This window comes from Haliotis asinina, chromosome 10, assembly GCF_037392515.1.
Source record: "Haliotis asinina isolate JCU_RB_2024 chromosome 10, JCU_Hal_asi_v2, whole genome shotgun sequence".
Lineage (NCBI taxonomy): Eukaryota > Metazoa > Mollusca > Gastropoda > Lepetellida > Haliotidae > Haliotis > Haliotis asinina.
Window position 1 is genome coordinate 9,282,157 of NC_090289.1, and position 72,089 is coordinate 9,354,245.

At 39.0% G+C, this 72,089-nt stretch overlaps 3 protein-coding genes across 3 annotated transcripts; 1 reads left to right on the forward strand and 2 right to left on the reverse strand.

The window, feature by feature from the left end:
• Positions 1 to 18,583: 18,583 nt before the first annotated feature.
• LOC137298352 (uncharacterized) lies at positions 18,584 to 56,124 on the forward strand. Its single transcript, XM_067830572.1, has 4 exons — positions 18,584 to 18,660; positions 50,298 to 50,529; positions 51,058 to 51,149; positions 55,740 to 56,124. Exons 2-4 carry the CDS (start codon positions 50,312 to 50,314, stop codon positions 55,787 to 55,789), a joined length of 360 nt encoding a protein of 119 aa, XP_067686673.1. The 5' UTR covers positions 18,584 to 18,660; positions 50,298 to 50,311; the 3' UTR covers positions 55,790 to 56,124.
• Positions 20,353 to 34,619, reverse strand: LOC137298353 (uncharacterized). The gene is made up of 4 exons (XM_067830573.1): positions 34,479 to 34,619; positions 24,694 to 24,883; positions 22,374 to 22,465; positions 20,353 to 20,835 (listed from the first exon to the last, which is right to left on the reverse strand). The coding sequence occupies exons 2-4, from the start codon at positions 24,873 to 24,875 to the stop codon at positions 20,789 to 20,791; spliced, it is 321 nt and encodes a 106-aa protein (XP_067686674.1). The 5' UTR covers positions 24,876 to 24,883; positions 34,479 to 34,619; the 3' UTR covers positions 20,353 to 20,788.
• A 7,314-nt stretch (positions 56,125 to 63,438) lies between the features above and the next one.
• Positions 63,439 to 68,919, reverse strand: LOC137298354 (uncharacterized). Its single transcript, XM_067830574.1, has 4 exons — positions 68,837 to 68,919; positions 65,742 to 65,957; positions 64,648 to 64,739; positions 63,439 to 63,821 (listed from the first exon to the last, which is right to left on the reverse strand). Exons 2-4 carry the CDS (start codon positions 65,945 to 65,947, stop codon positions 63,760 to 63,762), a joined length of 360 nt encoding a protein of 119 aa, XP_067686675.1. The 5' UTR covers positions 65,948 to 65,957; positions 68,837 to 68,919; the 3' UTR covers positions 63,439 to 63,759.
• Between the last annotated feature and the right edge of the window lie 3,170 nt (positions 68,920 to 72,089).

Consider the following 72,089-nt stretch of genomic DNA (forward strand, 5'->3'; position numbering starts at 1 on the left):
CGTCGCATAACACGTCTTTACACATTTAAAGAATATTTACATTTAGAAAATCTTCAAAATATACTTTTATTTCAGACACTAGCTTTCGTCCAGATTTTCATTTCAGAGACATTTAGTTATTTACATGTACAGCTCTCACGTCGTTATGTATGTATAGTGATATACATTACTACCTGTTGTATTAGTTTTCATCAGATATGCCTTATTCCTTGGACGCATTGCATTTGATCGGTAACATTAGTAGACTGCACCTCCCATCGCCTCCAACTCGCTTTATTATGAACAAATATACCAAACGTACAGGCACCGTCACAATATGCTCGTTAAAGTCTCTACACGTCGGAAGTCAGCCACGTTGGATGGCGCATGCGTCACCTCAAACCTTTGAAAACAAAGCATTGCTCATATATCGATTGCCAGACTGCGTTGCTGTAAAAGTCAAGAAATGTCAAGAGTATAGGCAGAAAAAACCCAGACCAAACCAATATGATTCTCCAAGAAACCCATTATCAGTGAAGACAAACATATATTCTTTCCGTTATTTCGTTATACGTGTCTTTCATTAAGGTAAGCTAGGTATTAATCACCGTGATAATAAATACGTGCTTCCTTTTCGATCCTTCTCTCATTTCCTTCGCTGAATGCATAACATAACTGATTTGTGCCCATGAGAAAGGGTTCTCAACGCTGTCACATGCAACGCGCTTTCTCTGTCACGGGCATAGTGTTAAATCCTAAATTTATCGTATGCTGTACCTGCATGCATCACTCGAGTACACTCAGGACTACTGTTGCTGTCTCTATGCACACAATGGATCTGATCCTTTGCATAGTCAACACAAGAGAAGTACGGATTGCAGTAATATCAATCAATATTACAGAATGACTACAATGCACTCCTAAAACAACCTTACGTTTAGAAAATATCACAGTGATGTGAGGAATTATTTATTTAACCTTATGGATCTGTATGAAATAATGATACAATGAACTTCTTTTTACCCGACTCTTCATTAAGTTACACATTCCACGTACAGAGGTGCAGATCAAAAAGATTAAATCTCATCTTTGACAGACTCACAGACTCGTGTTCATCACGATTTCAGATGATATGGTGTTAGTCCACGTCAGTGCCCGCATGTGCAGGATGTCTGCAACAGCACTCGCTTCCTCCAATCAGATCGTTTGCCCCACTGTCGTGGGTCATTTGTGCCCATGCGAAAGTAAACCCTAGCCTCCATTTGTTAGACTGTCCTGAACGTATGAAGTGGATCTCCCACACCAGTTGTTGGTAACAGAAGCATACCCATATGGGAAATCTTTCGAGAACACGTGATGCCTTCTTTGATTAAAACTACAGGGATTATTGTTACATTAGTTTGCCATGATTAAGTTTTGACTTAGGATCGCTCAGTATCATTTATATTTGAATGAAGTAGAGATATAACAAGAAACAAAAAAAAACAAACAACAAAAACAAACAAACAAACAAACAACACCCCCCCCCAACAAACAAACAAAAAAAATCAATGAGATGTGTATATCTGGCAGTAGTTGTTGTAAAGTTGTAGACAGTGTTGGTTTAAAAAATATTTCGTCTTTGCTTATTTCTGTTCCTGGTGACGTAAATGACAGACAATTACAATGGTTATCCGACGAAAATGATTCCATGGGTCGTAAAGGGCAAAGGATATACTAGAAAACAGAAACAGGTTGTTGATGGCAGCATAGTTTCAGTATATTATAACAAGCTAGACATTCCTGTATTCCTGTAGTGGATCTAATGTCCATTTGATGTATCATTTTTGTATTTTAATTTAACGACAGAAACATTGTCTTCTCGACCTTTCGTAATCAGAAATTTGAAGACGTAAATGAATAAGTATGGTTTTGTGTGCTTTAGGAAGATTCCAATAACGTCACTGCTGCTGACTGCTGTTTCTTTGTCAACTGTTTATATATATGATAGTCTGTAAATAATAAGACAATCCAATGAATAAAATCATGGTCGTCGATAGACACAATCTGAAAACGCTCTTCACGGATCCACATCACAGCAAGCGGACCTTCGGTTTAACGTGACAACGGTTTAGCCACTAATCTAACCAGCTGGCACTATTTGAACACCATGGTCTGGGAGAATGAAGCTACCTTCTCATGGATATCGAATGCCATTACATCAGATTCTAATCCTGTGGGTTCTTCATGTGTGGTAATATAAGCAGCACGTATTGTTATGACCATGCGAAATATTCGTTTTTTCGATGCCGTCTATATAATAGGTTTATGGCCGAGAGTGTAACTGATAATCCTGAAATAACTGAAAAACAGCCGAAACGACAGTAGGGATCATTCGAAACTGACAATGTGTAGAAACTCTCAAACAAGAGTAAAGCCAGTCACAAGTAAGTCAGTCACCCGTTAGTGACAGTATCCATTACATGTACTGAATAGATCGAGAATCATATATAGTGTCGTGTGAAGTTTGATAGGTGATACATTTGTGCAGGAAAAGAAATGATAACGAACACATTATGAGAGTGTATTTTCTGTATTTTCTGGTGTTATTAACTAAGTAATAGTTACTGTTGGGTGACATTGTTGTGAGATTTGAGCGATAGGTATCATGGGTCATATTTCGTATCATCGGTAATAGTGTTTTAGCGGCACGCCTTTAAGGTAGAGCTTTAGAGTTGCCGCTCTTTGGTGTGTTTTGACTGTTTTGGTGTGTTTTAAATGAGGTCGTTCGCGAAGGTTCCATCCTACGCTGGAATACTCAAGAATCACTTAAACACACACACACACACACACACACACACACACACACACACACACACACACACACTCTCTCTCTCTCTCTCTCTCTCTCTCTCTCTCTGACTTACACTCAGAGTAGACAGGAGTTGTGCCATCATTCGACTGACCGCTCGCCGTGAAAGATTTACTAGAGCTGTTTCTCATCGAAAAACAAGACTTTGGTGAGTGCATGATATATTTGTAACCCATTATTTTAGATTCAGCTGCTTTGTACTAGAAAGCTATGATGTGAATCTTTGTATCTTGTTCTTTGGTCAATACATAGCATTTGACATTTTAGACTTGTCAGTGTGGTTCAAATGGAATTTCTTATACCTTATACCAAATTATTAACTGTAACAATTAAAGATACTGAAACAAATGCTCGATTTATTCCCTTCAACGCGTTTTGCGGGGTATTGAAATGAACCCCGTTCGTGTCTCATTTCGTCCGTATGGGCACATCCGTCTTTTCCGGAGCAGAACTTATGAACCGTTCACAATTTCTTCTCCAAACATGACACATACATAGGTCCGGTGGTGTACTCATGCCTTTTGGTAGTTTATATAGCTTTGCTATATGCACGCTAAACATTTGACAAAATCATAACTAGTAGACGCATTCACGAAGAGTATTTTGCCATTTTTGCAGGACATTGATGACTTAGTCTTCTTGTTGAAAGTGAAACATTTGCCATGGAAACACATGTAGCAGGGCGTGGTGTCATCCTACAAATAACATCCTTACCTAGTCAGCTTGTTGACGGGGTTAACCACTTTTTGTCATGTGGACTAGGCGCCTGACTTTGGATCATAAGGTGCATGGTTCGAATCCCAGTACGGGACTCGGAAATTTAGTGGCCACGACATTGGTGACCAATGTGGGACTGAGAACGTCCATATCAAATTTGAGCAAAATAAGTTAAGCCTCAGTAAGTAGCGGTAGGGACGTGCCTTCTGTTGTCAGGGGAGTATGTAGCAGGGCGTGGAGTCATCCCACAAATTACATCCTTACCTTATCTGCTTGCTGGTGGGGTTAACCGTTTTGGTCATGTGGACAAGGCGTCCGACTTCGAATCAAAGGTTCGTGGTTCGAATCCCAGCACGGGACTCGGGAATTTTGTGACCGCTGCACAGCAGCTAAAGGTTGTTTCTTATATTGTTAAGGCTGGATACACATTCCCGTTTTGTGAACAACTCGAGTCAGAACTCACTGTTGGTAGTGAATTAGACGTTCATGTCTGCGAGGAAGGGCATCTGAACGGACAATGTTCCCTTAGTCCAACAGCTCTCAGCCTCCTTATTGAACCGGTTGAAATTGTTGAGTCATAGGTCATGTGATTGTGTCTGGTCAGACGGTCATTGCAGACATTGATCTTCATGGTCTTCCGGGTTGGACTGTCATTGCAGTCATTGATCTTCGTGGTCTTCAAGGTTAGACTGTCATTGCAGTCATTGATCTTCGTGGTCTTCCAGGTTGGACTGTCATTGCAGTTATTGATCTTCGTGATCTTCCAGGTTGGACTGTCATTGCAGTTATTGATCTTCGTGGTCTTCCAGGTTGGACTGTCATTGCAGTTATTGATCTTCGTGGTCTTCCAGGTCAGACGGTCACTGCAGTCGTTGATGTTCGTGGTCTTCCAGGTCTAGTATAATTCTTTACCTTTCCAGTGGTCATGAAGTTTCTAGTCCACTATTAATCAGGTGGTTTATGTTGAAATTAGCTGACGTTGCGACCGGACATTCCTGCGCCATGGATATTCGTGCGTCAGTATCTTGCTATCGTTCATTTTCTATGTCTACATCTCGCATGGCAAATATCTATGAGACATGACATTTCCAGATTGACAAATGCAAGCAAATCCGTCTTTGTATATATCTTGGCAAATAAAGATGGAGATAATATGTCAAAGTTATCAAACAAAACATCAGATGCTGAAAAAGAACCATTTCACTCGACATTTATACGCTTGGTACTCATACACACATTGGCCACGTCAAATACTAACGGCTCACCTGAAGACTTTTGTAGAGTTATATGAGAGCTGACAGCAGTCACATCAGCTGTGATAGAAGATCGGATATCAGAGATGATCAAATCAATCTATGATATCTGATCCAAAGCTTTTGTCTCTTGATATATTTACATCCACCTGGTTATTGAAACGCGAGTAGACAAAACCATCGAACAGAGGATACAATGTATATTCAGTGAACTACGCGTATTTGATTAATTTCTGTTTTAATATGGTATGTAAAATTTCAGTAATCGTTAAATATTTACGTATAGGGGATCATGGCAAATTTTAAAACGTACAGATATATCATGTCACACAACACTTCAACGTAATTGACATCAATTCATATTGCGGTGGCCACAAGTGGAGTCTGCTTCGTTGGATAATGAACACTGGGTTCATGCTGGTATTGACGTTCTATACTTGCAACTACAGACTTGACTATTCCATCTTCCTGCCTCCTCTAATGTGCAAGTGACATTAACATTAAGATATAAAGGTTATGTAATCAGTATTCGATTCCAACTGAACTTGCATAACGTCACAATCCAAACCGCAAGGTGACATAATACAAATGCTTTTATAGAAGAGCAAGCCGGTACTGCATGCACACTCATAAGTATATGTAATTGTGTCCCTGCGTTTGTTTTTATAGGCCTGGGACAAGTAAACAAATGTTGATTATCGAAATGTTGATTTGTTTAAACCTGAAACAGGTTTACTAATGTAGAGCCTCTAAGGTTGGTTAGTTTTAGGTCTGGAACAGGTAAACCAACTTGGAGCTTCTAAATGTTGGTTTGTTTAGGCCTACAACGAGTAAAGCAATCCGAATCCGCCATATGATGGTTCGTTTAGGCCTTTAGCAGGTAAACTAATGTGGAGCTTCCAGATGATGGTTTGTTATGCCTTTAGCAGGTAAGCCAACGTGGATCCTCCAAATGATGGTTTGTTTAGGCCTGGAGCAGGTAAATCAATGTGGTGCCTCCAAATGATGGTTTGTTTAGGCCTTTAGTAGGTAAACCAACGTGGAGGCTCCAAATGTTGGTCTGGTATAGGTAGTCCTGGAACAGGTAATCTAATGAAGAGTTGTCTTGCCTTGTTTAGTCCTGTAACAGGTAAACTAATCTGGAGCCTCCAAATGTTGGCTTGGTTAACTCATGCCTGGAACAGGTAGACCGGTGTAGATCCCCCAGACTCGAAATCAGACACGGATGACTTAACACTAGTAATAAACACTCATTCAAGGCCCAGCCACTTGTGTGAACCAGAACTGCCGCCGGATCACGCTTTAATCCCCTGGAACAACTGTTCACACTTATACTCAAAAGCAAAGTTAATTGTCATCACAGGAAAATAGTGAAATTAACGAATAATTCCTTTGACGACATGAGTTATATTTAAAGATCTGGCAGTTCGAGTTAAGAATTGACTTAGAGAGACAAGAGTAACACCATAGCATTCTTTATCTAAAATGTTCTTTACAAAGGGGGGAGGGGGGGGGGAGTGACAATCACCAAATGATTCATATACATTTAGTCATAAAAAGGCAAGAGAATCATCAATGATACCAAAACAGATTCCTGTGGGCGTGAAAGACAAATACAGTCAAACCCTTTTTCATTAGTATCTAGATTTTCGTTACTAGATTTATAAGAAAAAAAAACATACGAAGAGCGATTTAGATCTAAGGAATCACTCCAGTGGCAATGAATGTTTTGCCTTTGTTATGAGTATTCTAGTAATAGTGTCTGTGATGGTTTATCTCGATACGAATACACGGTTCCCCGTGAAGTATCCACGGATTTGTTTTCAAAACGTTTGATGTTCCTGCTACCAAAGAAGCATGACGAAAATAGACAGCATTGGAACAGTTGAGAGAGTTGTGTTACCAGGGATAATTTTAAACGATGTTTGTCTCGCTTCGTATGCTATGGGGATGGTATTTTGTACATCATGCATTGTAAAAACGTTATAAAAAGGATATATTTATTAGACCAGCCTACCTTAAACGAAACGTAATTTGCAGAATACAGTCCATACTTAATCGCATATGCCAATTTTATATGTTGACCGTAAAGATGAAACCAGTAAACAATGAATACCTTCTTAACGCCCCTCCCAGTAAAATAGGCGAACAGGTATTCCACAATCAATGCAACAATGCAACAATTGTGACAATTTCTAAGTGCAATGCGAATAATATTGTCACAACCCGTCTTAAACAGTATATTCTCCACCTACATTTCTGGCTGGCGAATATCAATACATTGTGGCCACTGTCTGGGTGTGATTGTGTGTTTCGGTTTGTAATTGCCTCTCTACAGTTGTAAATCCATCCCACACGGACCTCTTCTACAGCCCCTATCACTTACGGACCTGGGAGAAGTCCCACGCCGTTTGGGCCGTGTCAACACCAGTGATCCTGGTTCAATGTGAAATTAAGAATGTGCCCTGTTGCAATTGTTTGTCGCACGACTGCGGACGCACTGGCGTAAAATCATATCCCTTTAGGCCAGGAGTTAAGTCTCTATGCTTTCAATATTAAGTTTCACGCTTTGTTAGATGTATTGAGTGTGCATTTGAAGTGTAAATCGAGTAAGGAAACGCTCACTTCCCCTTGTTTTGCCAGAAGTCATTGTGCATTACGCTGAAGGCTATATAGTTCTCTGTGTTTGGTACATAGTCAGCATTAACTTGAGAGGCAGAGCGACAGGATTTGTCAGGTAGGGCGAAAATTATTATTACTTTCGTCATGACAACGTTAGGACATAAACCAGCATTAGGTATAAAGTAGCTTTTTCCTCTTTCAAAACTGATGCTGATGCTAAAATGAAAAATCAATGCTTCTGTCGACACATTATGAGATACTGAGTTGAAAGTTTGACAGCCCAAGTGCCATGTACATTTAATACTTAAAATGTTTTTATTTTAAGAATTTTAACACCCCCCACTCAACACCAGCCCTTCTGTCATGACAATAGTTAACAAAGCGGTGGCAGTTTTAAGTTTTGAAGTGATTAGATTTAATTACTTAAAATTTAATTAATGTGTCATGCCTGAAACCTTTCACCATTTCTTTAACTATTTCACTATTGATCACTATTTCTAGACGTTTACATGGAGCAATTTTGACTAACCTCAAATTGAACTCAAAAGAATAATACAGAATAAATATAACGTCCATTTCTAACATCTATACAATGTATACAATGATTAAATATGCGAGGAACATATCAAAGAAACGAACCGAAAGAAACTTAGTGCTAACAATCATGTGCTTAATAAAATTGGATTATATATAAATATCTATGTCCACTATTAATTCATTGCTATTATGATAATGATTTTTTGTCATATTTTGCTTACATAACACTTACCACTGCCAAGAGAAATCCCATCTAAAGGTTGTCAATTATACAATCATATACAATCCTAATCACGGACCCTTATTAATCACCAGAAAGACGTCTTAATACAAGGCGCTTAGGAAAAGGTGAGACTGCTCTGCTCTGTCAGTTTTATGGCAACAAACAGTTTGTTTTAGTGGAAATTATGAAAAGCGGCGCTTAAAAGTATAGCAGGAAACGCTAGATCTTCTACTAAAATGTTCCTGAAACCTGTTGTTTCAGTGTTTCTAAAAGCGTCACCGTTATTTCACCTTATAAAGTCCATTGAAATTTGGCATGAAAGAAGATCCCGTTTTGAGGTTACACGATCCAAATCATCATAGGCTGGAAAGAGGAATTTTACGGCTTGTCGACTAAATTGGCTCCCTACTGGTCGTTTACACGTAATGATTTGCGGCATTCACTCACATATATAACGCTTGCGAAATGCTCTATTTCCTGACGTTTTCACTTACATCTGACTTTCATAATGAACTGTTATTAGAATATTAATGAACAGAGACTTTTATTTCATTGTGACTTAGTCTTAGTGACAGTTTCTGGATCTACATCAGGGCGACTTTTCACAAAACGATCATGGCGCTACGTATATCGTATCTCGAATACGATATTTCGACATTTCGACAGTCGAAGCGCTAAAATTGCTTTGTGAAATAGACACTCTCGTAGCCTTACGAACGTTTTAAGCCAATTCTTACACAATCAAATTTAACAATTCTTGAGGCTAGAATAAGGGCCCCTATCTCATCACTTGACAAAGTTGACTGTAGAACTATGTTTAGATATTGAATGATTAAATGTACAGTTTGTGCATTAAGACTTTGATTGCCTTCTCGTGTCTGTTTCCGACATTGTACATTAATGTTATTCCTCAATGTATTCAAATAGCCCTGAGACTGATTTGGCGTGATTCTTGAATACATCACGTCAATAAATGAATGAAGTTATTTGTTTCCTTGACAACCTATCCGCCTGGTTACCCGGTGGCAGAAACATTAACGCGCTTATTAATCAGGAGGAATACATAAAGACTTCTGTAATTAGACATGCATGAGGTCGCTTCGGTAGAATCTTGGATATACATGTGATATAGCGAATTTCGATTCACATTCGAGTTCCGGGACTCTTGTTAAACTGCTGTTCGCGCACACTAAAATTGTCGCAATGTTTGTACAAGGTCTTGTAAGCTCCATTTTCTATTCATTTTGAGCTTTTACAGTTGTATCGGATTTACAATAGAAAACAAGTTAAACGAGCAATGACATCTGCGCAGATTTGACAGAATACTATGTCCAGAATATGGATGGAGTTGTTACCGCTTGTAAACCATGTTGGCGAAATCATGACCAAGGATGCGTCGAGGTATTTGACCATTTTCATGACATGAACACACATAAGACACGATTAAACACCTCAACATTTGTTTTCTATAACAAAACACATTGCGGGGCATACAACAACTGTTCCGCACATATTCCTGTTGTAAACAACATTAATATTCAGCATTGGGAATGGGTCAGAGCACAGACAGAGGGTTTGAACCATCGTACCCACATAGGGAGTCAAAGCGAGGGGGAAGATCGCTTAAGGAAACATCTGCCACCGTTTATTTTGAGACTAGAGAAAATCGAAGAAGGCTGACTTTGAATTTGTCTCACATTTCAAACTTTAACAGGTATATTCATTCTAATCGGAGAGTCTTACAACAACATTCACCATTAATTTTAGATTCTAAGCTCTTTGACGCCAAATAAATGAAGAAAGACGGCGAAAAGGGGTATTTCAGCCCACAATCCTACCATTGAGTCCTAGCAATATGAAGTGGAGTGCCTTACGTAATCACTGCCAAATATAGATCCTCTTCTGACATTCATATTTAGTAGTCATTCATAAACAGATACAACTTTCAGCAGTTTTCATATTACTTTGGAATGGACTATGGTAACTATGGTATATCATCCACGTGTCCGATATAAACTTTTTTTGAAAGCCTTACTAAGACTTTGGGTGTAGCAGCCCTGGCCAAACAGCTTCTGGTCATAAACCCTATGGCGCTTCTTGTGGACGGAGCATTGTAAATGTGGACGACAACAATGTCCAGTTTTAGTCATATCTAAATGACGAAAGTATTAACGATTGACTATCCATTCGTTCATTGCCCAGGTGTAGATTCATATTGATATTGTTTTTTAATATTGATATTATCATGCACACCATGATAACTGCTGCGCAGTTTTCTCCTGTGTGGGTTAAGATTCAAATGCAGAGGCGGATACAAGCTAATCCTGCCTCATTAGATTTGATGCAAAACCTCCCGAGTTGTGACATCGTGCTGATTTTATGGATATCACTTGGACAATTTATTGCAAGGACCATCCACATCAATCGGATTGATTACTACAAGGAAATGTGACAATATGCAGATTTAACGACTATACCTTCACTACAACCACTCAGAACATTGACTGAACGTAAATTAGCACCTTTTCAATATTTTTGTACCTACGACTTGTTGGTTATTTGTTTAATACTACATATCTGTATCTCACACCAGAGTCATAATGTATAGCTGCAGATACAACTCGTAGTCATTTTACATATCTACATGACTCATTTATCAACAGCTGAGTCGGTTGTCGATTTTCGATTTTGACGATTTTGATTGGTGGATTGTAGATAAATTGAGGCGAGGCGAAGCGAGGCGAGGAAAAATAGTGTGCAGTAACCTGCTAGCCCATGTATTTGTGTCTTTAGATACTTGTGGCTTTAGATACAGGCCTGCACTACTGCTAGTTGCATTATGTTATAGTGTGCCATCCAACTGTGATACAGATGTCTAACGTGAACACAATGGTGAGGGACAGTACATTCCGTACTATTTCCTTAATACCGAAAGCTAAGCGCCGCAAACATCTTTTAACATTATTTTAGTATGATGAGAAGACCGAGAAACCCTAGAAGACGCTCCATCAGCCAGACCAATGAGAGTTGTACTTGTATTCGCTTAAGAATATATAGCATTCCAAGAGATGATGATATTTTTCATTTTATATGTTTAAAACAAAATATGCAATGACACATTCACTAATGATCGGACTATAGGAGTTGAGAATCAAGAATTGGCATACTATAGAACATTGTATATGAAATATTGTGCATTATAAACGACTAAAAGCATGCTCTTTAACCGGCATATTTATTAATCACACCACAAAGTAGTGAGACAGCGTTTACGTTTGAGTTCACATTCAAATCAATCAATTAGGCCATCGTGTAATCATAGCATTCAAGTACATTAGCGTCCCGACGCTTTCGCAATCTAAACGCGATATCTAATGTTATATCAATTTGTAAATACTCTGTTTTAACAATGAAACTTTGTGCATATTGGGTTAATCACTGCGTGAATCATTCGATGTATGATAACCCATCTATATGAGAATGTGTTTGAATTTACAAATGCATCATATACTAACTATACAAATGTGTCACATGTAATAATATAACGTCTAGACTACATGTACAGATTGAACAAATGTATTACGCGAAGAATTTCACGAATACCTCACATGTGCCAGTTTACAAACGAATATCATGTATGAGTTAACAAATGTGTAATGAGTTAAAAGAAATGTATGGCATGTTCGTGTTAAATGTATGACATGTTCGTGTTAATGCGTGTATCACATGTAACAGTTAACAAATGTATGACATGTTCGTGTTAAATGTATGACATGTTCGTGTTAATGCGTGTATCACATGTAACAGTTAACAAATGTATGACATGTAACAGTTAACAAATGTATGACATGTTCGTGTTAACAAATGTATGACATGTTCGTGCTAATGCGTGTATGACATGTAACAGTTAACAAATGTATCACATGTAACAGTTAACAAATGTAAGACATGTTCGTGTTAGCAAATGTATGACAAGTTCGTGATAACAAAAGTATGACAAGTTCGTGTTATCATGTACGAGCAAACATATGTATCACACGTACGCGTTAACAAATGTATCACGTGTATGTGTTGACAAATGTATCAAATGTACTTGTTAACAAATGTATCAAATGTACCAGTTAACATACGCATCACATGTACCAGTTAACAAAATAATGTGTCACATGCACGTGTTAACAAATGTATCGTCTTCACCAGTTTAACGAATATAGATGTACAAATGTAACAAAAGCATGACATGTACAGGCTTAGCACATGCATCCAATATACTACTTGAAAAATGTAGCAAATTCACTGTCCAACTTACTAAATATATGTCATATGCCCATTTAGCATATTGACAAATGTATGAAACACTGATTGATTAAATACAGACACATGAATGCATCCACATGGTGCCCTTCGTATAAATTGTCAAAAAAATCTCAAACTGTACACACTCGAGAATAAACCACACAGACCAATTATTTATGTTGTAAAATATTTGACCACATCGTTTTATACGTCCAACACTATCAAGTTATGGCTGTCTTAAAGTTGGATCTTAAAGTCATTGAGGTCACAGAGAACCGTTCTGAGAAAACCCATCGATGGCGTGTTGCACCGCGAAACGATTCAATGCACTTCACATAAAGACTTTACATGAGAGCAGCTCACATCACTAATCAACGCTAGACGTTTGTAAAGTTTGTTTTGACTGAAAGGAAACTATGCTTAATCATCATGACACGAGCAGATAAAAAATCCGATTTGGATCTCACACGGAAAGGGTCCACTTGATGATCTCACGTTTCTTTAGGGTCACGCAAGCACTTTCCGCCCTCTTCGAGTATCTAACATTATTGACCTCGAGATAAAGTCACATTATAATCTTAAAGGTAGTAATCCCGATGTTACTCTTTCAATGGAGATAACAAAGATAAGTGTCAGTTATTCTGAAGTGTTTGATTTTTGCAAAAAAAACCCTAATTCGTATCATAATAAACAAGAAGAGGTAATGATATGTAAACATAACACGGCAGATGAACATATTCATCGTTCCAATGTTTCTCAATACGATCGTACATAATGGAAATTAAAGAGTTCCTTTCTAATTGAAAGACTTGAGCTAATAGAAACGTTATTCCATCATTTCTAAAGAATATGAATTTAATCCGCATAAAGCTGAAACGTATGGCATATGTCTTACGTGTAATATCATATATTGCATTTTCGGTTAAAAGAAGTGAGTGTTTGAGCAGATCCGTCGGTGCATTGGTAAAGGAAGGGCGGAAACGCCAAAGTGCCAATTTTATTAATTATTTCTGACCCCGAAATTAGACAAAAAAAAATTTTAAGTTCATCACAATTAAGAAAACACTTTTTCGTCACATTTTCAGTGATACTTTCATACAATTGCCGTCATTGTTTTGCGTTATACGTCCATTGCAATTTGCTTGCGTGGTTCATTGTACTGTGAACTTTTTTCAGTCCTACAATCTGCAAGATAGGTTCCGGTGATAGATTGTTCCAACAAACATATTCGTTAGAAACAAACAAGGTGCTTAAATGTATAAGCACATGAATCTATGCCATATCTCCAGTAAGTACACGTGGTGGGTGCGTTCTATGATTTCACTTTAATCACATTATTTATTAATACACGAAGGACTAATACCGAGACAAAGGAGGCTCGAATTTATAGTGCCATCTAACACGTTCTAATCACGCCTTTAGCACGTATTTCTATCAATAATTAAACTAATATTCAAACACATCAGTGTAATTCGTCGCCTCGGCGTGAAGGATGTGTTGCCCATGTTTAATAACTAAGCAAAGGGCGTTCATTGATCCAACGGGTGGAGGGCAAAGGTTTTCATTTCAATTTTCGCCTCGTTATTTCGATGATCTGTAAACATGCTGTGTTATTCATGTGTCAAGTGGGACGGGAAAAGCCAACAAACATCTTACAATCAATAACATGCCACCAAACGTTATCAAACGACCTAAATGGTTAGGAACACCATGTTGTATTATCATTTACCGTAGAGAAATAACCACGCGTAGTGTCTTTTGTGCGATTCTTTGAGGATATGTAGCAGTTATTTTCGTTGCAGATGATGGTGTTTTCAAAGGTCTTTGAAGTTTTTAGCAAGCGCTTACCATAAAGTGGTTACAAATCGAAGCCAAGAATATTCTCTCCCGGAATTGGTTTTGAAACACAAAATAATCACTTTCAGAATTTCTGTGGTATTTTGAGTTTTAAAATTTGATATGGTGATGGAATGCACTGTAGCTTGTTACGTTTCGATTATCAAATTATGAGAATAACCTCAATGGAGAAATCTAAATGCGAAAAGAGTCAGTTTGAAATCAGCAAATAGCAACGGAAGAAAAACTCTTAATGTATCCATAAGAAATCTCCAAAAACGATTCGGACTATACTATCGGTAGATATCCATGAATCACCTACAGATCATGATGACACCAGGTGTTTATCCTGCCCACTGAACACGACATAAACCGAGAGCAATCAAGTCATGTAATTAACTGAGTAGACACAAGGACGTAAGACTCAAGCCAAATGGGCAATTGGCCATGCTGTTTGTCAACGATATGTCAAATTTTGAAATGTCTTAACACAGAAATGTTTTGAAAGCTTCAGTGAGAACATTAATGTTGTATCCTTTGTGTAAACAGTGAGTGAGTGAGTTTGGTTTAATGCTGCTTTTAGCAATATTCCAGCAATGTCACTGCGGGGAACAGCAGAAATGGACTTCATACATTGTACCCATGTGGAAAATCGAACCCGGGCTTTCGGTGTAACGAGCGAATGCTTTAACCACACTAGACTACCCCACTGCCCCTTAAGCTTAGTATACAGAACATGTACGAGATTACCCGAGAAGATGTAAAATGAAAAATTAAGACTGCAGTTGCAGAACCAGATATTGCTCGACAGCAAAAGAGAAAGTTGACTGAAGTCAATCCCACTTTTCAAACAGGCTGGTGGAGACTTTTATGTTTTGACCCTCTGTGAGTAGAGATCTAACTATTAAAGGGATGACACAATCTGCTACAGCTACAGGATTGTAAATCAGTTGAAGACGATGGGTCATTCTAAGTCATATGCCGGAAGAAACGATAGACAAGAAGGGGATGTTTTGCCCATGTGAATGCATACTTGTTGTCTACATGTCCTTTACCAAGACTTTTCATAGATGTTTTCAGTTCGGAAATCTTACAAACTAATTTGTTTAAAAAAGTTAACTAGGTTTTCGAATTCTTACAAAGTAAAGAAAAATCAGTAAACGATAGAGCGGAGATACATTTACAATGACAGAATATAGGACCGCTGCGGTAGAAAGATCAAAATGTAAAGACAGTTAAAATATATATTCACTCGGCAGCAATAGTGCGTGTAACATCCCTGGTATTAATAAAGAAGAGACGATAGATGATTGACCTTTTGCACTTAAACAGTCTGAAAATGAAATGTTCAACTCTTGATTAGTCTATAGTTCTAGAAGGTTTGACACACGACTCAAAATAGTAACTTGATCCTCCACTTGTTATATAGGATATTATTTTTAAGCGATACATGTACCTAATTACTCTTTGAGCATAATGTTATGATTTTGTACTGAACTGTACAGAAACAACTTTAAAGTAATACATTACAATGTCATATAAGACTTTGTTCTGTATTACCTAGCTAACTACAAGAAACTCTCTATGTTTTGACGAACTCAATTTGAACCATCGTCTTCAATACATTTTGCCTTAGAAACACAGACACATTTGCCGTAAACCAAGTTCCTGCGACATCTTATCCCAGCGAAGGCTTTTGTGTATGGAATTCATCTTTAAGCCACCCTATATCTATCTATCAAACTTAAATGTCACTTATATGAATATATTGAAATGTAGAACTATACGAAATTACAACAAAAGAAACATGATTGAGTCATGTCTGAAAAATGAAGTGTTATGTTTTTAGTAAATCGATACGTGATATGTTGTGTAGTTTGGAATAGAAACTCTGTCTGACGTATCCACAGAAGACAGTTTCAACCTTTAATCCGCAAAGACTGGTAAGTAAGCACGGTGTTATACCGTCTTCAAGATGAACAACACAGATACAGCACCGAAGACCATCGTTGATAAAGCTACGATGACCTCTTGTCTGGTTGACGGTAACCAAATGCTTGTCTGATTTTGTTACTAAGTCCTAACAAATCTTGCGCCACTAAGACGTACAGAAACCCGTAGCTGTGGTTCGAATTTCAGAATCTAGGTTTGTCGGTCCCAAACTCTTGTATTTCATCAAAATGAAAACCTTGGCTAAACGTCTGAGTACGCCTTGGACTTTCCTCGCATGTTAAGATGACATGTTGCAATTTAGCTGAAATTTTGTTCAGACTGAATTAAAAACCACTCGCTCCCTATCGATGTTTCATCTAATTTTCCAAGAACTGGTTTTTATTCAAATGGGTATGTGAGTGAGGTGTTTTTTTATGCCGTACTCACCAGTATCTAACCAATATCGCAACCCTCTAGAACCACAGATTCCAATTCCAATAGGACCATAATTTCGTCAAGGCTGTTCAGGTGTAGAAATGTGTTCTAGAAAAATATTATTCATAAATTTTCCAAAGACGAACCAAAATGTCGTATTCATGATCAGCTTCCCATAAATTGCAGTGGCAACTGAAATATTACTTTAAGACTGTCAGATCATATGCCCTAACGTTCTCAGATGTGAAGAAGTGAATCAGTGAGTCTAGTTTTACACCGCACTCAGCAATGTCCCAGCTATACTGCAGCGGTCTATAAACTATCGAATCTGGACCGGACAATCCAGTGATTAACAGCATCGATCTACGGAATTAGGATACGAAAAACTGTGTCAACCGCAACGAGATACGCAACTGGGATACGAAAACCAAGTCAACGAGCTTGACCACCAGATCTCGTTGGGTTACTGAAGACCAGTTCCAACCAGAATCGTAACTAGTCTGTATTCATAGGAATAGTTGTTATGACTGCAAATTATTGTGCACTCGTTCACGTTGTAATGATTATTTGTCATTTGTTAGTAAACAGTAGTAAACATTTGTTAGTAGTAAACAAAAAATGTTCCCCAGTGGAGACACCTAGTTAAATATATGGGATGGTCAGACTTGTTTTCGCTGAAACATGTCATCGTATCCCAGTTTCGAAGCACGATACTCATGCTGTTGAGCACTGGATTGTTTACTACAGCTTCAATATTGCTGACTGTGGCGTAAAACTAAACTTACTCATTCTGGTCTGGGCACGATCTCAGTAGACAACATTGAAAGAAAGATATTTGTGAGCAATATAATCGAACAAAAGCATGAACCATCATGATTAACCCTAACTAACATATGTCCTTTACTGAGAAAGTGTAATAATAGATCTAATATACCTTAAACTTGGCCACTTTCTAAACTCCATGTCGATTTCATACACATGTTCACTATTAATAAATGACTGGCTACGACTTATTGCATTCTGCAACTGTAGGTAGAGCGAATGCAAACCTTCTGAGTCCTCACGGTATATAGCTACACCGTAAGCTAGGTTTCAATTTCAGGGTCTAATGAAATAGCTACTGGCTGATAACCTGAAAGGCCCTTTTGCCTAAATGAACGACACACCATTGTCAGTTAAATAATGTGTTTTACGAAAGAATGTGATATGAAGCAGTTGCTGTGTAATGACAATGACATTTCATTTAACCTTGTTAGCAAAGTTTACACTCAGTCAGTAGAATTTACCTCAATCGTAAACTAATGCAAGTACACTACTATATGTTCCCGAAAACACCGTTGGGCCTAACAGCCAGAGAGTAATATGTTTTTTCCAGCAGTGTCTCATTAAACAATGATTAACCCTTGAATCTAATGAGCTAGAGACACCACCAAGTACACCTATTCCTTGTCTAAAAGCTATCTTGGGAGTTAGTTCGGAAATCAGTACCCGACGGAAATGACCAAGACTATCCGAATGCCTCAAGAACACTATTTGGTACAAAATCGCATGTCCTAAACCAATCAAACTACGGTTAAATCCATTGGATAGTCTGGAACATACCAAATAGTAGGAAAAAAGTGACTGCGTATAATTATATCAATGACAAATCCGTCTTGACATTCTTAATTGAGATAATCGTACAGAAACAGTGTGGCCATGCAAAGGTTCCTGATGAGAGCCCTTCACCACGTAAGAGATGATCAGCCCAAATGGAAACAGTGACTTAAGTATTGACCGGTTTTCCTGAATGTATTTGGACACTGAAAAGGGTAACTTGAAAGTTCTATTGATTGCAACCGAGAGGCGATCATATGACAGTGGACTCCCTGTGACTGGATGCCATCGATATCCCACGCTCTTATCTGCCATCTTATAGCTTTACCTGGTAGGTAGATCTAGCGACTTGCGGAGGACCAGTAAGAAGACAGGACGCAAAGGTGAGGAAGGCTCCTTTCGCTTGAGACCTTTTCTTATTTCCATGAATTGCACATGTCGATATTATAGACACCAGCTTAAGGTAAGAACATATTTCTTAATAGTAAAACGTAGAAGTGATGCTCAAGGCTGTTTAAAATATGATACTTGTATTGGTAGCAGGTGCTCGTAGCTTACAAAGAATTTGGTGAACTTTGATATTGATCTGTTTTCTTGACAGCAGGTGTTTGTTGCTTACAAGGATATTATATTCCTTGGCGCCATTCATAATTTCTTTTCGTAAACGAAATATTTATGAACAGAAATAGTATGCAGTCTTTTTTTTTTGTATTTGGTTGTCAGCCAACCACTGAAGATAAAATGTCTATAATTTACCAGGCACAATACATCTATTTTTTCACCTCTATCAATCTAAGGTTTTACCATTTTCCAATTCCAGTCGCTCTTTGATCCCATGAGATTTAGACATATCCTGTTTAGAAAACATTGAACTTGTTTGAAGCATTTGCTCAACAATGAATAAGTTAAATATTATTTTGGGACAGCAGTTTCTTGTTGAAACAGGTTTAGGGTTCCTGCTATTGATGTGCGTATCTTGTCAGACATTTGGGAGATTACTGTAGCCTTCTAGACGATTTAGGCCCCACGACGTGAACTGCTGTGTATATTAATACTTAGATTGATTCGCAGTTAATGAATTTATAAAATAATAATTGATAAGATACTTTTATCATGATAACTGTTTAAACCGAATTCTGATGTGGTACGTGATAAGCGTTTCCATAATTTTGCCTATTCTCCTAAGTAGAACATGTTTCGGTAGAAAATCAGGACTGCTGATTGTGTGGCGAGATTTGCCTTTCGTCGAGTAAATTCCCCCAAGCTCTTGCCTCTGGGATTTACATGTCACAATGTCCGAGTTACAGTCTAACATGCTCCCTGCAATAAATAAAACAATAAAACACAGTGTCATGAGATTCCCCCTCAAACACTGTTTTAACGGCTGCATAATTAAAGTCTTGTTTAAGTGCTGTTGACGTGATGAAGAGGAACACTGTCTACGGATAGATAACTTCATTAATGCAATGGACGCGACGATTCGGTGTCGATCCCAACACCGTTATCAAGCAAATGTCCAGTATACAATCATTACTTGAATTACAACGAGCATCAGGAATGACAGCAAACTCTAAAGCAACCTATCTTTACAATAGGTTTCCTATCTACCATTCCAGTTATTACGGTTTGCAAATTGCGGCATTAAGGACCTAAATTATGCGATTTTTACAGATAAAAAATTAACTTGTCTTTGCGTGTGTTTTCATGGGGGGGAAACGCTATCCTTCTTGTGAGAATAATGTATCATCACTATGTAAGTGATTTATATAAAACATGTTGATGAGAAGGTCGTAATTGTTACGTGGAATCTGTTTGTTGTAGAACCCGGTTTTGATATTGGAAAATGGTTTCGCAAATATCATCCCCAGATACTTATTGTCAGATGACTGAGCACGGGTCTGATCTCATTTGGGAAAAAACGAGATTCATACATGTTTGCAGCGATGATTTGTGTGCAAGAACCCGGTGTGCGATTCAGATTGTATTATTAGAATTTGTGTGTGCATGGATGTCAACTAGGGTTATACCTAGTTTAAATAACAATATACAACATTTAAGTTTAAAACAAAGTAACATTAAATATCGACCAAATTTCTTTATTCTTGTTTTCACTACAAATATGTATAGTTAATTGTGAAGGTACCATCAAAGTGTGGTGACTTATCATCGATCAGGCATGTGTTGGAATGAATTGTATGGAATCTAAACAACTTTATGTATAGAATTAGATTCTGTGTTTCTATAAAGCAATGTAATGCATTCCGATAATCATCATATATTAGACGCGCGAAATATCGTTTTACTGAATATGGAAGCTTTACATTTTAAGGTGATAAAATGACTAGGATTTTGTCGGGAAAGATGAAATAAGTATATGACAGGCAAACTCGATGGTATTTTCATTACATAAAGTCCATCGGTTATCATGCTACTTTACGTATTTCTCTGAATGTACATATGACGTCAAAAGTTGATATAGTGATGTCACAAGTTGACGCATCACATGACGTGTCATTTCCAAAGATCCATCAATTCTTCGTCCCTTATTAGTCCGTCTCCTGAAATGAAGACGTATCTCAAGATGGATTTATGATAAAAAGCTTAAATACTCAACAATATCAGTAAGGTGATGGAGGTGTTCTGTTACTTTGAATTTGTGGTTTGGCAATGAAATAATTTTGCGAACAAATGTCATTCTGTTCTGTTGTTGGAAGCAGCTCTTTAATAATCGTGCTGATATAATATACAGTGGAAGCTGTCTAATCCGGCACTCATTGGGACTGAGGAAATAATCCGCTTTAGGCAATGTGTCGGATTGCGGAGGTGATGATAAATGTACAAGGCACGGAAGGGACTTGGATTTTATGCAGGTGTTACATCTTGCTGGATTAGACAGAAGCCGGTTTTGACAGCTTCCACTGTATTTCTAAAAACTCAGGTTCGTGACAAGATATACTCTATGATTAGCAAGAGTTGGGCGTTTTCTACCACGATGTTAGGCCTTGTCATGTTCTGCGCGTCTGTACGTCCCCATACTGGACTAAATAGTTTGTGATATTAGTATTTTTATGACCAATTATAAGTGTATCAGTTAATAAATAGATCATTATTCATATTTTCACAATTTACATATATCCCTAACTATTTTGTCCAGTATACTTGGGGTCGATATACCGTATGGGTAAAATGCGTGGAACCCATTGTGTGTGCCCCCATTGCGATAAGGCTAAAATAATGATAATGACAACGTAAATCTATATTCACGCACTTACAACCGGGTGGGTCGGTGGTACCTTTTGCTAATGAAGCCCACCCGTTGTTTGATGAGACTGCTGTAGCGCCATTTTCTTTTTACTGTTATTTCAAATATCCACTACGAGACAAAACGAGGGTAATTCTCGCTTATAAATGGTTCATTTGCATCTAAATTTGTTTTCAAGACATAATGTTTTATGTTCATTTTCTCAGTAGAACGGATTTTACATCTTAATAATACTGAAACTGAGAATTCAAATTTCCGCTAAACAGTCGTGCTGCTTCAATTGGCACATGATGTCGCCATTTATCCTGAAAGTGATTTGCAATAAATTTAAAAATACCTTGAGTAGTTTGTAAACATATGCGCTATAACAGCACAGGCCAAAAAGCATAAATGGGATGGAACCTTAAATTACATTTTCCCGTAAATCAATCAATCAATCAATCAATCAATCAATCAATCAATCAATGACCCACACGTTTTATTGACACAGATATCAGCATTCACCTACCCTCTCCTCCATCGCCCAAATATTAAATAATACTCATGGAAACGAATATAGGAATACATGAAAGTACAAGTGTTCCTTTATTTCTTTCCAGAATTTCAGCCACAATGCAATAAATACTTTGTGAAGAAATCTGGAAGAGAATACAGGAACACTTGTACTTTCATGTGTTTCCTTATTCGTTGCCTTGTGTATATGTAAGAAAATGGCCAATCGGTGTTATTGCCCTTGAAAATTATAAGTTTGTTAAAATTTTATCTTAAAGTAATTTTACGGCATGAAATAACCAAAGAGTGGAATGCATGCCATAGGGTGTTCTGTTGATGTACCGTCTCTATCCACGAAGCGTTCCACCAATGCCTTGGCCAAAGCGGGGACGTGTGATATCAGGTCTGCCACTTCGTCCACGGTTACGTCAGACCTGTTAATAAGAAATAAGAAATAAGAACAAAATGATATTTAGCATAGGCTTTTACTACGAGTTGTAACTAATTCCTCTTCCTCTGTCCAGGCCGAAAACCGTTCTTCCTATGCACGCGAAAGGAGACGTTCGTTAATGCGACAGTTCTCGCATTTAACTATGAAAGGTCGCGAATGTGACGCAAACATTTCGCGCCCTGGTCGCGATCATGGTAACACCTGCTTTATGCATTTGTGTAACCACATACTTTTATTCGCCAAATAGTGAGCGCCAGACAGGGTCATCTGATATGATTGCATGGAAATCCATGCCGCTTTCACTTTGCACAGACCGTCTAAGCTTTACACCAAGGAGAAGGTGGTAGCGATAAAGATCACTCAGTAACAGTTCTATTCAACTTGTGTCATTCAAGGCTTCCGGAGATGTGGGCCCTTGCTCAATACGAGAATAATGTTGATGGTATTATTACAAAATGTGTATCGATCAAGGCCGATTTATTGAGCACAAAATACATCTTGGATTTATCTTTAGAAAATAATTAGCAATTATATTTTTACTGTGTTTAATAGTTATGTAAAAACACTTAAAAGTATAAATACACGTGAGAGATTGAAGTCAGATATGCATTGACAATTACCTGACTTCAATGTGTAATAAGAATGTATATTGGCTGTCAGGTCCACGTTTAAAGGCATTAGAGCAGTCTTTAAGATGTTAGCTTACATATAGTGTTCGCAGCAGGAAATGGGGAGACAGAAATGGCCACTTAACTTCAGATCGTTATAGATTTGAGCTGGAAGGAGAAGGTTGTCAATTTAAAAATCGTCTCTACTTAAGGAGTCATTTCATATTCACTCACAAAGTGATGCTACTGAACTCAAACAAGTGCTCAAAATGTATTTAACTGGAAGTGTATCTCTAGCGTTGCTTATTCTTAAAGATGGGTTAAAGTGCCATTTCCTTATGTTTCCTATATGAAAGTCAAATGTGAACATCAAAGACTTCAGACTAGAATATCTGCCCAAACAGATTCCATTGCACGACAAAGTCAAATAGAATTTGGTGCCTGATTCTGAGAGTGTGATTTCGAATCCCCGATGGAAAGTGCTATTCCAGTCATAATATATGTTACATTTGACCACTATCTAAACGGAATTCTGTAATTATAAAAATATGTTTACAATCACATTGTAAGTTCATATGGCTCCTAGTATAGTGATTAACCTTCAGTTGTTGGCGATAAATAGCCCAGTTTTACATTGTACTGTCCAAAAATAGCTTCATACTTTTAAAGATATACACTACCTAGGTTTTACTCATTTGGTGATATTCTAGTAATCTTACTGTCCTTCGTTGACAAAGTATTGTATATTATATGATAGAGCATGTATGATGAATTTAGAACTAGTTTTAGCCATGACATGGTTGAAATATTGCCGATGTGACTTTAAATCTTAACTCACTCATTCAATCACAATATTAGTTCATCACTGGGTCAGGGATTCAGGAAATGGATACCACACGTAGTAATTCTGGAGCGAATAAGGTACTCAGGGTATCCTAATAGTTTGCTTACTGATCACGAAGGAACGGAGAGAAATCCCGTGTGGCCTAGCTAACTCTGCCATTGTACCCAGGGTCGTTCCGCACGCAGTCAGCTACTGTATTGTCACGTAGAGACTCGTTAAAATGCTGGCCACATTGATATCACTTAACTGAAGGCAAGAAATTCAGTTAAGTGACATACTTTATTTTGATGAACATGACAGTTAGGAATATATTGAATTTGTTAATCCTTTAACATATTCACCTGATGGAGGAGTAAATATATACTCCGAAACGGAATGATTCACCTGATGGAAGAGTAAATATATACTCCGAAACGGAATGATTCATCTATTGAAGAGTAAGCATATACTCCGAAACGGAATGATTCAGCTGATGGAGGAGTAAATATATACTCCGAAACGGAGTGATTCAGCTATTGAAGAGTAAGCATATACTCCGAAACGCAATGATTCACCTGATGAAGGAGTAAGTAACTATATACTCAGAGACGGAATGCTCCTCAAAATGCCCCAAGACGATGACATCCAGAATTTCTTGTCTTCTATCACTTCTAAATACAATTCAAATACCTTACCATGGAACTATAAGACATTGGCCAAAGAGATGTCGCTCACACACACTAAATGTTAACTGTTTATCATCATAAGGGCAACACACACCGATCTGGTGGTGACAGAAGCGCGTTGAGGGTCTGCATGTCGCGCTTCTTATAAGGTTGTCTTCCGGCGGCGTTGTCCCAGAATGCGGCACGTGTTTCCGTGGAGTCTGTCGGAGAGATGAAACACTGCGCCAAAGCAGCAACGGCAACTGTGTACGCCAAAATTCGGCTCCACTCAGGCATTCTGGTAACTGAAACAAGAATGCAGAAGATAACGATAATAATAATTATAAACGTTATGAACGCGTATAGATAGGTTCGTTCAGCCAGTGCACGATGTCATTGCTACAAGAAACTGAAAAAGAGGAAACAGAATAGTAGAAAACCAAAATTATCCATTTTCTGCATATCTAGAGTCTGGTGATTGAGGATGAAACGTGCAATGATGTTCTTACATGATGTTTCAAAGCATGACCATCATAAATCATCAGATTATCACATTGGTAAATATTGTTTGATGAAGGAGCTTTGTATATATGATGTGAAAGCTTTCTTCTCTGCATTTCATGCCAGTTTTAGAACTGAGAAACTTTAATTTTAATTTGATCACACCATGCATCAGTACCATCAACTATTCATGAGACTTTAATTGTGACGATAAAACCCAGTATTCTTTTGTATTAGATTCCAGAATTCCAAAATAGTCTGTGCAGATCTGTCTCTGATTCCAGGACATGTACCAGTAAATCACCACCATAATCCTTCACACACTTAAGTCATAAGTACTTTTTTATGCTTACACAGTGCCATTTAGAAATTGGCCATTAACATATGTTATATTTGGGATTACACTTTCTTAGTAAAGTACAACTTCTAGTCATTTTTTGCAGTTGAGGTCTAAACATACCCTCATCAGAGTCAGGCACCTAATCACCAGCACACAAACTCAGCCGCCTAGCCCCCTCAGCTACCGCGATTTCCACGATGGAAGTCGGACAACTGGTAGTCTAGACTTCGGACTGTGCTGGCGATTAGGAGCCTGGCTCTGAGGGTGTGGTTGGAATTCCTGATTGGACTCAAAAAAGAACTAGAATTTGTACCTTACTAGGAAAGAGTAATCCAAAATACAACATATGTTATACCTTTTTATTCGCTGAACCAAACTATACAAGACTGTTCCGTTTTTTATTTGCGTTATCACTTTGCGTATGTGACGGCGGGCACAGGGGGTGCAGGATGTGCTCACCTATTTGCACACTCATGATATCACGAGTACTCACTTGCGATTCATAAACACATACTTATTAACTTAACCATATATAACATAGGAACATAGAACGTACATATAGAATGCACGGCAACTAACTGACACGTGTGTGGCGTCCAGGAAAGCAACATTTTATGGCAAGAATTCGGTACAATATGGCTACTATGATAAAGAAATATTCGGAAGTAATTGCTCCAGTTTTGTATACCGTATTGTCGTCCTCCCCATCCAGTGTCCTACCGCACTCAGAGGCAAATAACTGTGTCATTGTTCTGACAAGCCTGTCGTTTTCTTTGGCTCGTAATTCTAACAGCCCACAGACACGTGAAGGTCACAGGGTAGAATAGGCCTTCAGCAACCCATGCTTCAGCAGCCCATAAAAGGCGACTGTGCCTGTCGTAAGAGGCGACTAACGGGATCGGGTGGTCAGGCTCGCTGACTTGGTTGACACATGTCATTGGTTCCCAATTGCGCAGATCTATGCTCATGCTCATGATCACTGGATTGTCTGGTCCAGACTCGATTATTTACAGACCTCCGCCATATAGCTGGATTATTGCTGAGTGTGGTGTAAAACTAAACTCACACACCCACTCTACCCGCTTTCAGGGTAACAAGAACCACCATCTTATAAGATCTTTTTCAATGACTCGAATCGAACATCTGACCTCCCGATCTCCGAGCACATCATCAATCCACTAAACAACGGATGTGGCCACAACAGCTTAAACTATCAATGAGTAACTGATGTTTTTAAAGAACAGCACAACATTTTCACTGTTTGGTCACTAGATGTATTTTTAAGAATTTGAGCTGTTTTTCGTTCTTAGAACAGTTAAATTTCACCTGTCAGTGGTTTATTTGAAAAGACATTATGACTTTCAGATACAATAGTAGGTTATGTTTCTTTCAAATAATGCGATCTAAATAATTACGTATCTAGATAATTAATATCATATGTAACTTAACCTGCTCACTGCGCACTGAAATGCCAGCCAAATAGTTGTTTCTCCTTACCGACTTGAAACTTTCGCTGGTATTCGTACTGACATTTTCTAATTGCGGAAAGAATACTTGATGCAAACATCCACGAGTCGGATGTGGCGTAGTGTTTTGGAAGCAACTTTAGTAGACAACGTATTCTTATATCACAGTTCAGAATATTTGTATTTAATTGGCTGAGCTATGTCACGTGATAAAACAGTAGACACCCAAAGGTTTTCCCTAAATTTCTTACCACTTGGCTACCTGATGTAACAACCCCTTGTACATATATATCACCGGGTTGTAAATTATCATTCCATGAGAAAACCGTTAAAACTTGATCCGTAAAGACTCACACATACATCGCGGGATTTGGTGTGATAACTGATGCAATAATATATGTCTTTAATGGGGCCATTTCCAATGAATGACATATGTTTTCAAAGTGAAAGTTTTTTATTCGTTCTGAATCTCAGCAAAGCTAGTTAATGTGAGTTGTTCTTAAGATCACAGTTATTTTATGTTCATCTACTGCATTTCTCGTCACGTTAAATTTTAACTCACTCACTCGCAGTTATTCATGCTAAATATAACAGGATAGACGCTATGGCCATACAGATCTTGGTGCATTTACATGTCACTAATGTATCCTCGCATTTGTGTTCAAATGTGGATTAACTCGTCAGGATCTGGATTAGGATTGATCTTCAGTAACCCATACTTCTCGCAATTGAAGATCAGGTGATCAGACTCGCTGACTTGGTTGATACGTGATATTGCATCCTAACTGATCGATGCTCATGCTGTTGATCTCAGGATTGTTAAGGCCAGACACGATTATGTACAGACCGCCATATAGCTGGAATATTGCTGGGTGCTGCGCAAAGCTAAACTCACTCACTCACTCAAATGTGGATTAAATAATAGCTGTTAACTGTCTAAAGGACCAACAGTTTACTTGTCTTCAAGAGCTTGTGAAACCTTTCAACCTTAGCTAGAAGCGTCACAGCAGGACCCTACTCACTAATAGGTCGTTAACGTAAAACGACACACAGAGATCTTTGTGAAAACCTCACTTAGGTTGTTTTTAATTGGGCGAATATCGATTGATATTCTGGTATGTCTGCATGCATTGAAGTGACACAAGGATGAGAAACAGTACGTGATAATCACGCTGGCCCCATCACTGGTGGTATTGGCGTACGACCATTTATATTTGCCACCTCACTGAGACCTCCGCCACGTTGCTATACAGGATCACGTAAACCATACCACATAAATTTCATTATGGGCGAAATGGAAGGTGCGACGAAAGAGTATTTGATACTAATAGTGTGGTATCACATGCATGTTTTATGCTGCAACCAATGCGAAACACTTGCTGTAATTTTCATATTAGCTTCGTTGCATAGGGCAACATTAACCCGTCGACAGCGTAGTACTAGGGTTGAAACCTTATCTCCGGTTGGGGATAATCGTTGATCTGATCATTCATTTCATTCTCTACCATGTGCAGATCGGGCTTAGGAGAATTCTGAAAAAAATCGATCTTTTATGTGCGAAATAAATATTTAAATTGATTGAGTCCCACTTAACTTAAATGTCGTAGTAATTGAAAATCAGATCCTTGCGAAACATGTGCGTATTTAAGATTTCCCTAATGTCAGATGCTATTAATTTGGCGGTTATTAAAGCTGATACATTTTACGCGATAACAGGAGTTACTGGTGCCGTCATGTCCATTTTCATAACTACACGTCTTCCTGTCATTTATCAAATAATTAATAGGTCGCATTAGCAACTGGGGGTGCGTGGGGGTCCAGGGTATAAGTGGGGCGTACGAGACGTTTGTTATCCGGGATTGTTGGTGTTGTGTGGGAAATAGGCGTGTGATTCACCGTTTGTAGCTTGGTGTGTGACTCACGTGTGTATGAGCTGAGCTGCTTCTGAAGGGAATACAATTTCAGGAGTATGACGTAATGGCCTAACGTCAAAAAGGAACAGTAAATGTATTAAAGTCCCTTAACGCCAAGAAGGAGCAATAATTGCAGTACTGTAACCAAACGTCAAGAAGGAAATATAATTGCAGCAGTGTGGATGAACGCGAAAGAATGAATATAATTGTAGTAACATCGTTGAATGCGAAGAAGGAAGGAAATATAATTACAGTACTATGACTGAAGGCTAAGAAGGAAGGAAAATATAATCTCAGTACTATGACTGAACGCGAAGAAGGAAGGACTTGCAGTTGAAGTATAACTGAACGCTAAGAAGGAAGGAAAATATAATCTCAGCAGTATGACTGAACGCGAAGAAGGAAGGACTGGCAGTTGAAGTTCTATGACAACGTTAAGAAGGAAGGAAATATAATTACAGTGCTATGACTGAACGCTAAGAAGGAAGGAAAATATAATTTCAGTACCATGACTGAACGCGAAAAATGAAGCATGCAGGATGACATTACATCAAGAGGACCTATAGTTGCAGTATAATGACGCCAATTAATATTGACCAGTGCCTACTGGATAAACAGCGTAGCATGTAACTACGTGCGTCACCTTACGTATTATACCTACGTACTACGAACTAATGACGATATGGCTGAAATATTGCCGATGTGATGATAAATCTTAACTCACTCACTACGATTTAAGTACCATAATCTCCATGCCAGATGTTCCAGACATTTGGTACGGTAGAGAAAATGAGTTCTGTTTTAGTTTTAGTTCGTTTTAGTTTTGCTAAAGTGGAAAGCTGGTGAATGGATCCTATTGCTGCGTTGTAGTATACAACGTTCGAAGATTGTACTTGTTTCCCTGGCGCTCTTTAATAATTTCATAACAGAACAATGTTCTTAGCTTGTGTGTTTCATCCGGCTAATACTATCAAACACTCACGCATAAGTACATTTAAGTCCAGACCGTCGACGTATAAGTGTACTAATCTTGAACCCGACGTCAAACCTGATTCACCTCACCTCAGCCGATCCGTGTTTTTTCAGCGTCATCCTTTAATCACTGAAAAGTTACATATAAAACCACACATGTTTACATTCGCGAAAATAGCGACCGATTGGTGAGAACCATATGATCCGTTTCTGCATGGGGCTGATCAGGGGTTAAAACCACGATATTGCTGTCTGTCATTTCCAGTCATTTCAATCTTCATATTCCCATTTGTTCCTGACGTAGATGAGATTTCATCCACCGCCATCCACTCGCTGGCTGTGTCATACTCAATTCAGTGCCCTTAGTTGTCGAAGAGCAGTGCTATGCACATTTCTCGGTAAACGCTATTCGATGTAAATTCAATAGAGAGTACTGGCTTTGATACAATGGCAGGGCAGATACCCTAGAGAATTGTTATGGACTTAGTCGTGAAATCATACCTTATTGCTATAGGCTTTGGTACAATGTACACAGCGCCAATATGCATATGGCCTCAAGCGGAATATCCTGTTCCAAACTGCTAACTTTGTACCAGTCTGTTTGCTGTAAAGCTTTGTGGCCGAGTTAACTTGGCTTAAATCTTGTTTCTTATGGCTTACGTTATATCATTAGGTGAACAAAACAACACTAATTGGTGAGGACAGTATGTGATGTCAACATGTGTGTGTTTTAATGAAAGCTTCACAACGTGTACGATATTAACGTTTATGGTGTTAGCGTGTATGACGTTGACGTTTATGACGTTAGAGTGTATGACGTCAGCGTGTGCGATGTTAACGTGTGTGATGTTTAATAAGCGGGGATACAACGTGTGCTAGTGGCGTTTCGAAATCATTTCATTGATATCGTAACATACAATGTGAAACAATTGTCCTCAAATAGCTAAATATATATTCTAGTATTCCAAATACTAGCACTTCATGTATAAATGTTACAGATGTGTCAAAATGGATTAGGGGATGAGCAAAATAACGCCATCTTTGAAATTCTTTCAGTTTTTCAGAAAAGTGCACATGCCTTTACCAAATATGTAAATCTATTTAGCTGAATGAGTGAATCATCATCATTGTCACATTTGGCTACCGTTATCTGCGGAGTATAAGAAGCTATAAAAGGACAAGTCATTCTTTGTCTGCTAACATATTAATATGCTGTAAAACAAGATCAGTCGATTTGAGAAAAGTCGATTATCGATAACAGCAGTTGTGAAATGGGTAAATGGCCAAGAGCTGAGCAGTCGTTCAATGATTATTGATCAGCCACTTCCACAGTACTTATGAATCTTATGCCATTTGCCATCTGTGACATAATTACAGCTTCGTTTACATGAATGTGTTTGGCATTCAGATACCAGATTTCCATATTCCAGGCTGAAGTGCTTTTCCTCACGTAACTGCCAACGCTTCAAGTAACAGTATGCAACGAATACACACAAATAACAATGCTAAGAAAAAAACCTGACTAATTCATAATTATACAAAACGTATACACAGTGTCGGATACAACTGCTTTTCCCACTCGTATACCGATTTTCTTCTGATATTTTCTAATTCTCATATAAAAAGATCCGAATTTAAGACATTAGAATTATTCGTTTATGAAAATAAACCACAAAGATAAACGTTTGTCAACTGTTCTTAGGGTTTTATCCCATTTTTGTCGTTCTTGAGGTTGTTTACAATGTTATTCTATGACATTATCGATCGAGTCGAAGTGGGTTCGGATATTCCTTTATTAACGGGGAGGAACGAATTGAAGTCTAAAAGAACATGCATATGGTCAGATAAAAAGGAGTGGAACAGTAACCTTCTCTCCGCCCCCGTTTTGTCTTTGACAAATAGTCCACTATAATGAAACCTTCGTTTTGTTTTTCTGAACCCCAAGTCTGTAGTCTGTAAGTAACAGGACAACCGTTGTCTCCTGTTATTGTGGTGATGTCCATTTTGTTTTGTGAATCGTTGAATGAAACTTCCAGGATCAGCATCATACAGAGACATGTTGTGCCCGTGATATTCTTAATCAAGTGCTAGATAATTTGAAAGCAAGCTGATGCTTTCTTAATTCTCCCTACTTTCTGAGAAAAAAAACCGTACGTAGTCCACTAGAATCAGGTTTCGTCCTCACGAATCCCCATTTAATTCAAAATTCAGCTAGTTATCCTTACATGGTGTTTCCAGTGGGCAACCTTCTCATCCCTTCCCCGCTCCTCTCCGAACTGTATTCATATCTTGATGAATTGACAATCCTCAGTCTGCCCGCTTCCCAATGGTTACAGACTCGTCATATTACTCCGGCGTGTCACAACGAAACAATTAATTAAAAGCCTGAGGTATTTCGTGGATATACTTTTATAACATCGTGCAATGTCTAGCATGACCTTGTATAAGAAGTGCATAACTTATCGATCAACTTTCGTAGATGTGAAATCAAAGTGACTTTTTGTTCCTTTCTGACAAAATAATAACGGCTTATAACAAGAGATAAGTATGCTATGGTGTTGCTGAATTGAGGCCCAATTGAACATCTCAGTCGAATATAATTTTAACGGTGAAGTCATTCATTCGGGAAAAAACATAGACCTTTGGTGTCTATTATATAAGGGATATGCTGGACTAACAACCAGTCTCTGAAATGAACATATTTTACAGAAATAAAAGTTCACATAAAAAAATATACTGTGGGAAAAAATAAAAGATCACATGTAAGGGCAACTGTTGTTATGTATGTGCCCAGGTTTCTTGGTATCGCATAGCTTGTGAGAAAAAAGCAGGAAAACATAAGGAAGCATTTGTGATTTCATGTGATCCCTTATTTGTTCCCCTAGTTATAATATATTGAAAAGGGCCCCGAGACTTTCTTCATACTAAAGCTGTAGAAATCTTGCAAAATTTTCTAGACTTCTAGACTTTTCTAGACTTTCTTGGGTAGATTTACTTCAGGGTCTGTATGCCAGACTAAGAATATGCTACATGTATCTCTTCTGAACTAACGATGCATGTGTAGCATGAGTCTAAAACAAAATACGATTGAACTTCATATACACTTCATTAAGAGTAGGAAACATTATCGAAGTGCAATCCTATTTTGAACTTCAGTGAGTACAACTGTATTCTCGTATGCCAAGTTCTAAAATGAACGCGAGAGTACTTTTGAATATTCGGTAATCACATTCGCCTACATCCAGTTCTGTCATTACAGTGAGCAATAGGCATAGATGTACCGGCTTCTAAGAAAGATTTATAGTCCGTTACACTGAAATGCAATGAAATCCTACTTGTGGAGCAACGCAATCAGTTCCACTTCAGGATTTGCTCTGAATTTCAACTTACTTAAATCTGAGTCAAATTCACGAATTCACATATACAGCAACAATTTTTGGATGAAGAGGAATGCGATATAAATTTGCATTAAATCCGCCATCTATTAAGTTTAAATGAACACGATATCCTATTACATTTTAAGAAACTTAGGATTTCAAAAGGATATGTTTCAGTCATAAATGTTCCTGTTAATAGATGTAGAAATGTCAGCATCGGTTAAAAGCTTCATTTTCGGGAATAGTATTACCGATCAATGATTTATAAAGCCGTTTTGTCATTACAAACCCCAAGACTGGGTAACAATAGTACTACCTAATAAAATCCTTTCTATAAAATAATTCCGTATACCGGCTTACAACACATGGGTTATGCTTAACGATATCAAGATAGATCAAAATGCATTTGTCGGCGTTACATGTCTAAAACTAAAAGCTACGTTTCAAATATCTGTGAATATGTTCTTGGGGTATTATTTTGATGGATTGCTAAATAGAATTAAGTTGTCTCGGAGGTTTTGTTTGAATAAAAGAAGCAAGAAACAGTTTGAACCTTGCCGAGATGAAAATACTATATTTGACGTCCATCGGAGCGGGAATAGTAACAACAACTAAGGGCAAATAACTATTCAATTTAATTTTAAAAAAGTTAAATTTTAAATTAACTTATGTCTTTGAACATTCATCGTGCCCCCAACAAGTTACACAAAATACAACATATAACATATTGTTACAACTATTTTCAAAGTGAGGCGTCAGTGGACTTTTCCCAAGCGTCATTTGAGAACATCCCAAACTAAGTTTTTTTATAACGTGTAAGTATGGAGCGATGTTTCAGTTGTATGTTGTTCGTGTTAACATGTTATTGCCAGTTCTGAATAGTCAAATGAAATCACTTGTCTTGAGCTGTACAGACAGAACATTTAAAGAGAATTTTCAAATGATTTTACAGAAATTCTAAAACACAGTATGAAAGTTAATTCTGAAGGACATAATATGTACGTTTCCTTTCTTTGTGACACTGGGAGACATCCTGGCTAGATATTTGAATTGTCTTCTTACATTCAATAAATACAACACCAAACAATAGAAAAAAATCCCTAGAAACCGCCCCCCAGCCCAAAAAAAAAAGACAAAAAAAGCAAAACAAACCCAACCTCTCGAAACAAACCTAAAAGCAAACTGAAAATTTCTGAAAAATAGATACACTCATTTACTCGCATTCCTAATATCTGATGCGTTCCTTTATATATATATAATTCTCTTAAATTTGTGCTTCTGTTCCTGAACGTGTATACATATTTAAAAGAAATGTACTGCTTCGGACTCACCTGTAGGCTGGGCTGAAAACTGGACTGTGAGGAAGCGTGTCAGAGTTTTCTCATGGATCTAGCGTTGAAGTATAAGGACCCTTCTCAAGTCCATAGGCCCATAAGCTTCAAGGAACAATGAGGGGTTCGTGTTCATGTGGTAGAGATGCATGGAGCGGGTGAATAATTTATAGGAGGAAAATGTGCATTCAGTAGGAGTAGTACTTTGGAACCCACCTTAACCCTTCCCACGCCAAACAGCAAGATAATGACGCGATGGTCCGAAAATAATTCTAATTCATGTCTAATTAACTGACGAACTAATCACTGATGGCGAGAGGCCAAAGACAAAGAATTCTAAAGATAGCTGAAATTTGATGTAATGTGTCATCAAAATAAATTGTACATGCATAGCTTCAAACTGTTTATAAATCTGACATACAGCAACAACAGCAACAACGCCCCCACCCCCCAATACTACGACTACCACCACCAAACGCAACCTTCCAAAAGAAAACTTACGCTTTCCTAGCAAAGTGCCAAGAACCCGGCATTTTTATTTTTTATTTTCTATATTTCCAAAGGTGAAAGAATTTTAAGCCAACAACACAAGGGGTAGGAGGGGTTAACTTATGCGAACTCCTGTCAACGCAATTTGTAGTAATGAGAATGCTGGATAGAGCATTTACCAGCACGATCTCTCTGTCCCGTGGCACAGGAGTTGTTGCTGATGTTCCTAACAACATCCGCGTGCTGTTCCCGACTGAGCGAGATAAAGGAGGATGGCTCCTCTAATTGAATTAGAGTATAATTGTTTTGTGGGACTTGTCTGTTAAGGAGCACCCTACGTTGGCGGATTCTAGTTATACGTAGGAAGCAAACTGTTGACGTCGTATTCAGAATTCAGTACTTGAACGGACATTAAACGCGACAAAACCATTTTCAGTGATCACCCCAAAATATATTCGTTGTTGGTTTCCAAATATATCACGAGCATGGTAATGATACTTATTTATTTGCGAAAGACGTATTACACCCACCAGTGCCACTCATATGGTAAAACAAGTCACAAACATGACATGGGAACATACAGTGCCAGAACAAATAACGAACAGCGTTAGATATCATTTCGATTGCAGCTCAACATTATGTTCCATCTATGTGAGGTTGTTCACACAAAGGAGGATCCGAGGAGTGGGGTTGCAGGGGTGCACATCCCCTTATGTCCTGAAATTGTGTTATATGACCATTGAGACTCATGTGAAAATGAAGGGTGCATCCTCCTTTTCTGAATAGTGAGCATACCCCCACCACCATTTTTCTGAAAAAGCTGTTACGTCATACTTTGGAAATGCATGTGGTAACTCTGATCAACCAACTTCTTAGCACGGGTGACGCTCTTTAATGTCTTTGCAGAAGAGACCCGTGAAGGTCCCGGGGTAGAATAGGCCTTCAGCAACCCATGCTTGCCATAAAAGGCGACTAACGGGATCGGGTGGACTAACGTTGATTCGGCTGACACATGTCATTGGTTCCCAATTGCGCAGATCGATGCTCATGTTGTTGAATACTGGATTGTCTGGTCCAGATTCGATTATTTACATATCGCCGCCATATAGCTGGAATATTGCTGAGTGCGGCGTAAAACTAAACTCACTCACTGACTTTGCAGAAGAGCATGCTAGATAGTATGGCAGTACTCTGAAATGTAGACCGCTACGGGTTTAGCTGCTTGGATATTGCGCTGTATTTTGGGAGTCTACTACATATTCTCAAAAAATGTGGCGGTGAGTTTGACTAGACAGCGTTTCCCGGGAGAAGTCCCATTCGCTGTCTAGGCTGCGTGAAGGGGAGGCAAGGACCCTTATCTGATGATGAGCCTTACCAGCCTGAATGCCAGGATCTCTGCAACCCACTCTGCTGCAAACTAGCTTTAATCTGCGAAACATGTATATAAAAATATATTGATACTAGGTGGATTTTCGAGGCACAAAATATGTAACATGCAGTTTTAAGAGCAACACACCCACCCACGCATCTACATACAACTAGAAGAACAGATCGTAATTACCACTAACATTCTTCTAGAAACATTCATGCAAACATTGCAGTTGAAAAGAATTCTTGATCTTCAGTGTTTTCAAATATAACCGTTGGCAGTTGAATGTAAAGTGGGTATTATCTAAACTTATTAACTATGCTTTCATTTCTTTAGGTTTTATACCTTCTTCCGTTTAACCTGTCTTGAAAGAGCATTGCTGAAAGAGCATTGAAAAAGTCATGTCAATGACTTCTTAAAGTTGCGTGCTGATTGGTATAATTATATGATCTGAAAACGTTTGTAATACCAAACGCACAGTTTCAGACTCTCATATGTACATGTTCATACGAGGTGTTGAAGATTTCTCGTATGTTTTGATGCAGGTAATAAGAACATGGCCAGATAATTTCCTTAGATTCCAAGTCATGTTATATGCATAAAATTACACAATCAGATAGGAAACGTATGTTAAAATCAGCGGTTTTCATGATTTTGATGATCACATGAGCCTGTGTTTATGGATCAAACAGTAATGATATGAGACGTATGTGGAAAACTAATGGTATCTGGCCACAGCAGTGGCACCAAGCAAAGACGCATACACAAGGCCAGTCAATTGTTAAATTGAAAAAAAAACAACAATAGGGATGCCCCTGAGAAGTTCAATACATAAAAACACCCAAAAGTTAAAACATAACCTAAACAAACTCGCCGCACTCAGCAATAATCAGGCTATTCTTGTCTGTACATAATCGCGTCTGGAAAAGACAATCCTGTGATCAACAGCATGCGCATCTACACAACTTGTCTACACAACTGGGATAAGATGGCATGTGCCAATCACGTCAGCGAGCCTGACTACCCGATCATGTTAGTCACTCCCGTACGACAAGCATGTGCTGCTGAAGATAAGATCTAACCCGGATCTTCAAGGCTACAAGCACCTAAGTGCAAAGGACAATTTCGGAGCCCTGCCAGACATCACTTTAGACACTGACACGTCAGTTGTGAAAGTCGTGCATGAACGAAAAATGGAAAAAAAAATCTTTTCGCTGGAGGGACTAGTATTCAATAACCTACTGTAAACTTTCCAAATCTTCGGTATGGATATGTGAAGAAATATTTCAAAATTTGACGTGACCTTATTTCAGAGATAGAAATTATATTTGAATTTATGTATACCTTCCCGATTTGTTTCAGAGGAACTATTGACCAGCCTGAACATGCTGATGATACCCACATCTATTAGCGAACACCTCGTATCATCAACTCTGTTTATAGTGATTCATGAACACATATTCATGATACAGCTGGGATTGTACAATAGGTTCAGTAGTTTCTTTTGGATGTGGAAAAGGTTTTGTCAAGTGTATTGTTGTATATGTGGCATATATCTGCCAGGATTAGGGTGACTCGTGAAGGTCCGGGGTAGAACAGCCCTTCAGCAACCCACTGCAGGCAACCCATAAAAGACGACTATGCTTGTCGTAAGAGGCGACCTACGGCATCCACAGGTCAGGTTCGCTGAGTTGGTTGACACATGCCATCGGTTCCCAATTGCGCAGATCAGATCGATGCTCATGCTCTTGATCACTTGAATGACTGGTCCAGATTAATTACAGAACGCCGCCACATGGCTGGAATATTGGTGAGTGCAACGTAAACCTAAACTCACTCACTCACGACTAGTGTATAACTCCAGGACAGGTATCTCGTCTGAATATTTTAATATCAGTACAAGTTTAATACAAAACAATAAGAACACACTGTATATCTTTATATTGATGATTTGATCACAATCACAACAAATGATGTTGGTATAATTAGAGACAGCAAGGCTCTAAGCAGATCAAACAACAGATTCATTTAGGGTCGTTGCGTGCAAAATCCGTGAGGGTATTTACATTACGTGGAAATGTCACTGGGTAGAACATGCGTAAATAATACGTATGTGTTTTACAGCAGCCTCGAGAACCGACAAAGGCGTGCACTGTTCAAACCTCTGTAAAGTAACATTTCAATACCGTCTTTGAAAAAAACATGTGTGAAAACAAATCAGTAGGAAATCAAATCCAGCAGTGAAAAGCATTCGCAAATTTACCTGAAATTATCCCTTGCAAGTTCATAACTTGCATTAATAATATCAATACATCGACAAAGACCCTTCTGTAATAGTCGGGACACTAATTATAGATACATGGATATTTAAACCTTGTGTCATGTATGAATAAAGGATCGTAGCTCCAGGCGCTGGCATTACACAATGTTTTAAAATCACAACGAAATCGTGATGAAACTTGATTTAAAATTCTCATGATGCATCACGATAAAGCAACGAACAGATATGCATGTTGCGCAAGTCTATGAAATAAAGGAAAATGTATCCCCTCTCCTAGTACAAATCCTCTGAAATGGGAATTATATAACAAACGTAGTTTAAAGCAATGTTCACGTATGTATTTGAACGTTTTCAATTTGTAAACGCTTAAACTATTCATCGTGTACATCTCCGAACTACAAAATGTCAAACTTGTATAGCCGCTCACGAAGAGTCATCAAGAACAAACGAAGAAATTTTGTTACAACTATAATACATTGTCAAGCGTAGTTGATTGCATTACGAGCCATATGTCCATAATCAGTTCATGATCATGAAAATTGCTCCTTTCCTATTTTGACGACTGTGTGAATGATAACCATCATTGCAATGGTATTTGAATAGTCGCTAGAGTTTGGAGACCCCTCGTTGTGGTACTAATAAACCCGGAGGGAATAATTCAACATAGCGCATAAAATTTGGATTGTATTTATTAAACAGGAATGACGTATCATATCAAATTTTACTGGAGGTGATTTTCGAAACCTGCACAAATCATGCTTTCAGTTTTATCGTTAGGATACATGATTAGTAAGTTAGCTAGCATTATCAACATTTGATTGTATGGATCATGTAAAATACAGTAACGTTTCGCTTACTATTACTATACTATTACTACACGAATGAATCAAAACTGGTCCTGGAGTCCTAGAGCTAAGAATTAGGCACAGCATCTCTTCGATTCAAGACTGTACAATGTATTAATACATCTGGTTACGAGTTTAAGTACTCGACATGTGGGAGTGATGAATGTGCAGAGAACGTGTAAAACCCTTGTGCTAAACTTAAAGAGCGATTTGGGCTGAAACGTTATACTGTTCAGAGCGGTGAATAGACACAGTTATTGTTGCTGATGCTCAAAGAGTGATGCTTAAAACGAACCTCCAATAACATTCTTCCTCCCAACGACGACATGGTGGTCTTAAACCTACTGATTACAATGGTGTAGGGTAGTCATTGAAGTTATCTATTTGTGGACGACGCTTTCATGTACATGCATTGTGAAATATCGCCTGAAGAATATAGACAGGTTATTCATTGCAATGTGTCGCATAGGTTACTCATTCGTAAACAGATCTATCGATAATTCCAATGTTCACGAAGTCAGAGGGCATCGCGAGTGATGACATCCTAATGTGTCTGTAACCTTCTGTATGTTCCCCATAGTTGTGAGAGAATGAAAATCATTTCACGGAAAGAGTTCCTTCCGTTCCCCCATATTCTTTTTTCCGCAGATTAACAGAGGTAACACTAAGTAGTTCAATCCTATTTATTGCAATTAATTTTGGGGCTTTAAGTTATTTTTGCGAGTCCTCTAGTAATTGTTGTGTTAGGTTTTGTTAATAATTCTTATATATGTCAATGTATATATATAATCTGGCATGGGGGAACGGGAGAAGCTCTTACCCATTTCGATTTATGACGTATCACTATGAGTTTTAGAATATGGATCTTACTCATTAGAATAATGCAGTGTATATAGATATTTCATATTTTTTACAAATATTAATTTCTGTGCTTTGCTAACTGCTGGACAAAGAGATGATAGCGACACAAACATTGGTATCAATGGGAGGCATACACAGGCAGTCGCAGTCATTAGATCACACTCTCTGACCATCCAGAACTGACAATTAGGACCTACTCTTCATCTGAATACTTCTTGGTGACTTGTTGGAAATAACTGACTCATCATCCTGGAAAATATAGCTACTGCGTCCAATGGTGTTTGTCAACGTTTGATGTTGGCCGACAATGTCTGATGTGTTCATACATTACGACATGCTGGGTCCCTGAATTGCATGACGGGCAACAACATAACCTATTTGACGGTTGCACTACAGTCGGTCCGTAACGAACAATACACTGTACCATGACAGCAGCACATTAAGCTGGATGGGTATGGCTGCTTTAATCACGACATGATAACATCATGGAGTACATGGTTATTAAATCGTCTGCCGATTTGAACTTTGGTTATCTGAAACAATGACAGATGGTAAGAGATTTTACACCTAACATTACCACATACAGATGACCAGATTACCGTTGCATTGTCACGGAAATCCTAAGGGACCAATAAAATTAAATATTGAAGGTAGTGAATAATTTAGCTTGCGACACTGCCATTGCTGTGTAATGTTTCAAGGCGTAACATCCGATTAATCTGTAATTACATGGAGGGTCGTTCAAAATTATTCAGAAATTTTGTTTCCGCTGATTAACTCATGTATGGTGGGATGTGTTTCATGTCACCGAAAAATAATGATATCGAATATATGAAGTTTCATAAATATACTAACGGACAAAAGTAAGCAAGCAGTTGGATGTGACCAAAACCTACAAAGGTATAAATCACCCCCGAACCAAATTACAAGCAGCAACCCCCTTTCCTCCATCTTAACACCCCCACCTCCACCCCCACCCCCACCCCCAACCCCGCTCTTAGCAACAACAAATAAAGTGAAAATTCTAAAATTAAAAATAAAACACGAAATAAAAGTAAAATACTACATAAACCACGCATAAGAAAACAAGTTCCCCCCTCCCGCCCCCCCCCCCCCCCCCAAAAAAAAAAAAGAAAAAAAGAGAACAAACCCCAAAAACCCAATCAATCAGAAAATCCCGCCCACGAAAAACACCACCAAAAACACACAAAATAAAAACCCGAAAAACAAAACGAAACAAAAAACCATAACAAAACAAAACAAAACAAAACACAACAGCAAAAAATACCAGCAGACAAACAAACAAACCAAACAAACAGACATAAAAGACAACCAAACAATCAAAATTAACCCTAAGTAACAGCCAGGGTTCAGTTCACGGAAATTCTTCTTGCCATCATCTGCGAGCCCGTCTGTGTGATATACAGTTTCCATCTCCATATACCCTGTCTCCATCAGCGTTATAACAAGTGTGGCATTTTAATCGAGATTCAACATCAAATGTCAATTTATTTAAGGTTGTTAAACGATGGTACGTTTACCATGACATATATTCATTATTCTTAAGAACTCAATAAATTTTCTGAGTTGGCTTTGAAAATAAATGAGATGAAGGTTGCTGATTTAGAGGTGTGAACTTTTCCATGAAAATTAACTAATCTGCCATTTTTAAAACTATGACCAGGAAATCATATTATCAGACTGACATGTTAAACAGAAAAGATTGTAAATTAAATGTTACTAACGAGAACCACTAACATATGATAAATTCTTGAATGACGCGATGAAAGTGACAGCATCAAGTGTAATACATGAGCGGAGAAAGCCGCAGGACGCTGGTTCGATCGCTTGGCTGTTCCAAAGTAATATGGTCCTTGATGGCTAATTCACGTTAACGTGATACGGATTGTGTGAATGGGGTGTTGTTAAACTGTCACTAGTCAGGACAACACACTCACATGCACGCACGCACAAACGAACGAACGCACGTACACACAGGCGCACGAACGCACGCACACGCACATACAACAGGTTGATTTCAATGTCTTGAAGATGGTATATGGTCATATCTTCTAAACCAGTAAAGGGCAGGTCGGCATGGAGTCAGTGAACTTTGAAGGGCGATCATGAGAAGCGAGGACCTGCAACAAGGTATATAAGTGGGCTAGCACTGTGAATCTCGGTGACACACTCACTCACTCACACAACGCTATATATTTGCAATAAACTGTCACCACGACTCTTACCTCACCTTATCGACTCTGAATATCAGAAATTTGTAACAAACATTTGACTCTGCCGCCATCCTTTCCAATTTCATGGCAATGTAATATCACTTCTACATTTAACAGGGACAAATTGAAACGCGTCATGCAAATATTGTTTTTTAGTGTTGTGATCAATACGTTCCCAAAGTGACTCCACATTAGCGGAAAACAAGAGAGAATTCGCCAATCAGGAATATCCGCTTACTGCGCCAGACCGGAAACTGACATGCACTCTGGGTAATAGCGCTCTTGAAATTGAAGCACGGAAATTGCCTGTTTTCCCGTTCCAACAATTATTCAATAAGATTTCTATTTAGACAATTGACACTCTCAATATTTTTATGGATATGTGAAACGCTGTTGATTTGCATGACAATAAACCAACCAAACCAAATCCGCTTCGACACTGCGTCGTTGATGAATAATTAAATTAGCGAGAGTTGTAAAGGCTTTCATTGTCAACAGGTACAGTGTGGCGTTGTGGATTTGGCTGGACCTCTGATTAACATCTATCTCCAGATGCTATAGAAGTTTACTCAGCCACAGAGTAATATTATTAACTCTCCTGATCTAAAATCGAGTTAAACTTCTGTGGTATTTGAGTGCAAGCAATTGATAATAATGCTATCTTAGGAAAACGTTCCTCCAAGACTGGAAGTTCAGTTGATCTGATCAAATACTCCTCGTCGATTCCCGCTATGATCTCCAGGGAAAGAAATCGACTTTCTTCGTCATGAACCTCACAAACAATGTATTTGTTTTCCCCCACGTCAGTTTTCAGCTGAAAGGGGAAATGAAACAGGCAACAGGCGCGGAGTGGTTGACGTAAAATAATAATATTATCACAGTGACAGGGACATGTGATAATAAATATTTGATCCAGCTGACAGTCTTTTAGTGGGTTTGCTTTAAAACCTCGCTGTATTTCGGTTAGAAACAGACCATTTACCTTCTTGGTCCGAATGAGAGTGTTTGCCGGGATGCGTGACAAATGAATCGCTCGTATGCTTTGATCAGGGTCACAACATCTTATTGACTTTCAGCAGAGATTTCTTGCAAGGGAAATATTTTCTTCACTTACATTTCATTATAAACCAGAACATTTTGGCAACAGAAATCTGTGAAAAATACCTCTGCAATAGGTGGTAATAGATTAAAAAGGGCTATTGAATACATGCCACTTTCTACGAATACAACCCGATGTTTATTTACGTAGACAAATATTCTAACAATGAGCGTATCGTGATTTGGCTCAGTCACTCATTGGCTAATCACTCAAACATTCTAATGATAAGCAAAGCGAATTTGAGACTAATTCAAGCCTAAAAAAGTGTGTGTTGGAGATGTATCTCATTTGGAGATATATGTCTGAACGGTTGTGTGATCAAGAATACTATCGAAGTTTATTGAAGCTGCCCCGCAGTTTATTGAAGGTTATTCCTAATTGTTCTTGCCCAGTGACACTTTCTTATACAACATATTGGATTGGGAGGTGGTTGGTAGTGCTCATAATATCAAGCATCTGTTTACCACACTGGGCGTGATTATTTAGAAGCAACTATCACAGAATCAAAGTCTATAAATGAAGCTTATGACACAGATATCATTCATATAAATTCAGTAAAACACTTAACCAAAATGCTTAAAACAACGTACACACATGATCAATAAATATTATTGTGTCACAAAGACGTGCAAAGGCACATCATAATTTCTTTACAAACACGGACCCATATTGTAGTAGTCAAAATACGGTTGTGTATCGGTGGTATTATTTTTCGTCACCGATGCGTCAAATTTAAAATTATGTCCTTCATGTGTCTGTCAAAACACGTTTTGAAAGCTTTACAAAAAACGTGATTGCTGTAACCCTACACAAACAAATTTTGAGCAAGAAATATGAGCTTTGAAATTAGCAGCAGGGTGTCCCAATAGAGCCCATAATCTCTTTGCAAACTGCGAGCATTCAAATTTATCACAGCATCGACAACCAGTGTTCTGTTTTAGAGTTTTGTCAGAGATCACGGCGGGTAATATTTGGAAATATATTAAATATTAATATGATCAGTGATTGCAATTATAGAAGAATGGCTGAGCAGGGGCGATGCCACCAGACACTGACCATTAAAGCTTTTAAGAGAAGCATACGGTGTTCTGAATCATGCATAAATATCACGTCAATTCCCTTTGCCTCAGACACCAATACGTAATTCGTGAAGAAGATCACTTGGGACACAGAAGGTAGGAAGCTTATATGTCATTTTGTAGGTCATGAGTCAAGCTATACGTTCAGTTAGGTTCTCAGATATCAAAATATTCATTTAAACTGTTTGACTGGGTTCTTCAAAGAAATGACTTCGAAATGCCCATTATTCTACAAATAGCTCTTAACTGATATGGAAACATATTTGAGGATCGAGTAGAATGGCTCTGAGGAAACCAACTTGTGCCAGAAAATTCCCTGGTTGTGAATGATAAATATGCCCCTTGAGTGTTGTTCCTGTCAAAAGAACACATTCAGACCTGGTCATTAGGTAATTGGTCATGTCTATTTATCTTGTATAATCGATAACCCCGTATGCACTTTGCCGCGTGAGGCCTCACGAGTTATGACATAGAGGGGAGGTGGGTGGCCGAGTGGTCAAGCGTAGTCTTGTTACGACCAACATTATAGTTCGATTCCATGGTATAAGGTGTGAAATACTTTCTTGTGGAGTTCATTGGGCATTTGTTAACAATGGTATAAGGGCCATACTTATCACACTTGGGAATCTGAAATCCATTTGGGATTAATTAGGCAACTGTATAAAACCATACTCATGACACTTGTAATACTTTTAGAAATATTGCGTGAACCAAACTGTGCAAAACTTTCGATAAAAGGATTTGGTTATTATCAGGATAATCTAAAATAGGTTACACAAAGATATGAGCTGGCAACATCCAGTGAATCATATTAGTTGGGTTAATATGAGCTATATGCATGTTGGCATACAGGGTGCATTAACTGCAGTCACTTTAGTGTATTATTGATACTGACATAATATTAATTACACGTGAAATATTTTCACCATAGTCAGTGTACGGTATGACCATAGCTAGTTTATCAAGCATGTTGATTCTTTTCATCCTGCTCAGTGTACGGTATGATCATAGCTAGTTTATCAAGCATGTTGATTCTTTTCATCCTGCTCAGTATACGGTATGACCATAGCTAGTTTATCAAGCATGTGGATTCTTTTCATCCTGCTCAGTGTACGGTATGACCATAGCTAGTGTATCAAGCATGTGGATTCTTTTCATCCTGCTCAGTGTACGGTATGACCAAGGCTAGTTTATCAAGCATGTTGATTCTTTTCATCCTGCTCAGTGTACGGTATGGCCATAGTTAGTTTATCAAGCATGTGGATTCTTTTCATCCTGCTCAGTGTACGGTAAAACTATGATCATAGCTAGTTTATCAAGCATGTGGATTCTTTTCATCCTACTCAGTATACGGTATGACCATAGCTAGTTTATCAAGCACGTGGATTCTTTTCATCCTGCTCAGTATACGGTATGACCATAGCTAGTTTATCAAGCACGTGGATTCTTTTCATCCTGCTCAGTATACGGGATGGCCATAGCTAGTTTATCAAGCACGTGGATTCTTTTCATCCTGCTCAGTATACGGTATGACCATAGCTAGTTTATCAAGCACGTGGATTCTTTTCATCCTGCTCAGTATACGGTATGACCATAGCTAGTTTATCAAGCACGTGGATTCTTTTCATCCTGCTCAGTATACGGTATGACCATAGCTAGTTTATCACGCACGTGGATTCTTTTCATCCTGCTCAGTATACGGTATGACCATAGCTAGTTTATCAAGCACGTGGATTCTTTTCATCCTGCTCAGTATACGGTATGACCATAGCTAGTTTATCAAGCACGTGGATTCTTTTCATCCTGCTCAGTATACGGTATGATCATAGCTAGTTTATCAAGCATGTTGATTCTTTTCATCCTGCTCAGTGTACGGGATGGCCATAGACATAGGAAATGATTGATACTAAAGTAATATTAATTACATGTGACGAAGACTTGTATTATGGTTTTCCGCCAGCTGACGTCTCATCAATAAGTCTAACGTACGGTTACAGTGCATCCGTTCATGTGTTTTGTCGCACCAGTGAGTTTATGGAACGGAATGGTCATTCCTCTTGTATAAGGGGGGACGATGGGGTAGTCCAGTGAGCACTACTCGTGAAGGTCCGGGGTAGAATAGGCCCTCAGCAACCCATGCTTGCCATTAAAGGCGACTAACGGGATCGGGTGGTCAGACTCGTTGATTCGGTTGACACATGTCATCGGTTCCTAGATCGATGCTCATGCTGTTGATCACTGAATTGTCTGGCCCAGACGAGATTATTTACATACCGCCGCCATATAGCTTGAATATTACGGAGTCAGCGTAAAACTGAACTCACTAACTCACTCCAGTGAGCACGAGTTCGATTCCGTACGCCTTGATATTGCAGGAATATTTGCTAAAATTAGTAGGTGGGGAGGGAGAGTACACATTAATCAAAAGACAAGACAAGGCAAGACAACAGAAACGTTACATGTAATGTTCATGCATAATTATAGTTTATGTCACGTGTTTATGTGTTATTTTGAAAATGTAACCAACACAATCTAATTCTTTTAATGCATCTGTTTAGATTAGACTTGAGCGATGCTCATGGTGTCAATCACTGGATTGTACAGTCTTGATTCAAGTATTTACTGATCATATAATCCCTGAGCGCAGCACTTTGCAAAACTGCAAACAACATATTTTAAGTGTTGTTTCAACTAGTAGCACCAGTAAGAATAAGCGTTCGCGAGTAAGGTGCTACGTCGCTTGCGGCACTATTCCGACAATATCGAGGCGTCGGACATAGGAAATGGGCTTAATGCATTGTGCCAATATTTGGAATCATTATCCAGCAGTCGCTGCTAGCCTCAAGGATACGCCACATCCCGGACAAGCAGAATGATAGTATTTCTCTTATATCGATGCAGTGGTGGTACAGACAACATATTTTTTTCAAATCAGTAGTCTTGACAATTACTGATGTCATATGATGTTTTTTTTCATGTGTGGCTTCCGGTGCATGGGAATTGGTTGTAAAAAAATCTTACACTTTCCACACTTCCATTAATTGCATTCCCAGACATGTATCATCATGCTTTTATACTTTTTCTATGGCATTTGCTTTTATTAATTATAATACTCAAAGTGTGGCATCATCTAGTAAGCTGATTCTATCCAGTTGCATTATCTTCATAAAATATTGCCGTCACCTTTAAATGAAAGCAGCAAAAACGGTAATCACACTACATCTGTGGTAAGAGTTCAGTCAAATATTCCGACACACACACGCACGCACGCACGCATACGCAAATGTTCACGAGAAAAACACATTGTAAATGATTGCAGCAAACGCTCTTTATGTCACATTTACGTAAAATTTGGAAATGTTTTCCCCATATATACCAAAGAGCTAACACTGAGGCGTTCAGTTTTATAATCTTGATTTAGTTGATATTTTTTGAACCTCTTAAATATGTTACTGTATATTGGGTCATCACGATTTGTAACAAAAGCTATATGAGTCACGTGACCTCAAATTACTTAACAGAGTTGTGTGGATTCTCCCCAAAACTCATAACTACGTGTTGTTAAGTCATGTGTAATGCAAAATATGTCATATTTAGGATTTCACTTTCTCAGTAAAGTACAAATTCAAGTACTTTTTTGGTTGAGTCCCATCCGGGATTCGAACCCGCACCCTCAGAGTCAGGCACCTAATCGCCAGCACACAAACTCAGCCGCCTAACCCGCTCAGCCACCGCGACGTCCACCGACTTCCCAAATACGACATATGTTGCATTTGACCACTTTCTAAATGGCATTGTGTAATCACAAGTCATGAGTAAGTTTTCACAAAAACGTACGAATGCTAACAGCTATTTTGGTCCAAAGGCCTCGAAGCGTGAGTGTCTTTGTGAACTTGAGACAAACGAAGCATCAAAGTCGAAGGAAGATGCCTTTTCACAAGGTTTGTTTCAACCAATCGTAGTCTTCCCCAAGAACGCAAATAGATCGGAACAGTAAGAAAATATCATATTAATATTTTTATTAACATCTTCTTGTGTTGATTAAAGTTTTGTATATTTGCTCTTTGAATACCATATTTCATTACTAAATTGGGCATGCCATCAGTCCTTTTTCACTTCAAAGAACCTTGCCGTGGTAAATAATTTTGAAACAAATTAAGTGAAATTGATTCGTTGTCATGGAGAAGAACGACTTAAAAGAGTCTGCTGTAAAATCAATAGATGTGTAAGATGAAGCTAAACTGTTATGTCTGTTCTATGGTATAATTTTAGTAATTACCATTATGCCATTTTACTAAATGTAAAATTTGTGAAGAGTCACTGAGAAGGTGAGCCAAGGTGAGTTGATGATGTACGGAGCGAATTACATGTGTGGCTAAGACGTGCTGATACTCTGGACCCTGGTGACTCGGCGGTTTAAAGAGCCACGACTCATGAAACTATAAGTTCCTTATCGGGTGGAGCGAAGACGCTGGCGGTTTAAAGGAACACATCTCATGAAGTCAGAAATTGCTGTTACGGTAGACTCGTGTGATTGGCAGTTTAAACAAGAGCAACTCACATAGGCAGGGTCTAGATTTTGAATGTTAAGTGAATGTTACTGTGTGTCACTTGAGAGTATCTTAGCGACAAAAGAGCTTCGAAAAATCTAGACCCAGGATCCGCTGATGTGGAACACAGGGGTGATAGCTCCTGATTTGGTGGACCCGGGTGTCTGACAGTTAACGAGCCATAGTTCATGTAGCCAGTATCCATAGATACGGTAGGCTAGGATAACCCGGCAGTTTAAACAACAACAACAACAACAACAACAACAACAACAACAACAACAACAACAACAACAACAACAACAACAACAACAACAACAACTAACAAAACCAAGATCGTTGATACGGTGATTCAAAGCGAAAGGGTTGGGTGAAGAAACGTAACTCGCTAACCCACGGCCGGTGACATCGTGAACCAGATTGACTCGGTTGTATGAAGAACCGTAACTCAAGTAACCAGGATCCGCTAATCAGGTGGACTCACGTGACTCATTGGAATCAGAAACCGTTACTGTTATGTTCCCAGTATCACATAATAAAGATGAAACAACAATATGAGTTATAACTGTCATTGCTATATCTAAATGACATGAAAGCGAAATGTGATTACAGAAACAGTATCACGGTAACCATTCTCAAAAATTCATCAAAACATTCTCCAAAAAAGGATATGCAAATGCACTTCCTCTAATTACGATAAGAACCACGTCGGAAAGCAACGATATACCTTTATTCTGTAAGAGGATACCGTCTCGTGTTAAACATAAAACTGGATACTTTGATACTCCGTTTTCAGCTTCATGAACCAATTGCTAAGTAAGCATCATTTCAAAGAGGTATGATAACATTTCAAAGAGTATGATAACATTTCAAAGAGGATTTAAATACACGCTGCCCACTAACATTCAGTCCTTACTCAGTATAATGTCTAATCTTATGTCTACAGATGATTTGCTCTGAATCGGAGAAGCGATAGAGTAAAACTGATTGTAAACGGATTGTTTCAATCTTTCAGGCAGTGCTGAAGAAATGAAGATCATACTAGCTCTCACGATCGCCACGGTTATCTCCCTTGTTGATTCGAACGATGAGTTAGGAACAGAAGCTGATAGAGACAAGAGAAGTTCCACATTAGACCGAATGCCTTTGCACTATGGAAAGAGAATACCCTCCAGATCGCTCCGGTCCGTCTTAGACAGAATGTCAGTTGGATACGGGAAGAGGGATTCAAATGAAGGATATGAAAGGTGAGACATCGTCCCATTTATTCTCATATGGCATAGTCAGTTATAAACGGAACGTGTTCTAAAGTTGAAGGCGTACATGGAGGTGTTAAAACATAATTGAAGTTTGAACTGTATTTGACGCAATGTGTAGTATTACATCCTGAAGCCAATTCAAATCAGCTGAAAGTTCCTGATTCGATAGTGTCTGGTCATTAAATTAATTGCCAGGGAATGAATTTTGAATGAACCTTTACATTACATTTGTAGAAATGATGACAATTTTTCTGTATATACAATTTCTTATATTCTGTGACAGGCGATGTTTCGACATGGCTTCAAATGTCGTTATGAAGCAAGTGGCACATGTGAAACTACTTAAGAGAAAATGTATCACTTGCTTGGCAAAGACATTAGAATATATGTCGCAAGGCCGCCTATCACAGAATCAGCGAAGTTGTATATCCATAAGAGTCGTCATGATTCTTCGTCACCTCGACCTTTAAAATGATCATCAAAGACAAAGTCATATTAATCACATTCTATTTAAAGGGTACTAACAACGGTTGAGGACTTGGCAGCTATGATTTCTTCACAACCAGAGTTGGCACAGAAGTTTGTTCGCACCTTCATTGATACAAATGGTAAGCTGAGATGTATATTACTGTTCTCTCTTCCCAGCAGTTAACGATTCCCCGGGTAATGAAGAACGAGTTAACGCCTCACTTGCTTCCATAACCTTCTCCGTGCTGCAGTCGCTGATTCCCACCGGAGAAGACCCTAACTAACTAATGCGTCATTGTTCTCTAATCCTTGTGACAAACTGTTCCTTGTGTATTTAGAAACTGGTTAACGTCCCACCTGCTCTCATAACCGTTTCCGCGATGTAGTCAACAATTCCTACCAGAGAAGAACCTTACTATTGTCACATGGATTCCTGAACTTTTCCATAGCTGAAACGAATAATTTCTATTGAGAAACTAGTTAACATCCCATTTGCTCTCATACCCTTCTCCGCGATATATAGTCAATAATTCCTACCAGAGAAGAACCTTACTGTTGTCAGAGTGTTTCCTGAACCTTTCCATGGTTGAAGCAAACAGTTTCTATTGAGAAAGTACTTCACGGCCCATTTGCGCGATGTAGTCAATAATTCCCAGCATTGAAGACCATAATTAATGTTCCACTGCTCCTTGAACCAAAATGGTTCATCTTGTATCATGAAACTTATTAACGTACCTGAACCTGTTCTCTCAACTACTATACGTTTCAGCCAACGGTTCCTGCTAAATATCAAACGGGCTTATGTGCCACAACGTCCTAAAATCAGTAAATGCAATGACCTGACAGGGATTCACTGGTCTATTGATTGTCGGCTTTGTTTGCTGGCCGCCGTCGCGGTGAGGATTGATGGATGGATGGATGGATGGATGGATGGATAGATAGATAGATAGTCTGTGTTTCCTCCCACAACTGAAGATTACAATGCTACAATTTAAATGGTTACAACAGGTGATATGAAGGATATTACACAATTAGTTGCTTGCATTTATAGATGAAATCAGCAACCGGAACACATTCTGGAAAGACACCAGGTAGAAATGTAATCACAATGTCATCATCGACTGCCCACAAATTGACAAAGCAATCTACATCGAGTATATCAATGACATATTCATAGAGCTCATTTCTTTCTTTCATATTCATACGGCAAGACATGAATTCATGCTTACTCCTATGCTTTGTCAGGCATCAGACCAATACATGAGTTGTAATTTAAATTACATGCCTGGCGGGTCCCATCGACAGGGTAGGAGATGCTTAACCTTTCTTATCGCTGATTTTCAGTTTCATTTTCAGTTTATACAGTTCACCTCAAGTTTTCTTTTGGTTTATCCGAATCTAGTATAATCTTGGCTGTTTATTCTCTGGCGTTGACGTTTTCCTTCTATTTTGGCCAGAGATGTTTTCGTTAAAGGTGTTTTCTACAATGATGATCTTGGTTAATCTTTGAAAAACTGCAGATACATGGCATGCAATAACAAAAACGAGGAGCAGGATTAACTACTCATTTAAGCTGTCAGATTTTTACGTGGTGTAACAGTAAATTTTTAAAGAAACTGAAGAGTAAAGCCAGTTCTGAAACAAAACGAGATCCATTTCTTGCATGTACCAACCTGAAGTCCTAAACTCCATGCTCCTTTGTCTATTTTTTTAAATAATAAAAACCTTAGGCTTTTGATACGTGGCCACGTTGATCAAATATTCCACGCCGAACGAACGCCAGTAAACGAATTACGGACCTTGTAGATTATTTTATTGCCAAGAAATACACGAAGGAGAGAGAAGAGGCCGTCAATAATTGTTTGACGTTCAGGTTTTGATTCACCACAATAATCAATTTTCTCCCTACAACTTGATAACAGCGTTACAGCTTTATGGAAAGCATCAATAACATGGGCAGGTAGTTTCAGTTATGGTCTCGGCTTTTTTTAGAAAGTGTATTAAACTGCTTAACTATTAAACTGCTTAACGACTGGCTCAGAGAAAGGTCAAGTGAAATCCTAACAGAAGACTTTTATCGTAAGGAAAAGCCTTTTAATTTTCAGTTCAAAACAAACAGCAAGTTTCAGAATTTAAAGTATGGGAACGCGTTTGTGTATTGGGTTTGTTACTAACTTATTTTAAACAATGTTAGACGTGTAGCTTTTCTAACGGTGCTTGATGTAATACGATTTGTGTGTCCGGTGTGTATTGCATCACCTACGTGGAAACCATAATGGATTCAGCAACCCTGTTAGTGTAGCTTGGTCAGATGGGACAACGGAACGTTTGGGAGCTCTTCTTGTGTTAACTTAGTGGTCGAGTTTCTTCGAATTTCTAGTTCCTCTGCTCCAATAGCTGCCTCTGAACCGCAGATTTCAAAATACAGTTTATTTTCGATCATATACATGTTATATTGTAACATGTAACATTCACAAACATATTACTTTGAAGCAAAACGAACATGGTATTGCTACACCTATGTGCAAAACATAATGGATTTAATGACCCTGGTATCATTACTTGATCAAATGGGAACCTTATATTCTGAGTGTTTCTTGTGTTAACTTAGTCCTCGTATTTCTTGTCAGGAAACGTGTCCACCTGGGTTTCGTTGATTTACTTGTGTTAGTGAAGGTAGAAGACTGGGCTACCTCAGAAGCGCAGATATTAAAGTTCAATTTGTTGTCGATCATAAGCACATAATATTGAAATAAACGAACATGCTTCATTATAAATGTTAGGGGACGTCGTTACTTTGGCTGGAATCGTCGTAAGCAAAATATCAGAATAATGACAGTTATGACATTAATGAAAGTGGGAAAACTGATCATAATTGCAGACCATATGTTATGACTCAGTATCGTGATTTTAATTATTTTACTGTCAATACTGCAGGTGGCGCGATGGGATAGCCTTGCCACAACATGGATGTAGGTACATGTTTACCTCAGCATCAGATCTTACTTTCTTCTTGGACCATGGGGTAGCAGAGTGGTTAAAGCGTTCGCTTTTCACGCCTATGACGCCGCTTCTGTTTCCCACATGGGTGCAATGTGTTATGTCACGTCCTGGAGTCCACGGCAGAGATATTGCTGGAATTTTGCTAAAGGTGGAGCAAACCCCAACTCATTGACTCACTGACTTTATGATGAATCATTCATGATTTCAGTGAAAGTCATGGATTCCTGTGCGAAAGAGATTCAATCACATTTGTCGCTCTTCGATACGATTCAATCGAAGAGGTACATATTAAATTCAATACTGTCATATTACAGTTAATAACGCAGAGGAAACCTTCAAAGCTTGAAAAGTCTGTGTGATTTTCATAAGCAATAGCCCTAATTCTAGCGATTCATCACTGGCTGAGAGTCACAACAACCCACCTCGCCCTCTCTAACATGCCAGGATCCGCTGATTGTGGGTTTGCATCCTAGCTTCAATTCGATTATGACCCGGGGTCTGTCAGCACTATGTACATTCTCGAATGATTCCACATAACGTCTCCCCCCTGCTTGTTTCACACTTGACATTTACGAGTTTTGATGTCCTAGAAGTACATATGTTTCCTAATGTACTTTCTTTTGCCTATCATATATCATGATGTTAATAAAACATTTATCATTTTGAATTTGGCATGGCAATAAAAATTAAAACGTTAGCGACATTACACGAAACAAAACAAGTGCGACTTATCAGCACTACACTTTTAAGCACAATTGACTTGTTCATTTGAAAAAATATCTTGTTTTCGTAAAATTCATAGATAACTGCAGCTTACTTTTGACATTTCATCTTTGAAAATCAACATTTTAATATATATTAGGGACCATGTGATTGCCAATTTTTTCTCACCTTTCACTGAACCAAACTGGCACACAGCATAATATGTCTCAGATTCCGTCTTTCAAATCGATGGACATGATTAAAGCATGGACGTCGACGGTGGACATAAACAAGCTGGAAACCCTTTTTTTCACGTTGCAATTAGCCCCCTCCCCAAAATACAAAAAAGTCGCCCTACATCAGTTAGTCACTAAAATGACAATGACATTCTTATTTCTTCAGTGTATGGAAGGCCAGTATTCGTATCTTGAACGCTTTCACACTATCACAGTGTTGGAATAATAACTAATAACTAATAACTATGTTGTGATTGACATCGTCCATTTCAAATCGATGGACATGATTAAAGCATGGACGTCGACGGTGGACATAAACAAGCTGGAAACCCTTTTTTTCACGTTGCAATTAGCCCCCTCCCCAAAATACAAAAAAGTCGCCCTACATCAGTTAGTCACTAAAATGACAATGACATTCTTATTTCTTCAGTGTATGGAAGGCCAGTATTCGTATCTTGAACGCTTTCACACTATCACAGTGTTGGAATAATAACTAATAACTAATAACTATGTTGTGATTGACATCGTCATAAGTAGCCATTTTATATAGATGTTTGGACTTGTACACCAAGTGATGGGGCTTTGAGTGTGTGAGAGGCTATGCTTTTACGCCGCATTTGACATTATTTCATCAACATCACGGCACATTCAGATGGCCTTAAAACATTGTACCCATGTTGGGAATCGAACCCGGATTTTGGCGAGACGAGCGAACGCTTTAACCACGAGGCTCCCTCTGTCATGTTCATTTGGTGATTGTGGCTTAGTTGTTCTGGTCTTTGGTTCCAGGTGATGGACTTGTCAGTGCGGGTGAGCTCAGCGGGGATGAGCCAATGTGAATGCTACATCGCGGGGCTACAGTTCCATCCAACAATAACGTCCCGCTCTCTGCTAGTAAATGCAAGCTTATTCTCGGGCAGAATCTCCCCGCAATGCACACCACGTTTAAACAATTCTCCTGATTCTTCATTGAGTGATAAAAGACTCGGAACAGATTGATTTCTTCCCATACAATATTTCGAATATTAGTTGTGTCTCAAAGATAGTTTGGTAAACAGTGTACCCAGCGCCGATCTATCGGGACTGAGAAAAATCAACGTGGCGGAAATGTAAATAACAAATGCCGCATATATTCAGTCGCCCACAAAAAATAAACAACTTTTTCTATGTGGAACTGTTATTATTCTTTCTTTAACACCGAGTGCGTAATGGAATGAATGGTTGGTTGAGTGAGTGAGTGGGTGGATGCGCGCGCGTGCATGAGTGCGTGAGTGAGTGGGTTGGTGGGTGGTTGATCGTGCGAGTGAATGGTTGGTTGAATGAGTGGGTGGATGCGCGTGTGTACATGCGTGTCTGCATGAGTGAGTGAATGGGTGGTTGAGTGAGTGAGTGAAAGGGAGGATTGAGTAAGTGCGTGCCAGTGCGTATGGGTGCGTGAGTGAATGAGTTAGACGGTTGGTGGATGGTTGAATAAATGACGTGCGTGATAACGCGAGTGGGTGGGTTGGTGGTAGAGTGAGCTGGTGGTTGAGTGAGTGAGTGAGTGGGTAGATGCACGAGCGTACATGCGTTTGTGGGTTGGTGGGTGACTGGGTGAGAGGCTGCGTGAGTTGGGTAAAACTCCGCTCTGGAAAATATGTTAGCTATATCACGTATAAGGTCAAAGAGGGGCAAAACCCCAACGCTGATGAGGCCAATTAAAGCGCGCACCTTCCAAGCCAAATCTTCCACCACGAGTGAGTGAGTGAGTGAAGTGTTTCAGTGAGTGAGTGCGGCTTTAGGCCGCTTTTAGCAATATTCTAGCAATATCACTCCTGTGGGCATAAGAAAAAGACTTCGCACATTGAACTCATTTAGTAAATCGAAACAGGCTCTTCAGCGTGACGAACGAACCCTTTAACCACTAGACTACCACACCACCTCGTGAACTGTTTCAACGCTGTTTCCATTATTGAAGCATCGATCGATGAGAAACAGGATTTAAGTATTGTTCAGGATCCAACTCAGTGAACAATCAGGCTACCTGAGTGCCATTATTTTATTCAGACAAACTGTGCTCAAGAAATAACATGCGATCGTAAATTCACACAGTTTATGACTGGGTATTGTAAAATTGCGAGTGAGTAGATCGCTTTAAAATTTGTGTATGTTTTTACCGACATCCTATATTTCAACTATGTTACAACGTTCAGTATATAACAGTATGGGCCTCTATCTACGCATTGACATACGATGAGACCAACCACCGATCCAAGCACACGTATGCTACGTACAGATTAATGCGTGAAGGTCCGGGTTCGAATATTGGCCGTCCGTAACCCATGTGTGTCGTAAGAGACGACTATCGGGATCTGGTTGACAGACTCGCTGACTTGCTTGACACACGTCATCGGTTCCCAGCTGGACAGTTCGATGCTCATGCTGCTGATCACTGGATTGTCTGGTCCAGACTACGTTATTTTACAGAATTCAGCCATACAGCTGGAGTATTGCTGAGTGCGGAGTAAAACTAAAATATCTTTTCACATATCATGTGCTTGACAAGGACATTAGAATCGATGTCGAAACGTCACCTGTGCAGAATAAAGAAGTTCCATATACATAAACTTAGTCCTCATTCTTCAATATTCTCAGATTTTGTTGTACCTGGTCAGTGTATATCATTGCTACAGGACCCGTGAAGGTCCCGGGGTAGAATAGGCCTTCAGTAACCCATGCTTGCCATAAAAGGTGGCTATGCTTGTCGTAAGAGGCAACTAACGGGATCGGGTGGTCAGGCTCGCTGACTTGGTTGACACATGTCATCGGTTCCCAATTGCGCAGATCGATGCTCATGTTGTTGATCACTGGATTGTCTGGTCCAGACTCGATTATTCACAGACCACCGCCATATAGCTGGAATATTGCTGAGTGCGGCGTAAAACTAAACTCACTCACTCACTCACTCAAGCATAGTTTGTATCATCACCGGTTCATATAAACAGACCAAAATGTCTGAAGCAGCTGATGTATATCGTGACGTCACAGATTGTTGTAATGAAATCAGGCATTACAGAGTAATGATAGAGTAATTAGCATCAACGCGAAATACTATTCATGCTTCAATCAGATTGGCGTTGTTTTGTCTGTGTGCGACCGTTGCCTAGCAACATTACCCTATGCACTGCCATCAATAATGAAACACATGATTTTAAGGGACAATGGGCATGCCCAGCGAGGTCTCATTTACAGTTGTCAAATTAACTTGTTCCCATACTTTCAGAAACATTCATAAAGGTAACAGATGGTCTAGTATTATCAAAGATACATTATTCTTCCCTTGTGAATGTATTCAGGAGATTTTGATGGCGTTTTGATTAATATGGACAAGATTATCCAGATATCTCGGATTACATATAGATGAATGATGTATACCCAAGGTCATTGGTTCTAGTGGACTGAGAGACGGTTAAAGAGAGTGAATTTAGTTTTACGCCACACCCCAAAACAGCAATGTTGCAGCTATATGACGATGGTCTGTAAATAATGGGGTCTGAACCAGACAGTCCAGTGATCAACAGTATGAGCATTGAGCTACATAATTGGTTTACGATGGCATGTGGCAAGCAAGTCTGGAAACCTAACCGACAGATCCCGTTAGTCGCCTCTTAGGACAAACACTGGCTACACAAGATCATTTTATTTACTATATTCCGGATCTTCTCGGGTCAGGTGGTTAAATCGGTGACACAGACCAAGGCTGATCTTCTGATCCAAACGGTTTTCAAGTCAGACGGTCCCCAGGGACCTAGACTGGTCTTTAGGAACTGGATTGAGGGGTCGTGAACTGGATTGAGAGGTCGTGGTTGTGTAAGGGTATGTACATTCATTTATTCATATTTGCAACACATATATGATAAAATAACAGTCAATGAGACACCGGACAGTAAGACAGCCTCGGTTTACGTCGTAATCATGGTCTAGTTTGATCGAGAAATAACATCCGATTGTTTGATATTCAAAGGCACACTGCCATTTCCTTGCCATGAGGACATTCAAAACATAACATTATCAGACGTGCACGTTTTCCTCACTAACGACCTGCCTTTTGTCTCTGTGGGCGATCGGAACTTGATGCTGGCACTTCGATACGACGGGTTTGATGTTACACGGATGAACCGGATAACGCATGAAGCAGTACAACATATAGTTTGATAACATACAATCTGAGGACACATCTGAAAGGTTTTCATGGATTTTCAAGATTTGTATGTGTTTAATTAGTGCTCATCCCCCAACTGCTACGCACCACCAATATTCCAACCCGAGACCCAATTAGCCACAACGCCCCCGCCCCCGCCCCCGCCCCCGCCCCCGCCCCCACCCCCGCCAACAACGGCTTTTCAAATGTTTGGTTACTTGGTACAAATAGAATTACCGTTCTCTCAGGAATGGGGTACGAAGTGTAAAATGAATCATTTCTTATGGTTCAACCACTGGAACAAACAGTGACCATGGGCAGTGGAAAACGGCGCTATCGCAATGATGTCAGTTGATAATGTTTTGCGACAAAGTCCGACTACCGTACAATTGTCGAGATCAACACTATCAATTGTAGTGGTACATCTCGTCAATAACAATAAATCATTATTTATGAATGATCATTAATGAACGTGGATGACTATAACAGTCATTAATGGCCCTACTTGATGAAATGTAACGGTCGTTTGGAAGTTCAAATTGTTTACATCTCGGATCCACCTTTAGCAGGTGTGTGAGGCAATTAGCTAAAGGGAATGTGAGAATCTTTCAAATTATATAGGGATGATTTTTAGTGCTCAGGTGCTGGGGAAAAGACAAACATGTCGCTGATGGTTCAGTTGGTAAAGCCCACGAGCAAGGGCATTGTGCCCTTGACCATGGTCAAAACGATGACAAAACGACTGATAATTAGAACACAAATATATTCGGTAACCATGGCAATGGAAAAATCCCATTGCCCTTCACCAGGTCAGGTACCCCAACCATCTTCGTTGTCTAGAGCTAGAGCGTCTGTCCATTGCGAGGAAGAACAGTGGCAAGGTCAGTGGCAAGGTAAATGAGAAGGTCAGACGTCACCGGAAACAGGGTATTAATGACGTCTGAATGGTATCAATGGATGCGTGGTCACCCTTCAGTCAACCTGATGTAGGGTGTTCTCGGTAACTCAGTTGGTTACCACTATGGAACTGGTTGAAGTCCAGAATGGTACACAGAGGCAACATGTTTAAATGCACTCTGCATTATTGCAGCAATTCTAATCGCAACAACAAACCCAGTTTCACCTCATCACACCTCCATTCAGTGAGATAACGGCATAAAATCGCACACTTTGTTATTTTCAATTTTGTTGAAAGAGCAAAGAACAAATGTCAAGACGTTTTGCCATTCCTACCCAATGGAATCTGTTTTGGCGGTTGATATGAACCTGTTCTGCCCTCTGGTGTACCAGGTTCAACTACAAGAGCGCTAGGGAAAATGAAAACGCTTATAGGTAGCCCTTTGACAGTCGTTTTTCTTCATCTGAAACCAACTCAATTATTGAAACAGATGTGCATATGTTCAATGGTCCATTCAAGCAAACACTGACAGTTCATAATCAACTTCCCACTGAAGTGACATTCACTTAGGCCTCTATTGTATATCGGACACAATGATGCACACTTCTCCAACGCATAACGTCTCGAGGGAGAGTTAATCAGACCTTTCATTATGTATTACAACATCAATTATAAGACGCTTACGGTCTAGCTGTTTTACAATAGTCGAAGTTTCCCTACCTCACAACGATTGATAAGAGTTGTCACATCAATGACATGTGATGAAATATACAGTGAGATATTATTTTCTGACACAATAGGCCCAATGCAAGGCATCAATTCAATGAAGAATAATGCACATTTGAGTGCATTTACAGCCTGCTTAAACAAGCAGAACGTGGATGATATTTTTAATGGCTAACAGCCTTTGACTGCTTTTCAGACAATCAAACAGTAGTGTTTTGTTGTGTGCCTTCTAATCTTGTCTGTTGAAGGGGAGTTCTGAGTGACAGGGCTACCTGACATGCTGTTCTATTGACATGTCAGCCCTCCTACGTTAAGACGCGCGTTACCAAGAAAACAAACGTCAAACGTTAAGAAGACGTTTTAGGTTCTTGTTTAAAATCCTGTATATATTATTTTAATTAGATTTGAGATTATCCTAAACCATATGGGGCAATGTGAATGTCGGATTTCCACGTCCAATATAAATTGGATCAGTACATCCAAATAAAGCTGACTAGTCACGCGAGATTTCACGGATGCATTGTGGGAATGTGTACATAGGTTTCGTCAGCGATCATTGCTGTGTCTCTATTAAACTGAATGTAATGTTTTTACCTGTGAAGTTCGTTGAGAAAAGCAGGTGCAAACGAAGTAACGGGTTGCTTCGGAGTTAGTTGTGCTGAAGAATACGACTTGGAAATGAAGCTGGAATGTAGGCGTCGTTGCCAAGGGCACATTTGACTAGAGGGGACAGACTAGGATGGCGTAGTGACGTCGGAAATGTGTGACGTCATGCAACAGTGAAGTTGATCTTTTAGCGAAGCATGTGAGAAATATAATCAGTCCTGTATTTAATTTCTAGTACATACAGAAAGCAACACATAGCTTTCCTCGTTCGCCCGTAGCGTTTTATCTTGTTATTATTTCCCACATGAACACGAGGGATGAGGACTATTTTCATGGATATACAACTGCTTTATTCTATATAATTTTATTCTTTATTCTTTATTATTCTGTATAGGCGACGTCTCGAGATAGATTCTAATGTCGTTGTCAAGCAAGTGATACACGAGAAACAATTAAAAGAATATGTATCAGTTGCTTGACAACGACATTAGAATCTATGTCGAAACGTCGTCTATAAAGAAAAAAGATGTTGCATATTCATAAAAATAGTCCCCATCCTTCATCTACCAAACTTCTAGAATGCAAGTCAGAGAAGCCACATGAACACGGCTATCAGACACAGAATATTCAATCCCAGACAGGGTACCATTTGTTATAATATTTTGGTTTGACGTTCTAAGGGAACGCCCAATAACAAGGTAGAGGTTCTACTGGACCACAACGCTCCATACCGATTTGACATCCGTCATTTAGAAAAAGGAAACAATTAAATAAACTGCAACAAAATACGTCTCGAGTACTCCTAAAAATTGGTATTAGAACACATATTTGTGCTGACGACATGCATTTATTTTGCAAAAAAGACACATGGGATAGTTGAAGGTGGCGAGTACATTTGCACGAGTGGAATTCTTGATGGACCATTATTTATGTTCATCTTATTGATTCTGCTGTCCGACAACTGTGATTAACATGATGGCTGTTTGTGTGTGAACTAACGATGCCATGCACATATCGTGTACAACACATTGGAACTCTGTGAAATTTGCAGGCACCATGATGAGTTAAGTTAATCACATTCGATGATTAGCAGACCATGGGACAGGTGCAAACAAGCCCCAAAAATGTGACGATCGATCCTGTGCATGGCGACAAAAGAATGAAAGATCAGTTTCTCCGAAACAATGCTCACCAAGACCGTTCACGGTACAGGTCGGCCAAATGGAAATCGTCTAGGGGAAATTCATACTCATGCTAAAGATCCGAGCGATCTTCTTGTGGGGTGCTCGATTGATGGACTTACTTTGACAAACGAAGCATTCTATATCTCGTGTTGCTTGGTTCTGTCTCGGAAAACCCGTTCTCTCCTTAAAAATCTATCATAATCTTTCATAAATAGCACTGTGGACACCATTTTGGCAGATTGTAATACCTTACAATAGGTTTTGTAGGTTTTGATTGTAGCTTACAATGATCTTAGCCTACAATCGCTTTGTGCAAATGAATGGCGACTGTAGCCGAAGTCTAAGATTGCGGTCTTAAGGGTTTACAATAATTGTAGATCTAGATCGTTTTGTGCAAGTGGGCCCAGATGATGCGTGGTTGCCCAGTACAAATGGTCAAACTGCCGATATTGTACACAACGTTGTAACTGGGGACATCGACGGTGGTCATGGGCCGTGTTTTCTGAGATCAACAACACATGTCATCGTCGAATGAGTGAGTGAGTGGATATGTGCACGCGTCTTTTGGGGTATGAATGAGTGAGTGTGCTTTGGATGATTAATGACGGATGACAGCTGGTGCGTGAGGCACTGAGTAGAAAGGGTCGGTTAGCGTGTTTGTGTTTACATTATGAGTAAGTGAGTGAGTGAGGTTGCTCCTGGGGCTTTGATATGAAGAGCAAGAGACTTTCTGCGATAGGCATCCCAACCGGCCCAAAACGATACAATGCATTAACAGTCATGGTTTACAGTGTATATAAAGACATTCCATGTCGACGTAAACACCTAATGCATAAGGGAAACAAAATGTCATTGGCCCCACGCTTATGGTGTAAAAAGACAAATAAACCAAACTATAAGGAAAAATAGTATTTTATTTGCATCGTAAAAGAAAAGAAAGACCTTATGGCGACGTTCAGAACACCGTCGGTACTAATGAATATGGCATCACTATACGTATGTTTTGCATGCGATGGTAGGAATGCAATATAAATCCTCCAAGAATCCATGATGTCACTTGTTGAAATGCATAGCACCATTCTATGATATACAGTATACAGAAACGTGATATCGTGGGTCGAGCAATCGCACGCTGCTGTTTGTAACTGTTTCACGAGAGGTTTCACGAAGAGGTTTCACAAAGAGGTTTCACAAAGAGCTGTCATACGTCGAATTCTACTGATACTGAATTCTTTTCTTCAGCTGTGACATTTCTTCTTCGTCGACAAAGCCATCGCCTAGGAATGAGCGTAATGAGTGGTCATTAATAGAATACAAGTATTCCTACAGCGAAGTCAAGTGAAGGTATTGCAGTTTGGCATCAAGTCTTAATATGCGCGATGCGGCACACATCATTATACTGTTGGTACTTTTCTGGTATAGATGATTATACTGTTGGTACTTTTCTGGTACTGATCATTATACCGTTGGTTGATTCGTATCTGTCAAAACCGGGACTCATTGGGATTGAAGAAATTATCCGGTATAAAACAAGGTCGTGTTGGTAAAAAAAGCTTGTGTCTCCAACAAAACAAATCGTATATGTTAAAAGTATGACTGAAATTGTATTTTTACGAAAACAATCGGCCACAATTTTACCCATCCAAACCCACACCCACCCTTCATTGTATAGTTTTATACCCAAAAGAAGCATATGTGTTCTCGCTTCAGGCGGTCAGCCTATGAAGATGGAATAGATGAACTCTCTGTGTACAGATATTAAACTGGCTATTTCTGGGACGTAATGCTGGATGCATTATCAAACGTTATGGCCGTTATTTCTCCTCTGAAATCTGAAACTATCTCATCTAAGCTAAGAAAATCATTATATTTTATTTCTGATTCACACTGTATTCATTCGCGAAATATGTTCAATACTATGATTCAGTTCTGAAAAGATATTTGATTGATTGTGTAACTTAAAACAAATGCATCAGTGTTCGGTTACCAATTGAAATTCAAACTGAATGGTCTGTCTTCAAACGATTATAGAACATTTGCGTGAAGTACTGAAGTGTGTAATGACATCTAGCACGGATCTATGTTTCAAATTCCGAAACTTACCATTCCGGTCAATGTATCCTCTGATTATTCCTGCAAGAAGTCTTGGAGAACCAGACACTAGTTCCCGCATTTCATCAGTGGTGTACAAGGGCCTGTTATGATATTAAAATAATATTAAATCATACATAACGGTTTGTCTTCAGAAGGACAGCAGCACAACCTCGATGTAGTTTTCGGCTAATTTTAATCGATGTTTTTACGTCACGTTTGTTTCATATATATTTGTTTTTGTTATGATTCCTTTTTATAAAAACGTCTCGGCAGTCAAGTTCATATTTTCTATGGTACGTGGAAATGGATACTGACAATCAACCTAATCATTGTACGTTCAAAATAAGTTGTATCTAATGTTGTATGCATGCAGCGTTATGAAAAGGGATAAACATGGATAGTATAGAGTGACTGAGTGTGTTTAGGTTTAAGCTGCTTTTCGCATTAGTCTAGCAAATAACAAGAAGGGGGCGAAAGAAATGGGCTTCACACATTGTACATATAAGGGGAGTGGAACACGGAGCTTCGGCGTGACGAAGTGGGGGGAAAGAGGCATAAACGTATGTGAAACCCACACCGAAGTGATTCCGGCAGATCAATTTTGATTCTTCTCAGGATGTTAACACACGGTCCTGAGACAGGACTCTTACATTACGACTCAGATGGTCATGTTGATACAAGTTCCCCTACGGAGGAACATAGGTTCAGAGGTGACACATTTGTGTAGTATTCTTGGACAAGATACTTAGATTCACATTGTCTTAGTTCACCCAGCTGTAAAATGGGTACCCGTGAGGATGAGCTATCAGTATAAGGGTGTAGTTCATTGCGCCTAATGGGCAGTATGGCTGTATGATCCCCATGGAGTTAAAAAAGTATCGGTAATATTGCTAAAAGAAACCCACTGTTGGACTCAAACTGTAGTGGACTTTTCAGATAACATTTAAAATGGCATTTAGTTAACAAGCACCGCGGCGTTCCCTTTCTTGTCTTATGGCGGAGTCAAACGGTAATCAGGTGAATTCGGATTTGTCGAACCGAAGATAATTCGAACTAGTTAACTGTTCAACTATACTTCTTGTGGGTTTAAATGATTGTCTTACCTTATTTTACCATTCATTCTTTCCATTGGACTTCTTTTCCCATAAAATCGACCCATCCTATCAAATATTGTTGACCGTTTTGTTTCCACGGAGGAGAGGCTGTTGTATAGATCTGACCCCTCTGGGATATCTCTGCTGAAGGACTGTGACAGTGACATCAATGTTGCGAGAACAACACATACCTGGAGCGAACACCGAAACTGCATAGTGCTTTGTCTGTAAAGTAAATACGCCAATTGACATGTTGAGCAAAGAACGTCATTGCGTACGTCAACAAACGAACCGGAAATGAAATCTGTCATGACGTATATTATAATCAAAAGTGATAATGGCCATTATTAGGCGAATTTCCATCACATTTGTGCATGCTCAAAGCGCTATCACATTATTACCTTACCATCAGCTACCTTCAAGGTGCCTGTGGGGGGCTGGACGGTTTTTTTTCAGTCACATGACTTGTCCCACCGGATACCCACTTTCCGCTGGTGAACAGAGGGAATTTTGAAAAAAACCTCGCTTGCCTAAGGCGAGACCGCATGTATCACATGTGATATGTATAGAAACATGCTTACATCGATGTGACCTGCTAAAATATCTTTCCTAAATCGCATGTGAATTGGAATTTCCCTTGGTATTTACAAATCAAAATGCAGACCTTTCGGAAGAAGTTTTACTTGAGCTTTGGGCATATTCATGGTGCGAATAATATGCATCACGGGAACCATCTCATCCTTTTCATATTTAAATATACGAATAAAGATACAGAGAAACAGATTTCGGATGGAATGCCTTAAACTTTCCAGTTGCCAATCTTTTCTGACAATGTATTCATAAAGGATGTGAGAAAGAAATATATAGCCTTAACTTCAGTCGACTCACAGAATATAAAGTGACAATCAGTGGACTCGAATTTGTGCACAATAACATCATATGACGATAATTGTGTGGGCAATACAGTTATATGGCACTGTTTTGCACGACAGTGGACGCTGTCACGGTTACAAGAGAATGTTTTTACGACGCTTTAAGCAATGTGCAAGAATATCACTGCGGGGACTCCAGAAATGAGCTTCACACATTGTACCACATTGTATGTGGAGACTCGAACATATCTTCGGCTTGATGCTTTACCCACCGCCTCCATAGTAACAAGAAATGATAGCCAAATGATATGGAAGACTAAGATATACATGTATATTCCACTACCTGTGACTGCAAAGTCTCATTGTATTCCTACTAACAAGAACGTCAGTTATTGCCTACGAGGGCCAACACATCGGGGTTCTTATTTTTCATACGATGCCCTAGGGCAAGGTATCACTTTGTCATGGTAACGTGACGTCATGAACAATGCCATGACACTACGGTTCTTCTGTGACGTTGCGTTCTACTTTTGGCTACGGCAGGTAGCCACGGGTGCCTCGCTCGGGAAATACCATCATTTAGGCACTCGTGTTGTAAACATAGTATGACATGGGCACCCATACGATATCCTCTATATAGTCACAGGTGACTACTACTGTTTGGAATAACAACCTTTGTCAGTTTTTTAAAAATATGGACCACCATATCATAAGCAGACTCCTACCTAAAGAGAACAAGAACACATTGAAAGAATTTCAGACGTGAAGGCATGATGTTGTCACTGGTAAAATGAACAAACCGAGAAAGCGAAGGATGGAATACTGCAGTTCCGACCCAGATAGTGACAAGTGTCCAGATTTCTCCACTGAGAAACCTAATCATGATATGTAATCATCACTACATTAATTGGTTCATCAAAGGGTTTGATACAGGTGAAAAAATAAAAAAAATAAATATACAAAGACGTATACCACGTTTAAGTGAGTGAGTGAGTGACTGACTGACTGAGTATTTACCTCACGTGACATCAACAGCTACTCGGGACCTAAGATGTTCGCAGCGAAGGACGGTTTGTTAACGGAGGAAGATGTCAGCCCAAACCAAGCACCAGTAACATCATAATATTTGGCTTTGCATGTTCATTTGTATTTTTGGAATGAATAGCAAACCCACACAAACTCGAGAAAAAGCTAATTCACCACCCGATCACTGCCCCAAAGCTCAACCATTATCCTAAGATAGACTTTCTCTTTGTTAACTGTACCTATTTGAGACAAGGAGAATTAACATTATGTGAATACTCCATCGGAAATGTACCTTAACTATGTTAGCTCTAATTCTAGTTGGTGGTGATCATCTACGCTCATCATTTCACACACACCTGCAGGAACAGAACCAGGATATTGGATGATGGTGACAACAATGATGAGGAGGTTGGGGCGTAGGATGTGTGTGCTTTCGTGGGATCCACACTCTGAATCAATCCGCCCCTCACCTGGCACTATCCCATGGCATTGCCAAAACCGTACAATTATGGGTATGTAATAAGAAGTGAAAATGAAAGACACAATAGAGCCTCAAAATTGAAGTTTTGATGGAGCCAAATGGAGAATACTTTCGAAATTTGATGTATCAACTGTTAATCAAAAAGATTGTCGAGGTGATTCCCCGTTTTGAATGTTCTTCAGAACAACTGACCTTCCTTTACGAGCGTTTGTGTCGCTGAGCACAGACTGGGGAGCATGCGTCCTTTCCCCAGACACCTCATGCCTGTGTTGATTATATATTCAGACTCACATAGTGGTCTCCTCTTTATGAATCACTATGAAATAATGACGAAATTGACAAAAACGCAAGCGTGTTCAATCCCCTCTTTAGCAGATAATACAAACAATTTGGCCATGGCGTTTAAGTGCAATGAACATGCCTGAGTGAAAATTATCGACACATTTGCACAGACGTGGATGTGTTCTGAAAGTGATATAACAGATTTGGTCAAAGGATAAAAATGAAATTAATTTGAATTTATAACAGTCTGGGGACCAATAACCTGTTTAAATATCCGAACAGATATTATATTCAAAATACATCCAATCGCTTTGAACACAGAAACAAAACCGAGCTGTATTGAAATCAATTACTAAAACAGTAAATCTCCCCAAATACACAGTCAAAAGCTTAGCCACCCCATGTAGGCTATAGATGATAGAGCGATATACTAAATCTCTTACTTGATTCCAGCAGTGTAAAGCAGCGTCGTTGATGATAGCCTACAACACCCTGATGCGACAATGACTGTGGGAAGGACCCTGGTAGTCTGTATTTACTCTCTACCTGAGTTATGAATTATTTACTGAGGTGGGTGGTAACTTCCTCATACCTGCGTGGAACAAACGCTTGGCAGGAACCGCGTAATCCCTCCTACTCTGATATTGATCCAAGGGTGACAATGGTAATAACACACGCTCTTCCAATGGGGAACAAGTGGCTTCACATGATGAAACAACACTGTTAAGAGTCACCGGAGTATAACCACTCATCCGGGTTCGTTGTGAATTACGTCACCTCTGACGACATTTTCTTCCTATTTTTCCAGGAAAGACCAATCGTTGGTTGACGTTTTCCAGAAATGTATCTCGAAATTACACGTCACGCACTACGAAGAAGAATGACAAATGATGCATTCATTTAAGAACAGGTTTGCTTTTGCGAAATCATAGTCTGTATGAAAAATATTGGATGTTAAGCATGGCTCTTGAAATACTTGATATAAGTTCAGGTGCTCGATGCTGCGTACAAAAGCGTAGGTGGGGAAATGTGTGTGTGCGTGTGCGTGTGCGTGTGCGTGTGCGTGTGCGTGATTATATTTTTCAGAAAATGAAACGTATTTCTACAAATCAACATGAGTGAGAAGGCGAAATACATCAGAAGATATTGACAATATCTCATTTGCGTCAGTGTGCCAGATCCTAATTGTGGCAATGAACGAACATATGTAGGATATGTGGATCCAATAGTAATCTTGGACTATTTTCGCACATCCACACTGAAATTGAAAACCAGTATTTTGGTGAGACTATGTATGGGTATATTTCGTATTATGAGTATATTTCGTATTTTAAATGAAACCATGTGAACAGTGGTTGCTACTGGTAACACATTTTAGTTAACACTTGCGTTCATCAATGATTTTTAATGATTCACTCCAATCATTGACGTTGATGTTTTGAATGGGAATGCATCACACTCCAACATATTCTGTACATAAATAGGGCCCGTGAGAACAACGGTGTGACACATCGCCTCAAGCAAATGGTTATATTTATGTTATGTCGTTGTTCATTCAGGATTAAATGGGTACCCGGTAGTATGGGATATTGATTATTTTAGTGATACATTAGTAGGTTGGGATGTGTACTCTGCAGGATGTCCAAAGCGCATTGATCCAATGACCGATGTAATGGTTGTGGGGTGCTCTGGATACCAGTGTGGTGGTGTGTATCTCGTTATATATGTACAATTATACACTTCGTCTGTTCTTGTTCTTCTTGCATGAAAGAACATTGCATGTCATACTGACCAGCCATTCCCAAAGTTTGTCAAATATTTCTAACATATACCAGGTCTTTTGTAACAAGACTTAGGCACTCCAGGCGTTGGATCATACAGTACCTGCTGGAAAGCTTAGGAGTGGCTTTCTGTGAAGTATATTTAAAATGTTTGTGCTTGAAAGAACATTTTGAAATGTAGTCGCCAGGCCTGGGTTTTCCTGTTGCTTTACGGAAATTTGAAAAATATACCCTTTGATGTGTAAGGTTAATCGAGACTGGTTTTACTGTAAGGGCATTCTGTTATTACCTAATTTAATAAGACTGTCACAACATAATGACAACGATTCTAAAGCACACTTACAGTCAATAACATCTGTGGTACCCTATCAGATATTAGTTCCTTAATCCCGGAACTACATACATATTACTAACACGCGTAATAATGACGACGACAACGACGATGATGATTATGATGATAATGATGATGATGAAGATGGTGATTTGGGAGGAATTTCTAACGGACTCGTACAAACAGAAAAATAAGAAAAAACATCTCTCCATCTCACGGTTATTTATGTGCTTTGAACGATTCATATTGACATAAGCAAAACCTCTCTGCAGTTCTTTACCACATATTACGTTTTGAAGAGACTTCCTGATTGTTATCGTTTAAGCACTGTTTTGTTTAACTCGATTTGGGAGCTGGTGCCAGAACATTGTGAGTACTTGTAAATTAAAGCTACTGTGCGTATGGCCCTGGGGACAATGATCGTTGGACAGCTTCTGAACCTGGTAGAGCCTACAGTTTTATGTTTGACATTTCATCGATATGGTTTTGATAGAACCATTTATCAAGGAGCAAACACTGCTAGCAGACAGCAGATTGGCAAATGTGACAAGAACATAAAAGGGAAGTTAGGTCGTGATTTATCATGCACTCGCCTCATATTTGACGCGGAGACGGGCGGGTTATTTACTTTCAGCGCATCCAATTTGTTTGCGTGTGTTTTCATATATGTGTCGTGACAATATAGTGCAACAAAGGGAATGTGAAATGAATCAATAAATGAAACCATTCAAGAATTGCTTGTAAACTCGTAATTTCGAAGATTCAAGGGGGAAGTGTGTGTGTGGGGGTGGTGGGTGGGGGTGGGGGGGGGGGGGGGGTTGGCTGTGACGCATATTTTAAAAAATGAGTTCATGAATGAAAGTATGATTTTAGCCATCTTACGAGTAAATCTGAAACGAACATGGTCACTAATTCATAAATAGGTGTATAGATAATGCAGCACACTATCTGAATGTATACGCCATTTATTCATACACAAAAGGTATTTCTTTACAAACCGTTACAATACATGAATGCAACATTAATAAAAATAAATTGTTTTCCTTTTGACGTGTCATGTATTAATGTTCTTCAAACTTCTAAAACCCTTTCAAAAACTTCAGCAGAAAGCTGTTTCATTCCAGATCTGTGTAGAGTTGGCAACATTGATATAGCAGTCATTCCAGAAAACTTCTCGAGGGATCAGATTTAATCTGCAGAGTAAAAACAGTTGAAACAATGTGGTTGACAATATTTCTTACGATGGGTCGATACTACGGGAATAGACTAAAAAGTTACTGTAAGATCATCATGTAAACATGTATTATTCAAAGTACTCTCGAGCCATGATGAGCAATTTCTCGGGGGATCGCATAAAATAGTTCGACCCGGGCAAGTCCAAGTGCGCTGTATCATCATCGTGCGTTTTAGATATGATCCACATCATCAAGTTAAGTCGTTGCTTGAGACAGAGTCGTACATTGCTCACAGAAATGTGCGCAATGCTTTTATACGCTGTAGCTTAGGCCTTAACGATTTATTAATTTTGTGTATTCTGTTACATTATTAAAGATGAAGTCCATTTTATGTTTATTTGTCCGGAAA

What these genes read in the sequence shown, in the direction of transcription:
- LOC137298352 (XM_067830572.1), top strand. Translation starts at nt 50,312, where the DNA reads ATGAAGATCATACTAGCTCTCACGATCGCCACGGTTATCTCCCTTGTT. An exon ending in TCAAATGAAGGATATGAAAG is followed by an intron (nt 50,530 to 51,057) that starts GTGAGACATCGT and finishes TTCTATTTAAAG; the next exon opens with GGTACTAACAACGGTTGAGG. An exon ending in CACCTTCATTGATACAAATG is followed by an intron (nt 51,150 to 55,739) that starts GTAAGCTGAGAT and finishes CTTTGGTTCCAG; the next exon opens with GTGATGGACTTGTCAGTGCG.
- LOC137298354 (XM_067830574.1), bottom strand. Translation starts at nt 65,947, where the DNA reads ATGCAGTTTCGGTGTTCGCTCCAGGTATGTGTTGTTCTCGCAACATTG. An exon ending in AGAATGAATGGTAAAATAAG is followed by an intron (nt 64,740 to 65,741) that starts GTAAGACAATCA and finishes ATATCATAACAG; the next exon opens with GCCCTTGTACACCACTGATG. An exon ending in AGGATACATTGACCGGAATG is followed by an intron (nt 63,822 to 64,647) that starts GTAAGTTTCGGA and finishes GCTCATTCCTAG; the next exon opens with GCGATGGCTTTGTCGACGAA.
- LOC137298353 (XM_067830573.1), bottom strand. Translation starts at nt 24,875, where the DNA reads ATGCCTGAGTGGAGCCGAATTTTGGCGTACACAGTTGCCGTTGCTGCT. An exon ending in CTTCTGTCACCACCAGATCG is followed by an intron (nt 22,466 to 24,693) that starts GTGTGTGTTGCC and finishes TCTTATTAACAG; the next exon opens with GTCTGACGTAACCGTGGACG. An exon ending in ACGCTTCGTGGATAGAGACG is followed by an intron (nt 20,836 to 22,373) that starts GTACATCAACAG and finishes TCTTCATTTCAG; the next exon opens with GAGACGGACTAATAAGGGAC.